We start from the raw sequence: 69,837 nt of genomic DNA, 5'->3' as shown, positions 1-69,837 counted from the left end.
AGAAAGAGGCATCAGAGCCTCACCACATTCTAATAGAACATCAGAGACTTACCTCATTCGAGTAGAACATCAGAGCCTCACCGCATTCTAATAAACAGCAAGAGCCTTACCCTCATTCTATTGGAACTTCAGAGCATCACCACATTCTAATAGAACATCAGAGCCTTACCACATTCTAGAAGAGCATCAGAGCCTCACCCACTTTCTAAAAGCCGTACGAGCTTAAGAGCCTCACCACAATCAAAATAGAACATTTTGAAGCCTCACCCACATTCTAGTAGAACATCAGAGCCTTACCACATTCTAATATAACCTCAGATCCTCACCACATTTAATAAACTTCAGAACATCACCACATTCTAATAGAACATCAGATTCCTCACCACATTCTAATAGAACATCAGAACTTACCATATGCTAAGTAGAACATCAGAGGCCTCACCACATTCGAGTAGAACATCAGAGCCTACCACATGCGGAATAGAACAGCAGAGCTCAACACATTCTAGAGGAGCATCAGGCCTCCACCACATTCAAAATAAACATAAGATCTCACCACATTCTAATAGAACGATCAGAGCCTCACCACATTCTGTAGAACATCAGAGCCTTACACATTCTAGAAGAGCGTCAGAGCCTCACCATATTCTCATAGAACATCAGAGCCTTCCACCAATCTAATAGAACATCAGAGCCTCCACAATCTAATAGAACATCAGAGCCTCACCACACTGTAAGTAGAACATCAGAGCCTGTAGCACATTCTAGAAGAGCATCAGAGCCTCACCACAGGTTCTAATAGAACATCAGAGACTTACCATATTCTAGTAGAACCATCCAGAGCCTCCACCACATTCGAGTAGAAACATCAGGGCCTCACCACATTCTAATAGAACGATCAGAGAGTTACTCATTCGAGTAGAACATCAGAGCCTCACCCACCTTCTCAGAAGAGCATCAGAGCCGCCACCACATCTAATAGAACATCAGAGCCCTCACCACTCTAATAGAACATCAGAGCCTCACCACAGTCTGCGTAGAACATAAACCGCACCACATTCTAATAAGAACATTCAGAGCCTTACCACATTCTAGAAGACGTCAGAGCCTCACTACATTCCAAAAGACCTTAGGAGCTTAGAGCCTCACCACAATCGAATAGAACATCAGAGCCTCACCATATTCTAACAGGAACATCAGAGCTTCACCACATTCGGAATTAGAACATCAGAGGCCTCACCACATTCTAGGAGAGCAATTCAGACCTACACCACGTTCTAATAACATCAGGAGGCCTCACCACATTCTAGTAGACCATCAGAGCCTTAGCAAATTCTAGTGAGCGTCCAGAGCCTCACCACATTGTAGATAGAACATGAAAGCCTTACCCGCATGTATAGTAGAACATCAGAAGCCTCACCACATTATAGAAGAAACATTTCAGACCTCACCACATTCTAATAGAACATCAGAGGCCTAACCACATTCTATAGGAACTTCAGAGCCTAACCACATTCTAGAGGAACATCAGAGCCTCACCCACATTCTAATAAAAAACATCAGAAGAGTACCTCTTCTAATAGAACATCAGAGCCTCACCACAGTCGTGTAGAACATCAGAACCTCACCACATTCTAATAGAACATCAGAGCCCTTACCACATTCTAGAAGGCGTCAGAGCCCATACATTCCAAAAGACCTTAAGGCTTAAGAGCCTCACCACAATCAATAGAACATGAAGCCTCACCACATTGCTAGTAGAACATCAGAGCCTTACCACATTCTGAATATAACCTCAGATTTCTCCACCACATTCTAGAGAACTTTCAGAACATCACCCACATTCTTATAGAACATCCAGAGCCTCACCACATGCTAGGAGAACATCGATCCTCACCACCACTGCTAATAGAACATCAGGAGACCTTTACCATATTCTAGTTAGAACATCAAGAGCCTCACCACATTCGAGTAGAACATCAGAGCCTCACCACATCTCTAATAGAACATCAGGGCCCAACACATTCTAGAGGAGCATCAGATCCTCACCACAGTTCAATATAACATAAGATCCTCACCCATTCTAGATTAGAACATCATAGCCCTCACACATTCTAGGAGCGTCAGAGCCTCACCATATTTCTAATAGAACATCAGAGCCTTCCACAATCTATAGAACTCAGAGCCTTCCACAATCTAATAGAACATCCAGAGGGCCTCACACACTTAATAAGACATCAGAGCCTTAGCACATTCTAGAAGAGCATCAGAGCCTCAACAACATTCTAATAGACATCAGAGGACTTACCATATTCTAGTAGAAAAACATTCAGAGCCTCACCACATCGGAGTAGAAATCAGAGCCTCACCACATTCTAATAGGACATCAGAGAGTTACCTCATTCGAGTAGAACATCAGAGCCTCACCACATTCAACAGAAACATCAGAGCCTCACCACATTCTAGGAGCACAGAGCGCTCACCAACATTCTAAATAACATCAGAGCCTCACCACATTTAGTAGCACCATCAGAAGCCGTTAGCACATTCTAGAGAGCATCAGAGCCTCACCACATTATAGAAGACATTCAGAAGCCTCACCACATTCTTATAGAACAGCAGAGCCTAACCACATTCTATAGGAACTTCAGACATAAAACCACATTCTAGAGAAACTTCCAGAGCATAAACCACATTCCTAGAGGAAACTTCCAGACCTCGCCACATTCTAGTAGAACATCAGAGTCTTTACCACCTTCTAGAAGAAGCATCAGAGCCGCACCACATTCTTAGAATCCATGCCTTAACATCTCTAGAAACAGAGCCTCACCACATTCTCATAGAACATCAGACACATCATCCGACAGTCTGTAGAACATCAGAGCCTTACCACATTCTATAGACAGAGCCTCCCGAGTTCTAGGCTCAAGCCTCACCACATTCCGAAAAAACCTAGGAGCTCTCTTTAATGAGCTCACCACAATCTATAGAACATCAGAGCCTGCCACATTCTAGAGGAGCATCAGAGCCTCACCCACATCTATAGAACATCAGAGCTAAGCCTTCACCACCAATCATAGACAGTGCAACCACATCAGAGCAGAGCTTAGCACATCTAATAGCTCAGAGCCTACCACATTAATAGAGAGCATGCATAGCCTTACCGCATTCCTATAGTAGTAACATCAAGAGCCTACCCATTCTAGAAGAACATCAAGAGCTCAACCACATCTAATAGAACACTCAGAGCTAACACATTCATAGAATTAGAGCTCAGAACCACAACATCTAGAGGAGAAATACAGAGATTACCAAACATTATCATATAGAACATCAGAGCTCACCATCACAGTCGTGCTAGAAAGCATCAGAAAGCCCACCACGATTCTAAGTAAGCATCAGAGCCTTACACACATTTAGAAAGAGCGTCAGAGCCTCACTAACATTCCAAAAACCTTAAGAGCTAAGAGCGCTCATCCCACAATCGAATAAACATCAGAGCCTTCACCATATTCTAACAGACATCAGAGCTTCATCACATTCTAATAGAACATGTAAGAGCCTCAACCAACATTTCTAGGAGAGCATCAGAGCCTCACCACATTCTAATAATAACAGTCAGAGCCTCACCACATTCTAGTAGTACCATTCAGAGCCTTAAGACAGTCTAGTAGTTGTAAACATCAGAACCTCCACCACATTCTAATGAGAACATCAGAGCCTTACCAACCATGCTAGAGAGCGTCAAGCCTCACTACATTTCCAAAATACCTTTAAGAGCTAAGAGCCTCACCACAATCGAATAGAACAATCAGGAGGCCTCACCATATTTCTAACAGAACTCAGAGCTTCACCACATTCTAATAGAACATCAGAGCCTCACCACATTCTAAAGAGCATTCAGAGGCTCCACCACATTCTAATATACATTCGAGCCTCACCACATTCTAGTAGACCATCAGAGCCTCCCACATATTCTAATGAGCATCAGAGCCTCACCCACATTGTAATAGAGACAGAAGCCTTACCATTCTAGTAGACATCAGAGCTTCCCCACATTAATAGGAGAACATCAGAGCTCCCCCACATTCTAATAGACATCAGGAGCCTTAACCACATTCTATAGAACATCAGAGCCTCCACCACATTCTATGAGGCATCAGAGCCTCACCACATTCTAATAAACATCCAGAGTTCCACATTCTAATAGACATCAGAGCCTCCCCACAAACATCAGCCTCTAATAGAGCATCAAAACTCTACCACATTCTAATGGAACATCAGACCTTACCACATTCTAGAGAGAGCATCAGAGCCTGACCACCTTCTAATAAGCATCAGAAGCAGCTGCACCACATTCTAGTAGAACATCAGAGCCTACCACATCTGTAGAGACATCAGCCTTACCACATTCTATGAAGAGCTCAGAGCCTTCACTACATTCTAGAACAGACTAGCCTGAACAGTAGAAAAGAGCCTTACCACAATCTGAATAGAACATCAGAGCCTCACCACATGTCTTAGGAGAGCATCAGAGCCTACCACATTCTAGTAACCATCAGAGCCTCACCACATATCTAGTGAGACATCACACGCACATAATACAAGAGCCTCCTCAATTGTGCCTCACAGTATAGAACAGTCGAGCTCCACATTACGTCATCAACCTCCCCATCTAGTAGAACATCAGAGCCTCCCCACATTATAGTAAAACATCAAGCTCGCACCACATTCTAGATAGAACATCAGAGCCTTACCACATGTCTATAGGATTCAGAGCCTACCACCATCTAGAGAGACATCAGAGCCTACCACATTCTATGACTAGAACATCAGACCAGTTACCCATTCAGATAGAACATCAGAGCTCACAAGGCGGAACATATACCACATTCTAATAGAACATCGACCTTACACATTCGTAGACACATCAGAGCCTACTACATTATAACTAAGAGGCTCTAAAGCCTCACCACTCGGAATATCAGGCTACATAGCTAAAGCATCAGAGCCTTCATCAACATTCTATAGACATCAGAGCCTTACACATTCTAGGGAGACGATCCATTCAGTAGAGCTCGAAGCCACACATTAGATAGAACATGCAGAGCCTCACCACTATTCTAAGAGCATTCAGAGCTTAACTCAACATTCTATAAAGACATAGAGCCTCACCACATTCTAGAGAGCATCAGGGCCTTACCACATTTCTAGTTAGTAACAGTCAGAGCCTCACCACTTCTAGTTAGACCATCAGAGCCTTCCAGACATCGTGTGAGAAACATCAGACCTCACCACATTCTAGAAGAACATCAGAGCCTCCTACACATTCTAGAAGGCATCAAGCCTTCCACATTTCCAATAGCCTAAGATTAGAGCCTTCACCACATCTATAGAGCATCCAGAGCCTACCACCAATTCTAAAGGACATCAGAGCCTTCCACACATTCTATAGAGCATCAGAGGCCACCACATTCTAGGAAGCTCCAGAGCCTCACCACATTCTATGAAACATAACCCACATCGAGCAAGGCCTCCCCACATTCCTAGTAGAACATCAGAAGCCCTAGTTAGAATCAACCCCACTTCTAGTAGAGCAAGTCAGAGCTCACCACATTGTCTATAGAACATGAAAGCCTTACCCTCAATTCATAGTAGAACATCAGGAGCCTTCACCACATTCAATAGGAAGCAACTCGGACCTACCCACATTCTAAGAACATTCAGAGCCTTACCAATTCTATAGAGCACTTCAGAGCCTACCACATTCTATGAGCGAAGCATCAGAGCACTCACCACATTTCGTAGATAGAGACATCAGAGCTGTTACTCATTCTATAGACATCAGAGCCTTACCACATCGTAGTAGAACATCAGTACCTCCCACATTCTAGATAGAACATCAGAGACATCTATAACCAGATACCATTCTAGTAAGACAGGCTTACCCATTCATAGAGCACGCTACCACATTCTAGATAGAACATCAGAGCCTCACCACATTCTAGATGAAACATCAGAGCCTCCCCACATAGTCGGTAGAACATCAGAGCCTTACCACATTTAACGTCAGTCGAGCCACTAAACATTCCAAACTAGAGAAAGGCCACATCAAAGAATCCAAGGCTACCAACATTCTAGGAAGCATCAGAGCCTTACCACATTCTAGTATAGAACATCAGAGCCTCACCACATTCTAGGAGACCATCAAGCCTCTAGCATAATTCTGAGATGAGCCAGAGCCTCCCACATCTAGAATAGACATGAAGCCTTACCTTCTATTCTATTTAGAACATCAGATGCCTCACACATTAGAGAGAAACATCAAGAGCCTCACCACATTCTAATAGAGCAATAAGCCTTAACACATTCGTTAGGAAGCATTCAGAGCCTACCCACATTCTAGATTAGAGACATTCAGAGCCTTCACACATTCTAATAGAACATCAGAGAGTTAACCTTCATTCTAATAGAACACTCAGAGCCCACCAAACAGTCGTGTAGAACAATCAGAAACCTCCACCACATTCTAATAGAACATCAGAGCTCGCCTTACCACATTCTAGAAGAGCGTCAAGCCTCAATACATTCAAAAGACCTGTAAGAAGCTTAAAGATCCCTCACCACAATCGAAATCAGAAATCAGGCAGCCTCCAACCATATTCTAACATGAACATCACAGAGCTTCATCAGCATTCTAAATAGCGAACATCAGAGCCTCACCCACATTCTAGGAGAGCATACAAGACGCCTCACCACAATCGGCATAGAACATCAGAGCCTCACCATAATTCTAACAGAACATCAGAGCTTCAATACACATTCTAATAGAACATCCAGAGCCTCACACATTCTAGGAGAGCATCAGAGCCTCCACCACATTCTAATATAACATCAGGCCTTACAACCCACATTTCTAAGTAGACCATCAGGAGGCCTTTAGCAAAGTTCTAGATGAGCGTCAGAGTCGTCACCACTTGTAATAGAACATGAAAGCCTTTACCTCATTATAGTAGAACATCCCAGCAGATCTCACCACATTATAGAAGAACATCAGCCCTCACCACCATTCTAATGAACATCAGAAGCCTAACCACATTCATATAGGAACTTCAGAGGCCTAACCACATTCTAGAGGAACATCAGAGCCTCACACATTCTAATAGAACATCAGAGATGTAACCTCAAGTTTCGAAGTAAGAACATCAGAGCCTCACCACATTCTACATAGAACATCAGAGCCTCACCCACAGTCGTGGAGAACATCAGAACCTCACCACATTCTAGTAGACATCAGAGCCTTAGCACAATCTAGAATGTAGCATCAGAAGCCTTCACCACATTGTAAACACTCTTCTGGAATGTGCTAAGGCTCCGATATTCTATTACAGTGTGGTGAGGCTCTGATGCTCGTCTAGAATGTGCTAAGGCTCTGATATTCTACTAGAATGTGGTGAGGCTCTGATGTTCTATTAGATTGTGGAAGGCTCTGATGTTCTATTAGAATGTGGTGAGGCTCTGATGCTCCCCTAGAATGTGATGAGGCTCTGATGTTCTACTAGAATGTGGTGAGGCTCTGATGTTATATTAGAATGTGGTGAGGCTCCTGTGTTCTTCTAGAATGTGGTGAGGCTCTGATGTTATATTAGAATGTGGTGAGGCTCCTGTGTTCTTCTAGAATGTGGTGAGGCTCTGATGTTCGATTAGACTGTGATGATGTTCTGATGTTCTATGAAAATGTGGTGAGGCTCTGATGCTCTTCTAGAAGGTGGTAAGGCTCTGATGTTCTAACAGAATGTGGTGAGGCTCTGATGCTCTTCTAGAATGTGATGGGGCTATGATGCTCTTATATAAGGTTTTAAGGATCTGATGTTCTCCTAGAATGAGTTGAGGCTCTGATGTTCTATTAGAATGTGGTGAGTCTCTGATGYTCTCCTAGAATGTGGTGAGGCTCTGATGTTCTATTAGAATGTGGTGAGGATCTTATGTTATATTAGAATGTGGTGAGGCTCTGATGCTCCTCTAGAATGTGTTGAGGCTCTGATGTTCTATTAGAATGTGGCGAGGCTCTGATGATCAACTAGAATGTGGTAGGGCTCTGATGCTCCTCTAGAATGTGGTGGGGCTCTGATGTTCTATTAGAATGTGGTGATGTTCAGAAGTTCTATTAAAATGTGGTGAGGCTCTAAGGTTATATTAGAATGTGGTGAGGCTCTGATGCTGTTCTAGAAGGTGGTAAGGCTCTGATGTTCTATTAGAATGTGGTGATGCTCTGAAGTTCTAATAGAATGAGGTAAGGGTCTGATGTTCTATTACAGTGTTGTGAGGCTCTGATGCTCGTCTAGAATGTGGTACGGCTCTGATGTTCTATGAGAATGCGGTGAGGCTCTGATGTTCTACTCGAATGAGGTAAGTCTCTGATGTTCTATTAGAATGTGGTGAGGCTCTGATGCTCTTCTAGAATGTGCTAAAGCTCTGATGTTCTACTTGAATGTGGTGAGGCTCTGATGTTCTATTAGATTGTGGAAGGCTCTGATGTTCTATTAGAATGTGGTGAGGCTCTGATGCTCTCCTAGAATGTGGTGAGGCTCTGATGTCTTATTCAAAATAAAGGAACGTGTGAGCTCTGACTGCTTCCTCTTAGAAATGGGTAAGGCTCCTGATTGTCTATAGAATGTTGGTGAGGCTCTGATGCTCCTCTAGAAATGTGGACAGGCTCTGATGTTCTACTAGAATGTGGTGAGGCCTCTGATGTTATATTAGAATGTGGTGAGGCCCTGTTTTCTCTAGAGGTTGAGGCTCTGATGTTCGATTAGATGTGGTGAGGCTCTGATGTTCTATTTTAAATGTGGTAAGGCTCTGATGTTCTATTAACTGCTGATGATGTTCTTGATGTTCTATGAAAATGTGTGAGGCTCTGATGCTGTAACAGAATGTGGTGAGGTCCTGATGCTCTTCTAGAATGTGAATGGGGCTCTGATGGCTCTTACTATAATGTTTTAAGGATCTGATGTTCTCCTAGAATGAGTTGTGGTTCTGATGCTCTTTTAGAATATGCTAAAGCTCTGATGTTTATTAGAATGTGGTGAGGCTCTGATGCTCTTCTTTAATGTGGTAAGGCTCTGATGTTCTATTAGAATGTGCTAAGGCTCTGATGTTCTACTAGAATGTGGTGAGGCTTCAATGTTTCTATTCGATTGTGGTGAGGCTCTTAAGCTTTGATGTTCTATTAGAATGTGGTGGGCTCTGATGCTCCTCTAGAATGTGGACAGGCTCTGATGTTCTACTAGAATGTGGTGAGGCTCTGATGTCTTCTATAATGTGGTGAGGCTCTGATACTCATCTAGAATGTGGCTAAGGCTCTGATGGTCTACTAGAATGTGGTGAGGCTCTGATGTTATATTAGAATGTGGTGAAGCTCTTATGTTCTGTTAGAATATGGTGAGGCTCTGACGCTCTTCTAGAATGTGGTAAGGCTCTGATGTTTCTACTAGAATGTGGTAAGTCTCTGATGTTCTATTAGAACGTGGTGAGGCTCTGATCTATTAGATTGTGGAAGGCTCTGATGTTCTATTAGAATGTGGTGAGGCTCTGATGTTCTATTAGAATGTGGTGAGGATTCTATGTTCTATTAGAATGTGGCGAGACTGATGATCAACTAGAACGTGGTGAGGCTCTGATGCTCCTCTAGAATGTGGTTTAGGCTCTGATGCTATTAGAATGTGGTGAGGCTCTGATGTTCTTCTATAATTTAGTGATGCTCTGATGTTCTACTATAATGAGGTAAGGCTCTGATGTTCTTTTACAATGTGCTGAGGCTCTGATGCTCTCTAGAATGTGGTAAGGCTCTGATGATCACTAGAATGTGGTGGGGCTCTGATGCTCTTCTATAAGTGTTTAAGGATCTGATGTTCTCCTAGAATGTGGTGACGCTCTGATGTTCTATTAGAATGTGTGATGTTCTGAAGTTATATTAGAATGTGGTGAGGCTCTGATGCTGTTCTATAATGTTGTAAGGATCTGATGTTCTCCTAGAATGTGGTGACGCTCTGATGTTCTATTAGAATGTGGTGATGTTCTGAAGTTATATTAGAATGAGGTAAGGCTCTGATGTTCTATTACAGTGTTGTGAGGCTCTGATGCTCGTCTAGAATGAGGTAATCTCTGATGTTCTATTAGAATGTGGTGAGGCTCTGAGGTTATATTAGAATGTGGTGAGGCTCTGATGCTGTTCTAGAAGGTGGTATGGCTCTGATGGTCTACTAGAAGTGGTATGGCTCTGATGGTCTACTAGAATGTGGTGAGGCTTCAATGTTCTATTTGATTGTGGTGAGGCTCTTAAGCTCGTAAGGTCTTTTAGAATGTGGTGAGGCTCTGATGCTCTTCTAGAATGTGGTAAGGCTCTGATGTTCTACTAGAATGTGGTAGGGCTCTGATGTTCTATAGAAAGTGGTGAGGCTCTGATGTTCGATTAGAATGTGGTGAGGCTATGATGTTCTATTAGAATGTGGTGAGTTCTGATGTTCTACTAGAATGACGTGAGGCTCTGATGCTCTCTAGAATGTGGTAAGTCTCTGATGTTCTACTAGATTGTGAATAAGGCTGCTGATGTTCTTCCTAGAAATGTGGTGAGGCGCTGATGTTCTATGACAATGTGGGGAGGCTCTGATGCTCTACTAAAATGAGGGGAGGCTCTGATGCCCGTCGAGCATGTGGGAAGCTCTGATGCCCGTCTAGATTGTGGGGAGGCTCTGATGCCTCCTAGAATGTGGTAAGGTTCTGATTTCTACTAGAATGTTGTGAGGTTCTGATGCCCTCCTAGAATGCGGTGAGGCTCTGATGCTCTCCTAGAATGTGGTAAGCTTGATGTTCTACTCAAATGTGCTAGGGCTCTGTTCTATTAGAATGTGGTGAGGCTCTGATGTTCTATTAGAATGTGGTGAGGCTCTGGAGTTCTATTAGAAGTGGTGAGGCTCTGATGTTCTATTAGAATGTGGTGAGGCCTCTGATGTTCTATTAGAATGTGGTGGGACTCTGATGTTCTATTTGAATCTGGTGAGACTCTGATGTTCTTCTAGAATTTGGTGAGGCTCTGATGTTCTATTAGAATGTGGTGAGGCTCTGATGCTCTATTAGAATGTGGTGAGACTCTGAATGTTCTATTTGAATCTGGGTGAGACTCTGATGTTCTTCTAGAATTGGTGAGGCTCTGATGTTCTTCTAGAATGTGGTGAGGCTCTGATGTTCTTCTAGAATGTGGTGAGGCTCTGATGTTCTTATTAGAATGTGGTGAGGCTCTGATACTCTTCTAGAATGTGGTGAGGCTCTGATGTTCTATTAGAATGTGGTAAGGGCTCTGATGTTCTATGACAATGTGGTGAGGCTCTGATGCTCATCTAGAATATGCTAAGACTCTGATGTTCTATTAAGATGTGGTGAGGTTCTGATGTTCTACTTTAATGAGGTAAGGCTCTGATGCTCATCTATAATATGCTAAGATCTGATGTTCTACTAGATTGTGGTAAGGCTCTGATGTTCTTCTAGAATGTGGTGAGGCGCTGATGTTCTATTAGAATGTGGTGAGGCTCTGATGCTCCTCTAGAATGTGGTGAGGCTCTGATGCCCTACTAGAATGTGGTGAGGCTCTGATGCCCCACTAGAATGTGGGGAGGCTCTGATGTCATACAAGAATGTGGGGAGGCTCTGATGCCCTTCTAGAATGTGGGGAGGCTCCGATGCCACTAGAATGTGGGGAGGCTCCGATGCCCTACTAGAATGTGGGGAGGCTCCGATACCCTTCTAGAATGTGGGGAGGCTCCGATGCCCTACTAGAACGTGGGAGGCTCCGATACCCTACTAGAACGTGGGGAGGCTCCGATGCCCAACTAGTGGGAGGCTCCGATGGCCCCAACTAACAATGTGGGGAGGCTCCGATACCCTTCTAGAATGTGGGGAGGCTTTGATGCCCTACTAGAATGTTTACAGGCTCTGATGCCCTTCTAGAGTGTTTACAGGCTCTGATGCCCTACTGGAATGTGGGGAGGCTCCAATGCCCTACTAGAATGTGGGGAGGCTCCAATGCCCTTCTATAATGTGGGGAGGCTCCGATGCCCTACTAGATGATCTAAAATGAGGCCAAATATACACAAGTTGCTTACCAAGATGACGTTGAATGTTTGAGTGGCCTAGTTAGTTTGGACTTTTTTTTTCTTAAATCGACTTGGGAAACTCTGGCAAGGCTTAAATGGTTGTCTAGCAATGGTCAACAACCAACTGGACAGAGCTTGAATAATTTTGCAAATATTGTACAATCCAAATATTGTACAATCCAGGTATGCAAAGCTCTTAGACATGCCCAGCAAGGCTCACAGCTGTAATCTCTGCCAAATGTGATTCTAACATGTATTGACTCAGGGGTGTGAATACTTGTAAATTACATTTCTGTATTTCATTTGCAAAATAATTATTGAAAATGTGTAGATCGGTGAGATTTAAAAACAAATCTGTTAGGAATTCAGGCTGTAACACAGTGGAATAAGTCAAGGCGTATGAATGCTTTCTGAAGGCACTGTACACGAGTTATTGTAGCAGCTGTCACTACAAACCCAGGAGCATGAACAGAAGAAGAAAATGTTCAACTCTTTCCCTTTAAGAATTTAGCGGGACCTGGCAGTCCACACATACAGACATGACTTCAAGGGCAAAAGCAGTGGAGTGCTCATATTTAGTGGACAAAAATAAAATATCCTTTCATAAACTTCACACTTTAGATCAGAACTGAATGTTGCCAAAATCAGCCCAAAACATAAAGAAATGTTCAAACTGACTCCCAGACACCTAGGAGGACCGAGCAAACGGTTACTGTTCCATTCACAGACCGTCATGAGACAGAGCAGTCTGCTTGAAGAGAAAGGTTTCCCTCTATGAAACCAAAACACAGGGATGTTGGAGGGTAAATTATTATTCAACGTAAACAGGCAAACATCACTTCATGCATCACCGTCAACTCATGGTACACCAAGAACATTAGAGGTGATAAATCAACATTTTGTAACAGAGGACAATTACTGTGAAAGCTGGTTTTCATCTGAATCAGTTAAAGATCTTCCCCTAAATCTGTTCTGATATCACCCGACTTATGTGAGGAATCTACCACTTTCAGAATCTGTGGAGAGGTTGGTTGGGAGAACTGTCTACGCTAGTTTATTCCAGGGAAAGCAACAGGAGACTCCGCTATGCTGTAAATGTCTGATCCCTCCCCCTTCATGTTGGTCTGTCTGTGTTGTGAAGTTATTTCTGTCCCCCTTTAGGCTTTCTGATACCAGAATGGGGGCTTAGACAGATGTCATAAACGAGACCAGGAAGTATCGGAGCCAACTGTTGCCATTGTTTCAGTCAACTCCATTCATTGGGAGTTCAGTTTGGCTTCCAATGCCGATATAATTCCTGGATAATCATCAGATTGATGACATCACTGTCTAAACCTTCATCAAATAAAATACAATTTTATTTGTCACATGCGCAAGAAATACAACAGGTGTAGACCTTACAGTGAAATGCTTACAAGCTGTAACGGTTTTCCTCCTCCTCTTCATCCGAAGAGGAGGAGCAGGGATTAAACCAAGGCGCAGCGTAGTGAAATGACATGATGAATTTATTGAACACGACGAAAAAACAAACTAAACTTGAATAAACTAACAAAACGAATAAACTAACAAAACAAATAAACGATGCAGACAGACCTGAACGACGAACTTACATATAACGTGAAGAACGAAACGAACAGGAACAGACTACATAAAATGAACAAACCGCAAACAGTCCCGTATGGTGCAAACAGTCCCGTATGGTGCAAACATATACACAGACACAGGAGACAACCACCCACAACGAACACTGTGAAACAACCTACTTAAATATGACTCTCAATTAGAGGAACGCCAAACACCTGCCTCTAATTGAGAGCCATACCAGGCAACCCTTAAACCAACATAGAAACAGACAACATAGAATGCCCACCCAAACTCACGTCCTGACCAACTAACACATACAACAAACTAACAGAAATAGGTCACGAACGTGACACAAGCCCTTAACCAACAATGCAGTTCAAGAAATAGAGTTAAGAAAATATTTACTAAATAAACTAAAGTAATTCTAGCTCTGTAACCAGAAAGTTTAGGGATGACCCAAAGGCAAAAATACAATCTGTTTTTCATTTGAATCATTCATTAATTGATATATTATGTAACTTATTCAGCCAAAATGTTATTGATCCATTTTCAAATTGTATTATAAATGAAGTCTTAATAGATTTCCCGTCCACTGTGTCATTGTCTTGTGTCTGATCAGGGTCTTCCAGTAAATTTCCTTACTAGAGGTGATTTTAACAGCAAATTAAAATCATTGATTAGGAAAAAGGGATCATAAATTGCAACCAATGAAAGCTACATTGCTCAGGAGAAGGGAATTATCTCATTCTCTATTAATTCTCCATTAATTAATCTCATTCTCCATTAATGTGACTGGTAATACAAAAAGTTAATAACATTTCCGGACTTTTCAATGTAGCTTCCACACACACGTACATTACTCTGACTAAAACTCACCTAGGTAAGTAGATCATCTAAGTTTAGAGTTGATCATGAGGTTGAAGCCAAACAGAGGTTTTATTTTGGTGAGTTCAAGAGTAGGACTACTTACTAAGTCACAAAATCTGACCCCAAATTCAATATCGCATCATTAACTATTTATAGTAATAGGTTAATCAAATATTCATTGATCGTAAATGGTGATTAAATAATCCTGAAACATTTATCAATCACATTTATTTATAAAGCCCTTTTTACATTAGCAGAATGACACAAAATGCTAGCAGCAAGCAGAACAGTTGAAACTGGAGCAGCAGCACAACCAGGTGGACTGGGAGAAGCCAGGAGTCATCAGGCCAGGTAGTCCTGAGGCATTATCCTAGGGCTCAGGTCCTCCGGCAGGAGAGGGAGAGAGAGAGAATTAGAGGGAGGATACTTAAATTCACACACGGACACCAGATAAGAGAAATTACAGCAGGTATAACAGTGACTCGAGCCCCCTGGCACATACATTTACATTTACATTTAAGTCATTTAGCAGACGCTCTTATCCAGAGCGACTTACAAATTGGTGCATTCACCTTTGATATCCAGTGGAACAACCACTTACAATAGTGCATCTAACTCATTTAGGGAGGGGGGGGGGGTTAGGAGGATTACTTTACCTATCCTAGGTATTCCTTAAAGAGGTGGGGTTTCAGTGTCTCCGGAAGGTGGTGATTGACTCGCTGACCTGGCGTCGTGAGGGAGTTTGTTACACCATTGGGGTGCCAGAGCAGCGAACAGTTTTGACTGGGCTGAGCGGGAACTGTACTTCCTCAGAGGTAGGGAGGCGAGCAGGCCAAGAGGTGGATGAACGCAGTGCCCTTGTTTGGGTGTAGGGCCTGATCAGAGCCTGAAGGTACGGAGTGCGCGTTCCCCTCACAGCTCCGTAGGCAAGCACCATGGTCTTTGTAGCGGATGCGAGCTTCAACTGGAAGCCAGTGAGAGAGCGGAGGAGCGGGGTGACGTGAGAGAACTTGGGAAGGTTGAACACCAGACGGGCTGCGGCGTTCTGGATGAGTTGTAGGGGTTTAATGCACAGGCAGGGAGCCCAGCCAACAGCGAGTTGCAGTAATCCGAAGGGAGATGACAAGTGCCTGGATTAGGCAGCACATAGACTATTATGACTTCCACATGTCTTGATTGAGAGTTTCCAGAATATTATCAGTCATCATGTACTCATATAAATGTAAGGTAATGAGCTCAACAAGGCTGTGTGTAGCCTACTGTATCGCTTAGAAATGAATGACTGAAAGTAGCCTATACCATCTAATATAGGGGTTTTCAGACTTTTCAGACCCCCACCCAGGCAAACCGGCAACCCAGGGATCCCCATAAAACTGTATATTTTGACCTCCCCACAGTTCATTGGAAGAGGAAGTGTAAACTTGAACAGCCATATAGCTAGAAGGGTAAAGGCACAGTAGAAAATGTTGCTTTTGTGAAGCAATTTTCTGCAATTCTACACATTTTCTCATTGAGCAGAGAGAAAATGTTGCAATTTAAAGATAATATCCTGCAATTCTATGCATTTTGCCATATCTAATGCTGTGTTCCTCTGCTCAAACATCACACAATCAAGAAGCATGTGCCCTGAATGCCTGTTTTTTGAATTTCTGATTCTCCTGACCGTGTGCTTTTATTGGACTGTTCCTTCTCAAAGATGGTATTATTCAAAATACACTGCTCAAAAAAATAAAGGGAACACTTAAACAACACAATGTACTCCAAGTCCAATCACACTTCTATGAAATCAACACTGTCCACTTAGGAAGCAACACTGATTGACAATAAATTTCACATGCTGTTGTGCAAATGGAATAGACAAAAGGTGGAAATTATAGGCAATTAGCAAGACACCCCCAAAAAGGAGTGATTCTGCAGGTGGTGACCACAGACCACTTCTCAATTCCTATGCTTCCTGGCTGATGTTTTGGTCACTTTTGAATGCTGGCGGTGCTCTCACTCTAGGTGGTAGCATGAGACGGAGTCTACAACCCACACAAGTGGCTCAGGTAGTGCAGTTCATCCAGGATGGTACATCAATGCGAGCTGTGGCAAAAAGGTTTGCTGTGTCTGTCAGCGTAGTGTCCAGAGCATGGAGGCGCTACCAGGAGACAGGCCATTACATCAGGAGACGTGGAGGAGGCCGTAGGAGGGCAACAACCCAGCAGCAGGACCGCTACCTCCGCCTTTGTGCAAGGAGGTGCACTGCCAGAGCCCTGCAAAATGACCTCCAGCAGGCCCCAGAGTTGGATGATCAGGAACAGCAAGCATGCTAATTGTTCCTGAAGACTTCCAGTCATTGGGCCAACACTCGTTGACTTGTAAAATTACCTCAATCAAATTTTATTGGTCGAATCAGATTTTATTTATCACATACACGTGTTTACCAGATGCGGGTGTAGCGAAATGCTTGTGTTTCTAGCTCCAACACTGCAGTAATATATCTAACAACACAATCTAAAATAAAGGAATGGAATTAAGAATATGTAAATATTTGAATGAGCAATGTCAGAGCAGCATAGACTAAGATACAGTAGAATAGGATAGAATACAGTATATACACTTATGAGGGGAAAGGGGGATACCTAGTCAGTTGTCCAACTGAATGTATTCAACTGATAGGTATCTTCCGCATTTATCCCAACCCCTCTGAATTAGAGAGGTGCAGGAAGCTGCCTTAATCAAAATCCACGTCTTCGGCGCCCGGGGAACAGTGGGTTAACTGCCTTGCTCAGGGGCAGAATGACAGCTTTTTTCCTTGTCAGCTCAGGGATTAGATCCAGCAACCTTCCGGTTACTAGCCCAACGCTCTAACCACTAGGCTACCTGCCGATGAGTCAAATATTTAAACATTAAAGTGACTTGTATTCCAATTTTTAAAGCGGCAGTGATTTCAAGTCTATGTATATAGGGCAGCAGCCTTTAATGTGCTAATAATGGCTATTTAACAATCTGATGGCCTTGAGATTGAAAAACAGCTTCTGTCTCATGATCCCAGCTTTGATGCACCTGTACTGACCTCGCCTTCTGGATGATAGCGGGGTGAACAGGCAGTGGCTTGGGTGGTTGTTGTCCTTGATGATCTTTTTGGCCTTCCTGTGACATCGCTGTAGGTGGCCTGGTGGGCAGGTAGTTTGTCCCCGGTGATGCGTTGGACAGACCGCACCACCCTCTGGAGAGCCCTGCGGTTGTGGGTGGTCCAGTTTCCGTACCAGGCGGTGATACAGCCCGACAGGATGCTCTCAATTGTGCATCTGTAAAAGTTTGAGGGTTTTGGGTGGCAAGCAAAAAATGTTCAGCTTCCTGAGGTTGAAGAGGCGCTGTTGGGCATTCTTCACCACACTGTGTGTGTGGGTGGTCCATTTCAGTTTATCAGTGATGTGTACGCCGAGGAACTTCAGGCTTTCCACCTTCTCCACTGCGATCCCGTCAATGTGGATAAGGGGGTGCTCCCTCTGCTGTTTCCTGAAGTCCACGATCAGCTCCTTTGTTTCGTTGACGTTGGGTGAGAGGTTATTTCCCTGGCACCACACTCCCAGGGCCCTCACCTCCTCCCTGTAGGCCGTCTCGTCATTGTTGGTAATCAGGCCTACTACCGTTGTGTCGTCTGCAAACTTGATGATTGAGTTGGAGGCCTGCATGGCCACGCAGTCATAGGTGAACAGGGAGTACAGGAGGGGACTGAGCACGCACCCTTGTGGGGCCCCAGTGTTGAGGATCAGCGAAATGGAGGTGTTGTTTCCTACCTTCACCACCTGGGGGTGGCCCGTCAGGAAGTCCAGGACCCAGTTGCACAGGGCGGGGATCAGACCCACGGCCTCAAGCTTATTGATGAGCTTGGAGTGTACTATGGTGTTGAATGCTGAGCTATAGTCAATGAACAGCATTCTACATAGGTATTCCTCTTGTCCAGATGGGATAGGGCAGTGTGCAGTGCAATGGCGATTGCATCGTCTGTGGATCTATTGGGCTGGTAAGCACATTGAAGTGGGTCTAGGGTGTTAGGTAAGGTAGAGGTGATATGATCCTTGACTAGCCTCTCAAAGCACTTCATGATGACAAAAGTTAGTGCTATGGAGCGATAGTCATTTAGTTCAGTTACCTTTGCTTTCTTGGGTACAGGAACAATTGTGGACACCTTGAAGCATGTGGGGACAACAGACTGGAATAGGGAGAGATTGAATATGTCAGTAAACACTCCAGCCAGCTGGTCTGCGCATGCTCTGAGGACACGGCTGGGGATACCGTCTGGGCCGGCAGCCTTGTGAGGGTTAACACACTTAAATGTCTTACTCACGATGGCCACAGAGAAGGAGAGCCCACAGTCCTTGGTAGCAGGGTGTGTCGGTGGCACTGTGTTATCCTCAAAGCGGGCGAAGAAGGTGTTTAGCTTGTCCGGAAGCAAGACGTCGGCGTCTGCAAAGTGGCTGGTTTTCCCTTTGTAGTCCATGATTGTCTTTTTTTCCCTGCCACATAGGTCTCGTGTCTGAGCCATTGAATTGCGATTGCACTTTGTCTCTATACTGACGTTTTGCCTGTTTGATTGCCTTATGGAGGGAATAACTACACTGTTTGTATTCGGCCATATTCCCAGACACCTTGCCATGGTTAAATGCATTGGTTAGTGATATCAGTTATGAGCGAATGCTGCCATCTATCCATGGTTTCTGGTTAGGGTAGGTTTTAAGTCACAGTGGGTACAACATCTTCTATACACATCCTGATACACTGAAATGGTGACTGAGTTTATTTGTCTATGTTGTTCTCGGAGGCTACCTAGAACATATCCCCCTCAAGCCGATACCACGACGGCCCTCAACGAACTTCACTGGACTTTATGCAAAATGGAAACTACATATCCTGAGGCCACATTTATTGTAGCTGGGGATTTTAACAAAGCAAATTTTAGAAAAACGTTACCGAAGTTCTATCAACACATTGCTACACTCGACCACTGCTACTCCAACTTCCGGGATGCCTACAAGGCCCTCCCTTCGGCAAATCTGATCACGACTCCATTTCACTCCTCCCTTCCTATAGGCAGAAACTCAAACAGGAAGCACCTGTGCTAAGGACTATTCAAAGCTGGTCTGACCATTCAGAATCCATGCTTCAAGATTGTTTTGATCACCCCTGACTAATGAACCTACCTACACTTATTTTTTACTCACTTAGGTAACACACTGTGACACCTACACCTTATCTTATAGCTGTGTTACCGTTGATGGGTTACTTTTGATGGTACTGTAGTCTTTTGCCATGGAAACCCCATAGTTTAGGAACAGAGTTGTTTCTTCCTAACTTGGGAGTTGTTCCTTGCCACTGCCTCCTTGTCTGCCTCCTCTCTTAGGGTTCTTCTTCGATGGGGTTTAACGGCAGTTGGCATTCAATGTTAATGGTGCATTACCGCCACCAGCAGGACAGGGTATTGAATACGAAACTAATAAAAAAACATTCAGGGAAAGGGGGAAAATGACACCATACAAAATAAAACACATCAAATAAAACTGTTAAAAAATAATAATAAACTCATACTTCTTCAAGCACAGTCCACTCCAAAATACATCCCTACACAAGCTCAGGGGCCTGTGATTGGGCCACATTCACAGACAGGATTTCTTGCACTGCCTCGGCTTTGAAATCACAAAGACCTAAAAAACGTTCAGCGGCATTCACAATTTTCTTAGACTTCTGTTAYGGGATTTTTGTGTTTAATGACTAAAATATGTATACATTTGACTTAGAATTATAACTAAACAGAATACTACTATATTACTGTAAGAATGAATCTTATTATAATCATAATGTTGAATGTTATGTGTTTCTTGTTAGAAAGAATGGGTTTATCTTCAGACAGGCTAGAATGATGTCTCTACCCAGGGAGGGGAAAGACCTTGGGTTGGTTGCAGATAGTTTAACAGGTGGCAGACAGTAATGAGAACTCTAACTATACTGCCATTGTATCCGAGAGGAGGATGGACATTAAAACCTATGACATCATCTTTATTATATAACCTGATGTAAAATGTATTATGATCAGTACTCTCGAGAATAAACGCTATTGATTGATTGATTTTGAGACTGGTTCCTGTCCATTTAATGCTGATAAGTATCTTACAAATTCTTATGTATGGACAGAGTGTTTTAATTGAATTGGTTGATAAACATAGGAATTAAAATTCCTTTAACAACTTCTTCTTCGCTTGTGCTGTACAGTTTAAGATCATTGCAATAAATAATACTATGTCCACCTTTTTAACATGTAGCATTTCACTATCCCTCGGGTTGATGAGAAACCTTCACTGGTCTTGGTGGCTCTACTACCATTGCTTATTCCCCGCCACTCGTTCCTTCCAATTTTCTCAACGCCTCCAGATAGGAGACTGGACACTCCTTACCCTTGCCACCTCATTCTCCAAGAATTCAGGCGCATGTTCACCTCCACATTTGCAGCATTTCCCTTCATCTGGTATACGATATTCTTCCCTTCTGCACACACTTGACAGATCTTTTACATTCATGACGCTGAAGAGGCTTGTGCACAAAAGCTCTTACAGGGTATCTCATGAATCCTAACTTTATATAAGAAGGGAGAGACTCTTAATCAAAGAACAGTAGCATGGATGAAGAATACTTATTTTCTCCGTCCACCATACAGGTCAATCGACGTGCACCAACAACTCCATCGAGGTCTTCAGTTATATCTTCTGCCTTTATTTCTGGTGCCACCCAAGAAATAACCCCCTTTACGAAAATCCATGCAGGAAACATTCCAATTATATAATTTTGAGTCTTAACACTAGCGACGATTTTAGCAGGTACATCTTGGTGGGGCAAAAAATAAAATAAACACATTTAAAAAAAAAGAAAAGTGGGATGCATGCCAGCAAAGCCACTACACAAGACAACACTAAACAATACATGAATTGCACTATAACGGTGACAAACAGTGCCCACAAACTGTTAGGGCCTACACAAAGCTGTCCCAACAGCAGAGTCCCAACAGCAGTCCCAACATCTTACCACTGCTACACCTGGCTATCAGCGGAGCCTTGTCTGGCAGCGAAACAGTTCATTCAGCCTCATTTACTGCCTTTAAAAAAACATAGCTGATATGGCTGACTTGCTAAAACAAACAATAGGTGAAATTCAGAGGTGAAAATAGACCAAATTATTAGGGTGAGGTGGATTGAACGCCGTTTGGGTCTGTGTGTGTCAAAAAAGATACACGCCATGTAACACTATTTGACGAGTTAAATAAGCTTTTAAATTGACACGTCAAATAACACAATTCTATTATAGAATGTTGTGTGTGCTGAATTTGCACGTGCAAGACAAGTGTCACCACTACTATCAGTAGCACTATCAAAGCTGTAAACAAGCACACACCGGCCAGGAACAATGTGTTTACAATACCGCGTTGGTGAAAATAGACCAAATTACTAGGGTGAGGCACATGGGCTACTAACAGCTTACTACACAACATACACTTAGTATTACTTTCTTAGCTACAGGATAGATATCTCTCTGGCATCCTACAGTACATAATTTATGAGGCTATATAAGACATTTTTGGACTCATGTTGTTGTGATGTGCTTGAACAGGAAAGTGGCGCGGCGGTCCTTTGTGGACAAATTTTGTCATCAAAGAGAAAGATGACAGATTTACAATCCCGAGCTGAATGACCATTCAAAATGTATTTTCCCAGTTTGAGCTGTTTATTCCCGACTTCCTAGCTACAATGCTTGCAGTTAGCCACAGTCACCAATTCCTTAGAAACCACTCATTGATGAATTTGCGATCTCCAAATTGTTGTGTAATGTTTATGTCCAATGGCCGATGAGCACCGATACRTTTTATCTATATTTTCTCTTCATTATTTCTCTTCATATGACAAGGATTAAAAATGATTTGCCAGTAGACTTTATTCATGATGACTTCTACAGTAGCTAAGATTGTGAAAGTTAGATGTTGACATGATCAGTCCAATCAAAGCTACTGTACAGACTAAACAGTGCCCCCACACATTGGCTACCCGGACTATTTGCATTGTGTCCCATYACCCGCCAACCACTCTTTTACAGTGCTGCTACTCTCTGTTCATCATCTATGCATAGTCACTTTAATTATACCTACATGTACATATTACCTCAATTAGCCCGACTAACCTACCGGTACCACCGGTATATAGCCTCGCTACTGTTATTTTCACTGTCATTGCAGAAACACCTGCATTTTGGAGTTGGATTACTCCAACGAAAAAAAAGAGACCATGTCTGCATTCCAAACACTTAAAAGACACACCCTATCCGCCAGCCCTCAAATTAAGTGGACAGTTCTGATGACGCATCATGACGTCTGACAAGTATACACTTGCAGTGCAAGGGGCGAGAGAGGAAGGAATGATTTTTAAATTGACCGCCTCTGCCCGGAAATTCATCAGCCGTTCATCCCATGATGATTGTGTTTTCAGCCACCGGTAGTTTGTGGGTGCTTTATATGATTGCATGTCTACTTATTAACTATATAATTATTAATATACACCTACTTTATGATAGCTTAATTAGCTAACTAACATTAGCCTGCTTAGCTACTTCTGGAGGAAAATGTTTTATTTCTACAATTTCCAAACAAAAACATAATTACTTTTATGAGACGTTTGTGTATTAGTAGCACAATTTCTAACTTATTTACATTTGTTTTTACTTACACTTGTATGTTGACTCCATATTGACGTTGAGGTTAAGTGTAGGCGGACTTTACTTATCAGATGTATAATCATTACAAATTGAATTATGGGGCTTTTCAGGCTCCGAAGTGAACATAGTTGTACACTCGCAAACCCCATTAAAAACGAGGGCTGAGGGGCTTACGTTGCAAACTTCTCTTGCTTGGCTAATAATTTGGACCAACGACAAACAAAGCAGCGGAGATTCCCCCAAGGACGGTCTACTTTGATTTTGAACAACAGCCCATGTTTGTATGCAGCTTTATTTAACTCAAAATATATTTTTACATTGTTTCAAACTGACATGTTATTTTGGCATTAAGCCATGTCACATGGCTTAACACACGCTTCTTCTGTTCCGCAGACATAAACAAAAATAAAACCACTTCGTGTGACTCTCACCGACTCCACACTTTCTTCCAACACATTCCACATTTTCCTGGAGACATTGAACGGATTTCCAAAGTAGCATTCATCCAAAACCCGACTAGGACCAAAACCAAGTCTAGTGGTGTCCTATTTTCCAACATAGCTTTACTTTTCTTGTTTCCCCTTTTTCTTCGCCACGGTAACTCACTCATTCTCACTTTCTGTAYTATTAGCTTCACTCGACTCACTAGCAGTGTCAAACGAAACCCCAGTTTCCGCCATCTTCTTTCAGTAATTATCGCCGTTCATTGAACCAAATCTTCACTCTGCGCCTGTCAGGTTATCAACCCTCTTTTAGGATTTAAATCCAGATTGTGGTTAAAAACCTTGTGTCAAATTATGGAAATATTACCATACCAATAAACCTTGATTGAATGATTACGGGCCCAGTGATGTAAGCATGGTTTGCACAATTCGCCGTCAGACACATTTGCGGCTCAATGATGGGAGGCGGCCCGGTTCATTAACAAAGGCAATCAACGCTTACCGGGTTCGCTTGGGACATTAATACAATTCCGGTCAATCAAAAATCGACCCACGGCTGAATGTAATTGGGGACGTCTGCCATAGGATATATAATCATTAATACCTGAGCATGCTCCTTTCAGAGACACCGGAGAAACAAGCCAGCTCAGGGTGAGATGAGCAAACAATACAAACAACTTGAAATAATCAAAGTGTACACGTGTAATTGGTCCAATAAAGAAACAACAAAGGACATAGTCAATGGCGTAAATTATGTTGAAATATATGGAAACTGGCGATTGTACTATTGAAATGAAAAACCAATATAATGCTGTCTTGCTATTCACTCACATATGGTGTAGTCATCTATGTGAACGTAGTAAATGTAAATCAGGAACACTCAGTTTAGAGTGATACAGTATGCTTACATAAGACCGATGGTTACCTAAGACAAAAATGTAAGCATGATGGGTGGGTGTGTAATGCAAATTTCTAGCAACCCAAAGSTGATGAGTTTGAAACAACTTTAGCATTTTAGCTAATTAGCAACTTTTCAACTACTTTGCAACTACTTAGCACGTTAGCTAACATGTCCCTTAACTGCCTAACCTAAAATTTGCTAAAGTAACATTTGGTTACTTAGCAAATTTAAGATAATACGAATTGTAATTTGTAACGTTTCGTACTAAATGGGTGATGGACATTCTCAAATTAATACATAAGTATGAAATGTGACATCATACTAAATGGAGTGTTATGGATTTAAGTATAGAATAATACAATATGCTCCAAGACCAGATTGTGCATGTGTGTAGTGGCATAGAGTAGAACTGATTAAAGAAGTTGCACACATGGGGAAAATGTTTTGTAGCCTAGGGTCTGGGGAAAATGTGGCTCTTCATATAAATATGTTTAATGCAATTCTGCATAATTTTACATGACTGACTTTGGCAGAATCTTTAATAGTGCCCAAATGATCGAAATGACAGGATACTTTGACACTGACAAACTGAATCGGGGCTCAATAAAAACCACCTCGTCTTGAATCCATCAATATCCTTGGCCTAGGTGTGTGGAGACAAATATATTGTAGGCTACAATATGAGGACGAAGTTATAGTCGAGAGTGAGAGATGGGCTTTTGGCACAACAAAAAAGACATCGGTCTGCTGTAGGCTACCAAAATATATTTGATCAGCTACCAAATACTGTTTTACAACATCGGGGATGTCCGACATGTTCGTGCCAAAAGCCCATCGCTCTCTTGTTTTACATTGTAAGACAATATTTGGAAGCTGACCAAATATATTTTGGTAGCCTACAGCAGACCGATGTCTTTTTCAGCAGGAGCCATTTGCTTTCCAACCTGTCTTTTCCTGTGATTGCATTTGAAATATTGGGAATGGCCTGTTGTCAGGAAGAATTGACAGAGGCAACTCGAATGAACTTTGATAGATTTAATTATAATTTTCACATTGGAAAAAGTGATGATAAAAAAAATGCAATTCTGGGAGAGGTACCGAATCCGGCCAAATAGGTTCCCAATGAAAGTCTCAAACAGGAAGGTGCCGTCCGGCTAAAATTAAGCACTGGTTCATTAGATTGTCTCTAGTGGAGAATTAACTAAAATGTTTACTGAAACTGTATTACGTTACATAATCACAGGTAGATCGACACCTAGAGAAAATAAAACCCGACGATAACCAAAAAGGGCTTCATGCTGTGGTGGTTGCGTAACGGGAGGACAGCACCATCACACAGTACATGTGGTTTGAGCTGGCGTCAGATTTTAGTTCTGTGTTGCCGAGTTGACTGCTAATCTGCTGTGCTTTGTGTTCCTGGTTGATGCTTTGCAAACAAGGATCTGTTCTTGAGAAGTATCAATAAATGTTAAAGGTGTATTTGCCAGGTGACCATCTGTAACATCTTACCTGTTACTACTACAACTGAACCAGCTACTACCACACCTGTACCCAGCATYATGCGCCTTGTAAGACTGACTGCGTTCACCTGTGAGTATACTGACTGACTTGTAACAAAATATGTATTTGACGGAGTTGAAAATATACATTCCAGTATTTTTCAAATGTTTCTGTATCAGTTAGTATTGAAAGTAATTGAAGTCCAATATAAACAGTATGACCCAGGTCTAGTATACATCATCCTGTATTGAGGACTAGGTGATGTTCCATGTCTGTCTATACTCTGTACCATACTATATACTGTACCCTATTTAAATATTTACTGTGTATGCTGTACAGTACTCTTCTCCTGTAAATAATTGCGAAGAGACTGACCAASGTTAGAAAAGCTGAACTAGCTGTGTGATGTGTGTTTCAGTGCTGGCTGCAGCTTGCTGTACACTACCAGCTGCAGGTATGTGGGTGATTGTGTGTGAGCACATCTTTTTCTAAACTGAACAAAAAATAACCACAACAATTTCAAAGATTTTACTGAGTTACAGTTCATATAAAGAAAGCCGTCAATTGAAATGAATTCATTAGGCCCTAATCAATGGATTTCACTTGACTGGGCAAGGGTGCCGCCACAGATGGGCCTGGCTCCCAAGTGGGTGGGCCTAKCACCACCCATTGGGTAGCCAGGCTCAGCCAATTAGTTTTTCCACACAAGGGCTTTATTACACAGAAATACTCCTCAGCAAATCAAATGTTATTTGTCACAAGCACCGATACAACAGGTATCATAGACCTTACAGTGAAATGCTTACTTACAAGCCCTTAACCAGCCATTTGATTACATGTTCTGGAGTCATATGGCTTGGGGGTAGAAGCTGTTTGGAATCCTCTTGGACCTAGACTTGGCGCTCTAGTACCATTTGCTGTGCGGTAGCAGAGAGAAGTCTGTCTAGGGTGGCCGGAGTCATTGACAATTTTTAGGGCCTTCCTCTGACACTGAATGGTATAGAGGTCCTGGATGGCAGGAAGCTTGGGCCCCAGTGATRTACTGGGCCGTACACACTACCCTCTGTAGTGCCTTGATCGGAGTAGTTGCCGTACCAGGCAGTGATGCAACCCGTCGCAATGCTCTCTGGTTCAACTGTAGAACCTTTTGAGGACCCATGCCAAATTTTCAGTCTGACTGTCTTGGTGTGCTTGGACCATGTTTKTTGGTGATGTGGACGCCAAGGAACTTGACGTTCTCAACCTGCTCCACTACAGCCCCGTCGATGAGGATGGGTGTGTGCTCGGTCCTCCTTTTCCTGTAGTCCACAATCATCTCCTTTGTCTTGATGAGGGAGAGGTTGTTGTCCTTGCACCACACGGTCAGGTCACTGACCTCCTCCCTATAGGCCGTCTTGTCGTTGAACAGGCCTACCACTGTTGTCATCAGCAAACTTAATGATGGCATTGGAGTCATGCCTGGCTGTGCAGTCATGAGTAAACGGAGTACAGGAGGCGACTGCACACGCACCCCTGAGGGCCCACGTGTTGATGATCAGTGTGGCGGATGTGTTGTTACCTACCCTTACCACCTGGGTTGGCCTGTCAGGAAGTCCAGGATCCAGTTGCAGAGGGAGGCGTTTGTCCCAGGGTCCTTAGCTTAGTGATGAGCTTTGTGGGCACTATGGTGTTGAACACTGAGCTGTAGTCAATGAATAGCATTCTCACATAGGTGTTCCTTTTGTCCAGGTGGGAAGGGCAGTGTGGAGTGCAATAGAGATTGCATTATCTGTGGATCTGTTGGAGCGGTATGCTAATTGGAGTGGGTCTTGGGTTCTGGGATAATGGTGTTGACGTGAGCCATGGCCAGCCTTTCAATGTACTTCATGGCTACAGACGTAAGTGCTATGGGTCGGTAGTCATTTAGGCAGGGTACCTTAGTGTTCTTGGGCGCTATGGTGATCTGCTTGAAACATGTTGGTATTACAGACTGACAGGGGGAGGTTGAAAATGGCAGTGAAGACACTTGCCAGTTGGTCAGCGCATGCTTGAGTACTGGTCCTGGTAATCCGTCTGGCCCTGCTGCCTTGTCAATGTGGACCTGTAAAGGTCTTACTCACATCGGCTGCGGAGACCGTGATCAGTCATCCGGAACAGGTGATGCTCTCATGCATGTTTCAGTGTTACGTATCTCGACGCGAGCATATAAGTAATCTAGCTTGTCTAGTAGGCTTTTCACTGGGCAGTTCTTGGCTGTGCTTCCCTTTTGTAATCTGTAATAGTTTGCAAGCCCTGCTACAGCTGACGGTCATCGGAGCCGGTGTAGTACGATTTGATCTTAGTTCTGTATTGACGCTTTGCATGTGATGGTTCGTCGGAGGGCATATCCGACAATCCCGCAGGTGAAGAAGCTGGATGTGGAGGTCCTGGGTACTGGTGGTTTGCATTTGTGAGGCCGGTTGGACATATTGCCAAATTCTGTAAAACAGTGTTGGAGGCTGCTTATGGTAGAGAAATGAACATGAAATTATGGGGCAACAGCTCTAGTGGACATTCCTACAGTACTCATGCCAATTGTACACTCCCTCAACTTGAGACATCTGACATTGTGTTGTGACACAGCTGCACTTTTTTTTTAGCTTTTTATTGTTCCCAGTATAAGGTGTACCTGTGTAATGAGCATGTTTAATCAGGTTCTTTATTTGATGCATCTGTCAGGTGGCTGGATTATCTTGGCAAAGGAGAAATGCTCACTGAAAGGGATGTTAACTCATTTTGTTAAACATTTCAGATGTTTTTCTGCATATGTAACACTTCTGGGCTTTTTTATTTTTGCTCATGAAACATGGGACCAACACACTATTTGTTGCGTTTGTTTTTTGTTCAGTTAATGTGATGGTAATTGTTTCTCACTCAGCGACTAGAGTGGTTACCTGTGACAATGGAGAAAACGTCCAGTTCCTGATCTGTGGTAAGAACACACACATTCTATCCTGATGGTCTCTCCATAGTGCTGTCTGTTTCTTTACATTGTGTTTCTTGCCCTGCTAGATTCTGGCGTGATCTTCATTGAGAGAGCTCTGTATGGACGGACTGACAGAACCACCTGCAGAGAAGGACGACCTGCCAACCAGCTGACCAACACACAGTGTTCACAGACAGGCACCCTGGAGGTCCTCTCACAGAGGTACTCAGTCAGTGTTTATTTGATAAAGACAGGCACCCTGGAGGTCTTCTCACAGAGGTACTCAGTCAGTGTTTATTTGATAATGACAGGCTGGGATTCAGAGGCGAATTGTTGAAAAGCACATTGCAGTATTGTCAATGCTTTTTTTTAAAGCCAATTTTCCTGACGTTCCCGGTAAATGCTGCAGATGTCTGCTGTAAATGTCAAGCGCTGCATGCTTGTTGACAACGCGTTTGATTAAATCCCAGCCATAGCTCATCTTACCTCCTGATATCCCCCAGGTGCAATGGGAAACAGGTGTGTGAAGTGAACATTGAAGTCTTCCGTACTTCTGACCCCTGTGTTGGAATCTACAAATACCTGGAAACCACCTACACCTGCATCCTAGCAAGTCAGTCTATTTCTATGTATTATAGTACTACACCAGGCTAATGTCTGCTATGAAAAGGTATGTCTTTATTTATGTCTGCCCAGCAGTGGCCAGTGTGGTGTGTAATTCCTGTTTGTCCACTCCTTGCAGCACGCAGCATCACGTGTGAAGGCTCTGATGTTTTTACTAGAATGTGGTAAGGCTCTGATGTTCTACTAGAATGGTGGTAAGGCTCTGATGTTTTACTAGAATGTGGTGAGGCTCTGATGTTTTTACTAGAATGTGGTGAGGCTCTGATGTTTACTGAATGTGGTAAGGCTCTGATGTTTACTAGAATGTTGGTAGGCTCTTGAGTTTTTACTAGAATGTCGGTAAGGCTCTGATGTTTTACTAGAATGTGGTAAGGCTTCTGATGTTTTACTTAGAATGTGTGAGGCTTCTGAATGTTTTACTAGATGTGGTGCGGGCTCTGATGTTTTACTAGAATGTGGTAAGGGCTCTGATGTTTTATAGAATGTGGTAAGGCTCTGATGTTTTACCTAGAAATGTGGTGAGAGCTCGGTGACTGTTTCTAGAATGTGTAAGGCTCTGATGTTACTAGAATGTGGTGAAGGCGTCTGATGTTTTGACTAGAATGTGGGGCTCTGATGGTTTACGTGAATGTTGGTAAGGCTCTGATGTTTGTACATAGAATGTGGTGAGGCTCTGATGTGTACTAGAATGTGGGACTCTGATGTTCTTACTTAGAATGTGGTTAAGGGCTCTGATGTTTTCTAGAAGTGGTAAGGCTCTGATGTTTTACTAGAAATGTGGTAAGGCTCTGATGTACTTACTAGTAATGTGGTAGAGGCTCTGATGTTTTACATCATAGGTAAGCTCATGTCTGTTACATGTGAGCTCTTGATGCTCATGTTGTTAGTTTCACTAGATGGAGTGCTATGTTAACAATGTGGGAGTCGGCTCTGAATGTGGTAGTCTTATCTATTGTGAATTGTGGTGAAGTCTTCTGATGTTCTTAAATCAGAATTGGTGAGGCTCTATGCATCGTTGTGAGCCTAAGTCTAATTGGATGTGTGAGGCTCTGATGTTTCTAGAATGTTGGTAAGGCTCTGATGTTTTCTACTTAGAATGTTGGTGAGGCTTTCTGATGTTTCTAGTTCAGACACTGTGGTGAGGCTCCTGATGGTTTATAGATGTGGTAGAGGCCTCTATGTTTACCTAAGCTAATGTGGTAGATGTTCTCAGTTGTAGTTTGATTCTTAGAATGTTGGTGATGGCTCTAATGCTATTACTAGAATAGGCCCTGGTTAAAGGCTCGTGACTCTGTGTTCTATTAGAATGTGGTAGGCTCTGATGTTTCTATAGAACGTGGTGCGGGCCTGATGCTTGAAGGTGGTAAACCTCATGCTAGAATGCTGGTGAGGCTCCTGATGTTTCTACTAGACATGTGGTGAGGCTCTGATGTTTTACTAGAATGTGGTAAGGCTCTGATGTTCTACTAGAATGTGGTAAGGCTCTGATGTTTTACTAGAATGTGGTGAGGCTCTGATGTTTTACTAGAATGTGGTGAGGCTCTGATGTTTTACTAGAATGTGGTAAGGCTCTGATGTTTTACTAGAATGTGGTGAGGCTCTGATGTTTTACTAGAATGTGCTGAGGCTCTGATGTTCTACTAGAATGTGGTAAGGCTCTGATGTTCTACTAGAATGTGGTGAGGCTCTGATGTTCTACTAGAATGTGGTAAGGCTCTGATGTTCTACTAGAATGTGGTGAGGTTCTGATGTTTTACTAGAATGTGCTGAGGCTCTGATGTTTTACTAGAATGTGGTAAGGCTCTGATGTTTTACTAGAATGTGCTGAGGCTCTGATGTTTTACTAGAATGTGCTGAGGCTCTGATGTTTTACTAGAATTTGGGGAGGCTCTGATGCCCTACTAGAATTTGGGGCTCTATTTTTTTTGTTTATATATATCCCTCATTTTACCAGGTAAGTTGACTGAACACATTCTCATTTACAGCAATGACTTGGGGAATAGGTACAGGAGAGAGAGTATGAATGAGCCAATTGTAAGCTGGGGATGATTAGGTGACCATGATGGAATGAGGGCAAGATTTGGGAATTTAGCCAGGACACCGGGGTTAACACCCCTACTCTTACGATAAGTGCCATGGGGCTCTTTAGTGACCAGAGTCAGGACACCCGTTTAACGTCCCATCCAAAAGACGGCACCCTACACAGGGCTATGGGTTATTTTTTGTTAGACCAGAGGAAAGGGTGCCATCTACTGGCCCTTCAATACCACTTCCAGCAGCATCTGGTCACCCATCAAGGGACTCAACAGGACCAACCCTGCTTAGTTTCAGAAGCAAGCCAGCAGTGGGATGCAGGGTAGTATGCTGCTCTATCAGAATGTGATCTATTAGAATGTGGTAAGCTGGTCAACACTGCTGTACAGTATACTCACATCTCATATGATATAGTAGAGCAGTATTATACACTGTTTATTACCACCACTTGTACACCAAAGACATCCAATCTTCATCCCCCTTCCTCCTCTCCCTCAGATAAAGGTACGATCCAGATCCACAGTGCCAACTATGGCCGCCGTGACCAGCTAGTGTGTTCCTTTAATCGGCCCGCTAACCAACTAGCCAACACCAACTGTCTCAGCCAATCCACAACTGCCAGTAAGGTGGCAAAGAGGTACTGAAACCGGCAGTGTGTACTGTAGTGTTAACTTCTACCTGTAGAAATGCATGACTGTAGTGTTAACCTGTACCTGTCGTTGACACAGGTGTGATGGGAAGAGCCAGTGTGACGTCCCGGCGTCCAGTTCTCTGTATGGGGATCCCTGTGTAGGAACCTACAAGTACCTGGATGTGGCTTACACCTGTGGTTAAACGTGAGGCACACACACTAACGCACTCACATGACTGGGAAGTAGAATACTGGGGTTGACCGTTTTTTGTTTTGCAGGAGATCTTCTGAGGAACAAAGACCAGAGACTTCTTGGATATCTTCCTCTTCATTGGGTGGATKTCTTTCTTTCCTGTCCTCTCTCCTCCTTTGAAATCTCAATTGAGTGTAAAATCTGTAAATTGCATATTTCCATGTCAATTCAAGATTTGTATATCCCATTGTGTATTTTGTCGTAGGCATAATTTGTGTGCAGTAACATGTTTTTAAATGAGGCCCTTTGGATCCTTATCCCTGGTGCTGCAGCAAGGCATGGTCAGGAGGATATATGGTGAAATAAAACAATATCAAAAAATAACTATTTCAAATAATGTTATTAATACTTGGTGCATTTTGTGTACAAAAGTATTTCTTCAAAACAATGTTGATTATCTGAACTGCCCTGTTTGATCTGAATTAAACTAGGCAGCATAAAGATGAGACTTGGTGTCATTTTTTCAATATTATGAAAAATGTCCACTCGCACGCTTTAAGTCTATTTTAATCCACAAATTACATCACACCAAGAAGGATTTTGAGGTCTTGGAAACATGGACCCTTAAGGATACAAAAAGCACAGTATTCTGCATACAGCTATGCTGCCCATAACAGCATAGCATGCAGCAAAGAAGTAAACTTAATGTCCTGATTACAGTGTTATGTTTGGGGTAAACACAAGGACGGAGTACCAGTCTTCATATTTTCAAGCTTGGTGGTGGCTGAAGCATTTGAGTTTGCTTGTCATTGGCAAGGACTACAGTTTTTGAACAGAAAATAAATGGCATAACGCTAAGAACACGCAAAATCCTAGAGGAAAAGCTGGTTGTCAGCTTTCCAACAGACACTGGAAGAACACTTTCAGCAGCACAATAAACGAGCCCAAATATACACGAGTTGCTTACCAAGATGACATTGAATATTTGAGTGGCCAAGTTGACTGAAATGGCTGTCTAGCTATGATCAACAACCAATTTAACAGAGCTTGAAGAATTTAAAAGAATGTGCAAATATCGTACAGTCCAGGCTTGCAACGCTTCTAGAATCCCCTTTGGCAGCGATTACAGCTGTGAGCCTAACATGTATTGACTCGGGTGTGAATACACATGTAAATTAGATTTCTGTAGTTCATTTTCAATACATTTGCAAAAKAAATGATTGAACGTGTAGATGGGTAAGATTTGAATTCAGGCTGTCAAGGTGTATGAATGCTTTCTGAAGGAACTGTACACAGACCTGAGTTAATGTATCTGTCCAAACCATTTACCAGGACCTGGTGTCCAGAGATGGTAGTCCACACATACACGTGGACGCAGGACTTCAAGGGCAAAGGTGCACTTGCAAAAGCAGTGGGGTGCTCATATCTACAGTAGGCAAATAAAACATCACACTATAGATGAGAATGTAGCCAAAATGAAATACTCTAATTGACTGCCACACAACTAGGAGGATAGCGCTAACTGTCACTGTTCCATTCACAGATCATCAGACAGACCAGTCTGCTTGAATAGAAAGGTTTCCCTCCACAAACCTGGGCTCTACTTACAAAGCCAAAACACAGGGATGTCTGACGGTAAATTATTCAATGTAAAAAGGCAAACATCACTTGATATATCAACTCATAAAAGGAAATGGTATACCAAGAACTTTTAATGCAGTGATAAAATGGCGCTGACAGATAAGGCTGCTGTGCTTCTGGCTCTTAGGAAACTTTGCTGTATTTACATTAGTAGCCCATAAAATGTGTTATTATATATAGCCAAGACAAACTTTTTGATATCAGTGTGGCGGTAACTGACCAGCATTACAACCACGAATATGACTTTCCCGAATCGGATCCTTTGTTCGTACCCCCCAGGGCAATTGAACTGATTCCAGAGGCTGACCCAAAACACCCCCAGCTGAGGAGAGGTACTCGGAGTGGAAGTCTAGTCTGACTCAGGAGGCGGGCTCACCACCCACTGCTTCYGAGTATATTACTCGCTAATGTTCAGTTTCTGGATAATAAAGTTGACGAGCTCAGGGCGAGGATTTCCTTCCAGAGAGACATCAAGGATTGTAACATCCTCTGTTTCACGGAAACATGGCTCTCTCGGGATATACTGTCTGAGTCCGAACAGTCAGTTGGCTTCTCAGTTCATCTCACAGACAGGAATAAATATCGCTCAGAGAAGAAGGGCAGGGGTGTATGTTTCATGATTAACTACTGATGGTGGGATTGTGATAACATACAGGAAGTCAAGTCCTTTTGTTAACCCAACCAAGAATACCTCACAATCACATGCTGACCGTATTACCTCCCAAGAGAATTCTCTTCGGTTATAGTCACAGCCATGTATATCCCCCCTCAAGCCGATACCACGACGGCCCTCAAAGAACTTCACTGGACTTGATGCAAACTGGATACCACATATCCTGAGGCCATATTTATTGTAGCTGGGGATTTTAACAAAGCAAATTTGAGGAAAATGCTACCGAAGTTCCATCAACATATTTACTGCAGTACTCACGCTGCTAAAACACTTCCACTGCTACTCCAACTCCAACCCGCCCTCCCTTCGGGAAATCTGATCTCGACTCAATTTTGCTCCTCCCTTCCTATAGGCAGAAACTCAAACAGGAAGTACACATGCTAGGGACTATTCAATGCTGGTCTGACCAATCGGAATCCACATTCAAGATTGTTTTGATCAAGCAGACTGGGATATGTTCCGGGTAGCCTACGGGAACAACATAGACGAATACACTGATACGGTGACTGAGTTCATCAGGAAGTGTATAGAAGATATTGTACCCACTGTGACTATTAAAACCTACCCTAACCAGAAACCATGGATAGATGGCAGCATTCGCGCAAAACTGAAAGCGCAAACGTCAGTATAGAGACAAAGTGGAGTCGCAATTCAATGGCTCAGACACAAGACGTACAGTATGCGGAAGGGTTTACAGACAATCGTGGACTACAAAGGGAAAATCAGCCACGTCGCGGACCCCGAAGTATTGCTTCCGGACAAGCTAAATACCTTCGCCCGCTTTGAGGATAACACAGTGCCACCAATGCGGCCCGCTACCAAGGACTGTGGGCTCTCCTTCTCTGTGGCCGATGTAAGTAAGACATTTAACCCTCGTAAGGCTGCCGGCCCAGACGGCATCCCTAGCCATCAATGATGAGACAGCCTACAGGGAGGAGGGGAGGGCCCTGGGAGTGTGGTGCCAGGAAAATAACCTCTCACCCAACGTCAACAAAACAAAGGAGGTGATCGTGGACTTCAGGAAACAGCAGAGGGAGCACCCGCCGATCCACATCGATGGAACCACAGTGAAGATGAAAAGCTTGAAGTTCCTCAGCGTACACATCCCTGACAAACTGAAATGGTCCACCCACACAGTGTGGGGAAGAAGGCGCAACAGCGCATCTTCAACCTCAGGAAGCTGAAGACCCTCACACACTTTTACAGATGCACAATTGAGAGCAGCCTGTCGGGCTGTATCACCACCTGCAACTGAAGCGCTCACCACAGGGTGGTGCAGTCTGCCCAACGCATCACCGGGGGCAAACTACCTGCCCTCCAGGACACATACAGCACCTGATGTCACAGGACCACTACCTGGTCATCACGCTATCATCCAGAAGGCGAGGTCAGAGACTGAAAAACAGATCCATCTCGAGGTCATCAGACTGTTAAATAGCCATCACTAGCACATTAGAGGMTGCTGCCCTATATACATAGACTTGAAATCATCACTGGCCAATTTTATAATGGGAGACAATTCATTTTGTTTACATATTTTGCAATAGTAATCTCAAACAGTAGAAGTCGGAAGTTTACATACACCTTAGCCAAATATATTTAAACTCAGTTTTTCACAATTCCTGACATTTAATCCAAGTAAAAATTCCCTGTCTTAGGTCAGTTAGGATCACCACTTTATTTTAAGAATGTGAAATGTCAGAATAATAGTAGAGAGAATTATATATTTCAGCTTTTATTTCTTTCATCACATTCCCAGTGGGTCAGAGGTTTACATACACTCAATTAGTATTTGGTAGCATTGCCTTTAAATTGTTGAATTTGGGTCAAACTTTTCGGGTTGCCTTCCAAAAGCTTCCCACAATAAGTTGTGTGAATTTTGGCCCATTCCTCCTGACAGAGCTGGTGTAACTGAGTCAGGTTTGTAGCCCTCCTTGCTCGCACATGCTTATTCAGTTCTGCCCACACATTTTTTATAGGATTGAGGTCAGGGCTTTGTGATGGCCACTCCAATACCTTGACTTTGTTGTCCTTAAGCCATTTTGCCACAACTTTGGAAGTATGCTTGGGGTCATTGTCCATTTGGAAGACCCATTTGCGACCAAGCTTTAACTTCCTGACTGAGGTCTTGAGATGATATGCTTCAATATATCGACAATTTTCCAATATTCATGATGCCATCTATTTTGTGAAGTGCACCAGTCCCTCCTGCAGCAAAGCACCCCCACAACATGATGCTGCCACCCCTGTGCTTCACGGTTGGGATAGTGTTCTTCGGCTTGCAAGCATCCCCCTTTCGCCTCCAAAAATAACAATGGTCGTTATGGCCAAACAGTTCTATTTTTGTTTCATCAGACCAGAGGACATTTCTCCAAAAGGTACAATCTTGTCCCCATGTGCAGTTGCAAACCGTAGTCTGGCTTTTTTATAGTGGTTTTGGAGCAGTGGCTTCTTCCTTGCTGAGCGGCCATTCAGGTTATGTCAATATATCCATTTTACTGTGGATATAGATACTTTTGTACCTGTTTCCTCCAGCATCTTCAGAAGGTCCTTTGCTGTTGTTCTGGGATTGATTTGCACTTTTCGCACCAAAGTATGTTCATCTCTAGGAGACAGAACTCGTCTCCTTCCTGAGCGGTATGACGGCTGCGTGGTCCCATAGTGTTTATACTTGGGTACTATTGTTTGTACAAATGAATGTGGTACCTTCAGGCATTTGGAAGTTGCTCCCAAGGATGAACCAGACTGTAGTGGTCTATAAAAAAAGAATCTGAGGTCTTGGCTGATTTCTTTTGATTTTCCCATGATGTCAAGCAAAGAGTTTGAAGGTAGGCCTTGAAATACATCCACAGGTACACCTCCAATTGACTCAAATTATGTCAATTAGCCTATCAGAAGCTTCATTTTCTGGAATTTTCCAAGCTGTTTAAAGGCACAGTCAACTTACTGTATGTAAACTTCTGATCCACTGGAATTGTGATACAGTGAATTATAAGTGAAATAATCTGTCTGTAAACAATTGTTGGAAAAATTACTTTGTGTCATGCACAAAGTAGATGTCCTAACCGACTTGCGAAAACTATAGTTTGTTAACAAGAAATTTGTGGAGTGGTTGAAAAACAAGTTTTAATGACTCCAACCTAAGTGTATGTAAACTTCCGACTTCAACTGTATATACTGTATTATATCTTATTTGACTGTATCTTAGTCTATGCCACTCTGACATTGCTCGCCCAAATGTTTATATATTCTTAATTCCATTCCTTTAGATTTGTGTGTATTGCTGTGAAATTGTTAGATATTGCTGCACTAGAAACACAAGCATTTTGCTACACCCGCAATAACATCTGGTAAACACGTGTATGTGACAAATATAATTTGATTTGATTAATCAACATTTTGTAACAGAGGACGACTACTGTGAAAGCTGGTTTTCATCTGAATCTCTGAATCAGTGAAAGCTCTTCCCCTAAATCTGTTCTGATATCACATGACTTATGTGAGGAGTGTATAGCTTTCAGAATCAGTGGAGGTTGGTTGGAAGAACTATCTAGACTAGGTTATCCCAGGGAAAGCAACAGGAGACTAAAAAAAGCTATGTTGCTATGCTGTAAATACCTGATCCCTCCCCCTTCCTGTCTGTCTGTCTGTTTTGGAATGTATTTCTGTCCCCCTGTAGGCTTTCTTAAGCCAGAATGAGAGAAATAGGGATTAGACTGAGATGTCATTAATGAGACCCGGAAGTATCGGAGCCAACTGTTGCCATTGTTTCAGTCAGCTCCATCCATTGGGAGTTCAATTTGGCTTCCAATGCCAATATACTTCCTGGATAATCTTCAGATTGATGATGTCTATGCCTTCTTCATCTCAATCTAGCTCTGTAACCAGAAAGTTGAAGGACAACCCAAAGGAAAAATACAATCTGTTTTTCATTTGGATCATTCATTAATTTACATATTTTTTTAATTTTTATATAGCCCTTCGTACATCAGCTAATATCTCGAAGTGCTGTACAGAAACCCAGCCTAAAACCCCAAACAGCAAGCAATGCAGGTGTAGAAGCACGGTGGCTAGGAAAAACTCCCTAGAAAGGCCAAAACCTAGGAAGAAACCTAGAGAGCAACCAGGCTATGAGGGGTGACCAGTCCTCTTCTGGCTGTGCCGGGTGGAGATTATAACAGAACATGGCCCAAGATGTTCAAATGTTCATAATGACCAGCATGGTCAAAAATAATCAGGAGTAAATGTCAGTTGGCTTTTCATAGCCGATCATTAAGAGTATCTCTACTGCTCCTGCGGTCTCTAGAGAGTTGAAAACAGCAGGTCTGGGACAGGTAGCACGTCTGGTGGACAGGTCAGGGTTCCATAGCCGCAGGTAGAACAGTTAAAACTGGAACAGCAGCAAGGCCAGGTGGACTGGGGACAGCAAGGAGTCATCATGCCCGGTAGTCCTGACGCATGGTCCTAGGGCTCAGGTCCTCCGAGAGAGAGAAGAAAGAGAGAAGGAGAGAATTAGAGAGAGCATACTTAAATTCACACAGGACACGGATAAGACAGGAGAAGTACTCCAGATATAACCAACTGACCCTAGCCCCCCGACACATAAACTACTGCAGCATAAATACTGGAGGCTGAGACGGGAGGGGTCAGGAGACATGTGGCCCATCCGATGATACCCCCGGACAGGGCAAACAGGAAGGATATAACCCCACCCACTTTGCCAAAGCACAGCCCCGCACCCACTAGAGGGATATCTTCAACCACCACTTACAATCCTGAGACAAGGCCGAGTATTGCCCACAAAGATCTCCACCACAGCACAAACCAAGGGGGGGCACCACCCAGACAGGAAGGTCACGTCAGTAACTCAACCCACTCAAGTGACGCACCCCTCTAGGGACGGCATGAAAGAGCACCAGTAAGCCAGTGACTCAGCCCCTGTAATAGGGTTAGAGGCAGAGAATCACAGTGGAGTGAGGGGAACCGGCCAGGCAGAGACAAGCAAGGGCGGTTCGTTGCTCCAGAGCCTTTCCGTTCACCTTCACACTCCTGGGCCAGACTACACTCAATCATATGACCTACTGAAGAGATAAGTCTTCAGTAAAGACTTAAAGGTTGAGACCGAGTCTGCGTCTCTCACATGGGTGGCAGACCATCATAAAAAATGGAGATCTATAGGAGAAAGCCCTGCCTCCAGCTGTTTGCTTAGAAATTCTAGGGACAATTAGGAGGCCTGCGTCTTGTGACCGTAGCGTACGTGTAGGTATGTACGGCAGGACCAACTCGGAAAGATAGGTAGGAGAAGCCCATGTAACGCTTTATAGGTTAACAGTAAAACCTTGAATCAGCCCTTGCCTTAACAGGAAGCCAGTGTAGGGAAGCTAGCACTGGAGTAATATGATCAAATTTCTTGGTTTCTAGTCAGGATTCTAGCAGCCGTATTTAGCACTAACTGAAGTTTTTAGTGCTTTATCCGGGTAGCCGGAAAGTAGAGCATTGCAGTAGTCTAACTGAAGTAACAAAAGCATGGATTAATTTTTCTGCATCATTTTTGGACAGAAAATTTCTGATTTTTGCAATGTTACGTAGATGGAAAAGCTGTCCTTGAAACAGTCTTGATATGTTCATCAAAAGAGAGATCAGGGTCAGATGAACGCCGAGGTCCTTCACAGTTTTATTTGAGACGACTTTACAACCATCAAGATTAATTGTCAGATTTAACAGAAGATCTCTTTGTTTCTTGGGACCTAGAACAAGCATCTCTGTTTTGTCCGAGTTTAAAAAGTAGAACGTTTTCAGCCATCCACTTCCTTATGACTGAAACACAGGCTTCTAGCGAGGGCATTTTGGGGCTTCACCATGTTTCATTGAAATGTACAGCTGTGTGTCATCCGCATAGCCAGCAGCATACCACCTGCATACACTGCTGGCTTGCTTCTGAATCTAAGCAGGGTTGGTCCTGGTCAGTCCCTTGGATGGGAGACCAGGTGCTGCTGGAAGTGGTGTTGGAGGGCCAGTAGAGGCACTCTTTCCTCTGGTCTAAACAAAGATCCCAATGCCCCAGGCAGGATTGGGGACACTGCTCTGTGTAGGGTGCCGTCTTTCGGATGGGACGTTAAACGGGTGTCCGATCTCTAGGTCATTAAAGATCCCATGGCACTTATCGTAAGTGGGGTGTTAACCCGGTGTCCTGGCTAAATTCCCAATCTGGCCCTCAACCATCACGGTCACCTAATAATCCCCAGTTTACAATTGGCTCATTCATCCCCCTCCTCTCCCTGTAACTATTCCCCAGGTCGTTGCTGCAAATGAGAACGTGTTCTCAGTCAACTTACCTGGTAAAATAAAAATAAATAAAAATAGCAGTGAAAGTTAACATTATGTTTTCGAATGACATCCCCAAGAGGTAAAATATATAGTGAAACAAGAGGTCCTAAAACGGAACCTTGAGGAACACCAAAATTTACAGTTGATTTGTCAGAGGACAACCATTCACAGAGACAATTGATATCTTTCCGACAGATAAGATCTAAACCAGGCAGAACTTGTCCGTGTAGACCAATTTGGGTTTCCAGTCTCTCCAAAAGAATGTGGTGATCGATGGTATCAAGGCAGCACTAAGGTCTAGGAGCACGAGGACAGATGCAGAGCCTCGGTCTGACGCCATTAAAAGGTCATTTACCACCTTCACAAGTGCAGTCTCAGTGCTATGATGGGGTCTAAAACCAGATTGAAGCATTTCGTATACATTGTTTGTCTTCAGGAAGGCAGTGAGTTGCTGTGCAACAGCTTTTTCTAAAAATTTTGAGAGGAATGGAAGATTCGATATAGGCCGATAGTTTTTATATTTTCTGGTCAAGGTTTGGCTTTTTCAAGAGAGGCTTTATTACTGCCACTTTTAGTGAGTTTGGTACATCCGGTGGATAGAGAGCCGTTATTATGTTCACATAGAAGGGCCAAGCACATGAAGCAGCTCTTTCAGTAGTTTTGTTGGAATGGATCCAGTATGCAGCTTGAAGGTTAGAGAGCCATGATTATTTTCACATTGTGTCAAGGATATATTACTAAACACTTAAGTGCCTCTCTTGATCCTAGGTCCTGGCAGAGTTGTGCAGACTCAGGACAGCTAGCTTTGGAGGAATACGCAGATTTAAGAGGAGTCCGTAATTTGCTTTCTAATGATCATGATCTTTTCTTCAAAGAAGTTCATGAATTTATTACTGCTGAAGTGAAGCCATCCTCACTTGGGGAATGCTGCTTTTTAGTTAGCTTTGCAACAGTATCAAAAAATAAATATCGATTGTTCTTATTTTCCTCAATTAAGTTGGAAAAGTAGGATGATCGAGCAGCAGTGAGGGCTCTTCGATACTGCACGGAACTGTCTTTCCAAGCTAGTCGGAAGACTTCCAGTTTGGTGTGGCGCCATTTCCGTTCCACATTTTCTGGAAGTTTGCTTCTGAGCTCGGGTATTTTCTGTATACCAGGGAGCTAGTTTCTTATGACAAATGTTTTTAGTTTTTAGGGGTGCAACTGCATCTAGGGTATTGCGCAAGATTAAATTGAGTTCCTCAGTTAGGTGGTCAACTGATTTTTGTCCTCTGACGTCCTTGGGTAGGCAGAAGGAGTCTGGAAGGGCATCAAGGAATCTTTGTGTTGTCTGAGAATTTATAGCACAACTTTTGATGCTCCTTGGTTGGGGTCTGAGCAGATTATTTGTTGCGATTGCAAACGTAATAAAATGGTGGTCTGATAGTCCAGGAGTATGAGGAAAAACATTAAGATCTACAACATTTATTCCATGGGACAAAACTAGGTCCAGAGTATGACTGTGGCAGTGAGTAGGTCCAGAGACATGTTGGACAAAACCCACTGAGTYGATGATGGCTCCRAAAGMCTTTTGGAGTGGGTCTGTGGACTTYTCCATRTGAATATTAAAATCACMAAAAATYRRAATATKATCTGCTATGACTACAAGGTCYGATARGAATTCAGGRAACTCAGWRAGGAACGCTGTATATGGCCCAGGAGGCCTGTAAACAGTAGCTATAAAAAGTGATTGAGTAGGCTGCATAGATTTCATGACTAGAAGCTCAAAAGACGAAAACGTCATTTTTATTTTTGTAAATTGAAATTTGCTATCGTAAATGTTAGCAACACCTCCGCCTTTGCGGGATGCACGGGGGATATGGTCACTAGTGTAACCAGGAGGTGAGGCCTCATTTAACACAGTAAATTCATCAGGCTTAAGCCATGTTTCAGTCAGGCCAATCACATCAAGATTATGATCAGTGATTAGTTAATTGACTATAATTGYCTTTGAAGTKAGGGATCTAACATTAAGTARCCCTATTTTGAGATGTGAGGTATCACRATCTCTTTCAATAATGGCAGGAATGGAGGAGGTCTTTATCCTAGTGAGATTGCTAAGGCGAACACCGCCATGTTTAGTTTTGCCCAACCTAGGTCGAGGCACAGACACAGTCTCAATGGGGACAGCTGAGCTGACTACACTGACTATGCTAGTGGCAGACTCCACTAAGCTGGCAGGTTGGCTAACAGCCTGCTGCCTGGCCTGCACCCTATTTCATTGTGGAGCTAGAGGAGTTAGAGCCCTGTCTATGTTGGTAGATAAGATGRGAGCACCCCTCCAGCTAGGATGGAGTCCGTCACTCCTCAGTAGGTCAGGCTTGGTCCTGTTTGTGGKTGAGTCCCAGAAAGAGGGCCAATTATCTACAAATTCTATCTTTTGGGAGGGGCAGAAAACAGTTTTCAACCAGCGATTGAGTTGTGAGACTCTGCTGTAGAGCTCATCACTCCCCCTAACTGGGAGGGGGCCAGAGACAATTACTCGATGCCGACACATCTTTCTTGCTGATTTACACGCTGAAGCTATGTTGCGCTTGGTGACCTCTGACTGTTTCATCCTAACATCGTTGGTGCCGACGTGGATAACAATATCTCTATACTCTCTACACTCGCCAGTTTTAGCTTTAGCCAGCACCATCTTCAGATTAGCCTTAACGTCGGTAGCCCTGCCCCCTGGTAAACAGTGTATGATCGCTGGGTGATTCGTTTTAAGTCTAATACTGCGGGTAATGGAGTCGCCAATGACTAGGGTTTTCAATTTGTCAGAGCTAATGGTGGGAAGCTTCGGCGTCTCTGACCCCGTAACGGGAGGAGTAGAGACAAGAGAAGACTCGGCCTCAGACTTCGACTCGCTACTTAATAGGGAAAACCGGTTGAAAGTTTCTGTCGGCTGAATGAGCGACACCGGTTGAGCATTCCTACAGCATTTCCCTCCAGAAGCCATGAGAAAGTTGTCCGGTTGCGGAACCGTGCGAGGGGATTTATACTWCTATCTGTACTTACTGGTGGCACAGACGCTGTTTCWTCCTTTCCTACACTGAAATTACCCTTGCCTAACGATTGCGTCTGAAGCTGGGCTTGCAGCACAGCTATCCTCGCCATAAGGCGATCGTTCTCCTGTATATTATGAGTACAGCGACTGCAATTAGAAGGCATCATGTTAATGTTACTACTTAGTTTCAACTGTTGAAGGTGCTGACGAACCATGTCCAGATAAAGCGTCCGGAGTGAAAAAGTTGAATGAGGGAAAAAAGTTGTGAGGGAAAAACTAAAAAATATAAACGGTAATTAAAAAGTAAAAACCGTAAAGTTGTCAGCTAGCAAAGTAAGGTTGGCAACAAAACGCACAGCAACACGTCTGCAAGTTCAAGAGGAAGTGACGATATGTTATGTAACTTATTCAGGCAAAATGTTATAGACAAAGCATTAAGAAATGAGGTCTTAATAGATTTCCCATCCACTGCCTCGTTGTCTTGTGTCTGATCAAGGTTTTCCAGTAAATGTCCTTAATGGAGGTGATTTTGACAGCAAATTAAAATCATTGATTAGGAAAAAGGGATCATAAATTACAACCAATGAAAGCTACATTGCTCAGGAAAAGGGAACATTAATAATTTGCTCATTCTCCATTTGTCGCAATGTGACTGGTAATACAAAAAGTTAAGAACATTTCCGGACTTTTCAATGTAGCTTCTACACAAACATACATTACTCCAATTAAAACTCACCCAGGTAAGTAGATCATCTAAGTTTAGAGTTGATCATGAGGTTGAAACCAAACAGAGGATTTATTTTGGTGAGTTCAAGAGTAGGACTACTTACTAAGTCACCAAATCTGAACCCAAATTCAATATCGCATCATTAACCATTTATAGTAATGGATTAATCAAGTATCCATTGATACTAATAAATGCTGTTTAAATAACCATGAAACATTTTAGGACTTCCACATGTCTTGATTGAGAGTTTCCAGAATATTATCAGTCATCATGTACTCATATAAACGTATGTATAAGGTAAGGAACTCAACAAGGTGGCTCGTAGCATACTGTATATATTGCTAAAATGGGATTGACTGATAGTAGCCTATATCATCTAATGCAGGGGTTTTCAAACTTTTCTTACCCAGGTACCTCCACCCAGGAAAACCGGATCCCCATCATATATTACCCCCAAAAAAGTAATGTATTGTCTTATCATCAGGTGAATGACAATGGCAAGTAGAAGTAATCAAAATGTAAATTTTATTAGCTAGAAAGTTAAAGGTACAGTATCTTAGCAGCGGAGAGAAAATGTTGCTGTTGTGAACCACATTTCCAGCAATTCTACACAGTTTGGCATGGAGCTGAGAGACAATTTTTCAATTTTAAAGCTAATTTCCTACAATTTTATGCATTTTGCCATGGGTAATGTGATGTTCCTCTGCTCAAATATTATAACAAAATCAATCCCTGAAACCTGCAGTGTGTACTGTAGTGTTAACCTGTAGAAATGCATGACTGTAACGTTAACCTCTGTTTTTCCCCCTGACTGTGTAGCTTTTATTGGAATGTTGGTTCTCAAAGAAGATATTATTATAAATATATAGGTGTTCAATATTTTTTCTGCATGCTTTCTATCTGCTTTTGGTCGTTTAAGTTGGCACTGAAACAGTTTTTTGATCCCGAAAATTACCACTTACATGACCCGCCTAAGAATTTTACAGAAATAAATAAAATAAACAGAAACCCCTGTAAATTAGCTGGTACATTTTTCCATATTAAAAGGACAGTTTGAGATTTTGTGATTATTGGTATGGTAATATTTCCATAAATTAAGTGTTTGATTGATTGATTGATTGATTGAATAGGGGCCCAGTGACGTAAGCATGGCATGTACACTTCGCCATCGGCCAAATTTGGGGCACTCAGCTCATGCCCGGGAGGCGGCCTGTTTCCTAAACAAATACAATCAATACTTACCCGGTTCACCTGGGGCATTAATATAATCCCCTCAAGCAAAAAATCGGCACACGGCTGAATGTAATTGGGGACCCCTGCCATAGGATGCGCATTTATACCAGAGCACGCTCCTTTTAGAGAAACACGCCAGCTCAAGGTGAGATTATCAAAAAATACAAACAACTTGAAATAATCAAAGTTGAAACCTCTAATGGGTTCAATAAAGAAACAACAAAGGACATAGTCAATAGTGTAAATTATGTTGAAATCTATGATAATAGGCGATTGTAGTAGTGAAATAGAAATACCAAGGGAATGYGGTCTTGCGTTTCACTCACATATGGCGTAGTCATGTGTGAGGAAAGACAGGCGCATGAAAACGTTTAAAATTCCGTGCTTAATTTGTAAATTGGGATTTGCCAGAACAAAAAGTGAGCGTGAGAGGAGCTCTGAGGTACCAGAACGCATGGGGCGGGAAAAAAACAGCTTTATAATTTAGGTATTGTATGTATATCGTCGCATTTTCGTAGAGTATAGGCGCTTACAGAAGTTGCACACATGGGGGATTTTTTTGTCGCCTGGAGTCTGGGAAAATGTTGGCCTTTTATAAACTTCCGTCATGCAATTCTGCATTTTACATGACTGGAGACGTTGGCAAAATTGAATACAGCATAAATGAGCGAAGTGACAAGATATTTTGACAATGACCAACTGAATCGGAGATCAATATAACTGTCTTGTCTTGAATCCATCAATGGCAGACCTGGATGTGTGGAGACACGCACATCATAGGCTAAAATGAGGAAATGTGTCCTAAATGCTTTCGTATCACTGGCTCACCCATTAACGGGCAGTTCACTGCCGACGTGTTCGTGTCTAAAGCCTATCGCTCTTGTTCGGCCCACGGCTGAATGTAATTGGGGACCCATATTTGGAAATTGTTCAAATATTTTTGTAACATACAACAGACAGTAGTGTTCCCTTTTCAGCAAGAGGCATTGGCTTTCAACCTGTCTTTTCCCGCGATTGGATTTGAAATATTGGGAAATTGCTGTCTGCATGTTAACTGACATTTGCAGCGCGTTCCCGAATTTAGGCTATGCCTTGTTATTGGGCCACACACAATCCACAGCTAGGATATATATTAAAAAAATATGCTATTGATCCTCTGGCTAAATTCTAGGCCTCATGGTGTAGTAGGCTATTATTCGATGTTTTTCCGAACAGACAGCAGTAACTCCTCCAGAACCCGCGCGGCTAGGATTCTATGAGGGAAATAAATGATTAAGTGCAACGCCAGAGAGATGAGTTGCAGACTCATAACGGGCAACTCGAATTAACTTTCATCGTGGTTTTTTTACACTTAAGTAGTGCTGAGCGATTAGTAAAAAAAAAAAAAAGTAATTTCGGTTGGATTATTAATCAATTTCGGTTAAAGTTATTTGGGTTGAATACTGTAATATAAATTAAACTTAACAGTCCGATGGTAGTGCCTGCTTATCACTGAACTAACCATAATTTATTCACTTTAATTTTTCAGTTTTATATTACATTTGTTTTTCCACTTTATTTCATTACAAGTCATCTCATCTCTAGAGCTGCTGCATATGCTGTGACAATCACTATTTTGTAGTTCTTCAAAGTACATAGGGCATACTTTTGACTGCGGAATAGCAACTATCAATCACTTAGATCATGTATTTTCATTTTGAGATACATAGCTATGCAACAGCTGCTCTCTCTATCCCCTCACGATCGCGCGTACTTCTGCCACTTCTGTACCAGGTATAAAAGAAAAACATACCGTAGATGCGCAATGGATTAAGGTTAGTGTAGCGCATAACATAGTAAATAACTACAATATGTAGAATATTTGGCTGTAGCAAACTACAACTCCCTTTTACATTACACAGTTCAGGCTGGATCTGCTTTATCTCTAGAGAAACTGTGCAATGTGCGCATTGAGCTCACAGAAAAACCTAAACAAWATTTGTTGGAACAATAACACATTTCGGTTAAACGCTCAGTACTCATTTGTACATTGCAAAAAGTTAATAATTGTTCTTGCAACAAAAGGTAGTGGATCCGTCCAAATAGGTTCCTGAATGAAACGGTCCAAAACTGAAAGAAGTCATACGGCTCAGCGCTGTTTAAAATCTCTTACTATCGGAGAATTGGCTAAATTTTTACGGAAACAATCCGTATTAAGTTACATAAGCACGGGTAAATTGACACCCAAAGAAGATAAAACACAACGATAACTAAAATGGGCTTCATGCTGTGGTGATTGAGTGAAGGGAGGATGGCACATCACAGTACTTGTGGTTTGAGCTGGCGTGAGATTTTAGTTCTGTTGCCAAGAGGACTGCTAATCTGTTGTGCTTTGTGTTCATGGTTAATGCTTTGCAAAGAAGCATCTGTCCTTGCAAAGTATCACGTTAATCAAAGCTTTATTTGGCCAGGTGACCATCCGTAGCATCTTACCTGTTACTAAACACCTGTACCCAGCATCATGCTCCTTTTAAAACTGACTGCATTCACCTGTGAGTATACTGACTTTTAACAAATATATATTTGCATTCCAGTATTTTCCAGATGGTTCTAAATGTATCAGTTTGTATTGAAAGTAACTGAAGTCTAATATAAACAGTATGGCCCAGGTCTAGTATACACCATCCTGTATAATCTGAGGATTAGGTGATGTTCCATGTCTGTCTATACTCTGTACCATACTGTATTCTAATTATATACTTACTTTGTATATAATGTACAGTACTCTTCTCCTGTAAAGAATTACGAAGAGACTGACCAAGGTTAGAAAAGCTGAACTGTGATGTGTTTTTCAGTGATGGCTGCAGCTTGCTGTACACTACCAGCTGCAGGTACGTGATTGTGTATGTTTGTGCGCATCTACATTGAATAAAAAATATCCAGGCAACAATTTCAAAGATTTTACTGAGTTACAGTTCATATAAAGAAATCGGTCAATTGAAATAAATTCATTAGGCCCTATCCAGTGGATTTCACATGACTGGGCAAGGGCGATTTCATGACCCACCGTGGGCCCCCACCCATTGGCGCCATGTCCAGCCAATTAGAATTAGTTTGTCCTCACAAAAGGGCTTTATTACAGGCAGAAGTAATCCTCAGCACCCCCCTCCCCTCAGACAATCCCGCAGGTGAAGAAGCCGGATGTGGCGGTCCTGGGTTGGCGTGGTTACACGTGGTCTGCGGTTGTGAGGCCGGTTAGACGTATTGCCAAATTCTCTAAAATGGAGGTGGCTTGTGGTAGAGAAATTAATTATATTCTCTGGCAACAGCTCTGGTGGACTCTACTGCAGACAGCATGCCAATTGCACATACCCTCAACTTGAGACATCTGTTGCATTGTTGTGACTGCACATTTTAGAGTGGTCTTTTATTGTCCCCAGCACAAGGTGCACCTGTGAAATGAGCATGCTGTTTAATCAGCTTCTTGATTTGCCACACCTGTCGTGTTGATGGCTTATCTTATCTTTTTTGCTCATGAAACATGGGACCAACACACTATTTGTTGCGTTTGTTTTTTGTTCAGTTAATGTGATGGTAATTGTTTCTCACTCAGCGACTAGAGTGGTTACCTGTGACAATGGAGAAAACGTCCAGTTCCTGATCTGTGGTAAGAACACACACATTCTATCCTGATGGTCTCTCCATAGTGCTGTCTGTTTCTTTACATTGTGTTTCTTGCCCTGCTAGATTCTGGCGTGATCTTCATTGAGAGAGCTCTGTATGGACGGACTGACAGAACCACCTGCAGAGAAGGACGACCTGCCAACCAGCTGACCAACACACAGTGTTCACAGACAGGCACCCTGGAGGTCCTCTCACAGAGGTACTCAGTCAGTGTTTATTTGATAAAGACAGGCACCCTGGAGGTCTTCTCACAGAGGTACTCAGTCAGTGTTTATTTGATAATGACAGGCTGGGATTCAGAGGCGTGTTGTTGAAAAGCACATTGCAGTATTGTCAATGCTTTTTTTTAAAGCCAATTTTCCTGACGTTCCCGGTAAACGCTGCAGATGTCTGCTGTAAATGTCAAGCGCTGCATGCTTGTTGACACCGCGTTTGATTAAATCCCAGCCATAGCTCATCTTACCTCCTGATATCCCCCAGGTGCAATGGGAAACAGGTGTGTGAAGTGAACATTGAAGTCTTCCGTACTTCTGACCCCTGTGTTGGAATCTACAAATACCTGGAAACCACCTACACCTGCATCCTAGCAAGTCAGTCTGTTTCTATGTATAATAATACTACACCAGGCTAATGTCTGCTATGAAAAGGTATGTCTTTATTTATGTCTGCCCAGCAGTGGCCAGTGTGGTGTGTAATTCCTGTTTCTTTGTCCTGGCAGCACGAAGCATTACTTGTGACGGTTCTGATGCGCTATTAGAATGTGGTAAGGCTCTGATGCTGTAGAATGTGGTAAGGCTCTGATGCTGTAGAATGTGGTAAGGCTCTGATGCTGTAGAATGTGGTAAGGCTCTTGATGCCGTAGAATGTGGTAAGGCTCTGATGCTGTAGAAGTGGGTAAGGCTCTGATGCTGTAGAATGTTGGTAAGGCTCTGATGCTGTAGAATGTGGTAAGGTCTGATGCTGTAGAATGTGGTAAGGCTCTTGATGCTGTAGAATGTGGTAAGGCTCTGATGCTGTAGAATGTGGTAAGGCTCTGATGCTGTAGAATGTGGTAAGGCTCTGATGCTGTAGAATGTGGTAAGGCTCTGATGCTGTAGAATGTGGTAAGGCTCTGATGTTCTAGTATGTGGTAAGCTTGTCAACTCGGCTGTACAGTATTCTTCTGTCATATGATATATAGTATAGCATTATCATATATGSTTTATATTACCATCACTAGCACACACCAGACATCCAGTCTTACCTCTCCTCCTCCCTCAGATAAAGGTACGATCCAGATCCACAGTGCCAACTATGGCCGCCGTGACCAGCTAGTGTGTTCCTTTAAACGGCCCGCTAACCAACTAGCCAACACCAACTGTCTGAGCCAATCCACCACTGCCAGTAAGATGGCAGAGAGGTAATGAAACCTGCAGTGTACTATTTGAAACACATTACTGTACTGTTAACCTGTACTGTAGAAACATGACTATAGTGTTAACCTGTACTGTAGAAACATGACTAGTGTTAACCTGTAGTGTTAACCTGTACTGTAGAAACATGACTGTAGTGTTAACCTGTACTGTAGTGTTAACCTGTACTGTAGAAACATGACTAGTGTTAACCTGTACTGTAGAAACATGACTGTAGTGTTAACCTGTACCTGTCGTTGACACAGGTGTAATGGGAAGAGCCAGTGTGACGTCCCGGCGTCCAGTTCTCTGTATGGGGATCCCTGTATAGGAACCTACAAGTACCTGGATGTGGCTTACACCTGTGGTTAAACGTGAGGCACACACTCTAACGCACTCACATGACTGGGAAGTAGAATACTGGGGTTGACTGTTTTTGTCTTGCAGGAGATCTTCTTTGATGAAGATCAGATACTTCTGGGATATCTTCATTGGGTGGATCTGTCTTTCCTGTCCTCTCCTCTTCCTCATGAATGTCAAGTTGAGTAAAATGTATGTAATTTCCATGTCAAGGTTAGTCAATCACATTGATTCTTTATTTTGGCATAGGCATAATTTACGATCAACGCTGTGTACGAACGTTTTCTAAAAGAAAGGTGCGGTCAGGACACATGGAGAAATAAAACATGAATCGCAAAATAAACTCTTCAAATAACATTGTGATATAATACTTTGTTTACTAAAGCATTTCTTCAAAATACTTTTTTTCTGAACTGAGGTGGTTGATCTGCATTAAATAGCATGAACATAACTCTTGTTCAGTATTACTATCACACAAAYATTAAATCATTTTTTGAACAATAAATTGCATTACATCAAGAAGGATTCAAAGGTCTTGGATACATGGACACTAAGCATACAAAATGCACATTCTTATCCATACAGCTAGGCTGCCCATCACAGCTGAAACGGAGCAGTACCTCACTAGTTACTTTGCTTTAGTTTTAGGCAGGCCTGCAATCTGGAAGCCAAGGTACTGTCAGTCTATATGTGGCCCAGACTACCAAATATCAGTGCCACTAACTTATGTCCAAGTCAGTGAAGGCCTGCTCCATATGTAACAGTCAATTAAGCAGCACACTTCCAAAATGAGCCCCCCCTTACCTGTCTTACTTTGCTGGCTATTGGTTCATGTTTAGCAATGTACAGGTCCTTGTAGGAACAGCAACCATATACGTTTGACTCTGTGTAAGATACAGATCATGTTTTACAGGGTACCAGAGTGATAGTGTATTTTGTTGGTAGAGCCTGTAGCCTTAACGGTAAAGGAGAGTCTCTTCACCAATAGCATCATTCTGGTACATGAAATGGTTCCGGATCAGCAAGTTACTGTAGCAACTGTCACTACCTCACTGTCCAACCCAGCAGCATGAAGAGGAAGAAAATGTTCATTTCTTTGCTCTATTAAGAATTTACAGGGACCTGGTGTCCAAAGGAGAACTTCAAGGGCAAAGTTGCAAAAGCAATGGGGTGCTCATTTACACTTGACAAAAAAAATATACATTCATATACTTGACACTAATTTAGACAAAATCAGGCCAAAATGAAATGTTCAAATTGACTGCCACTGTAACGGCTTTCTTCTGTGAATGAAGGATTGGACCAAAGCGCAGCGTGGTTAGTGTTCATGTTTAATTAAAGCCAATAAACGTGAACACTACAAAACAACAAAATGTGAAAAACCGAAACAGTTCTGTCTGGTGCAGACGCACGAAGACAACCACCCACAAAACCCAACACAAAACAGGCTACCTAAATATGGTTCCCAATCAGAGACAATGACTAACACCTGCCTCATTGAGAACCATATCAGGCCAAACATAGAAACGGGAAAACTAGACACACAACATAGAATGCCCACTCAGCTCACGTCCTGACCAACACTAAAACAAAGAAAACACAAAATAACTATGGTCAGAACGTGACAGCCACACAAGGAGGACAGCGCAAACAGTCACTGTTCCATTCACATGAGACAGACCAGTCTGCTTGAATAGAAATGTTTCCCTCCACAAACCTGGGCTAAACCAACAAAGCCAAACACAGGGATGTTGGACGAACAATTCATATTCAATGTATACAGGCAAAAAACTGTTCCCAAGTATTCTCACACATAAATACAGGCATATGTGATCGTAATCATGGTTTAAAATGATTCTGTTTTGGATTATTGCGGTCAATTCACAGTGTACTCATTATTTATAACTGTGTTCCGGCCCCACGAACATCCGCTCAAGGAGGGAGTTCTATTAACCTGAGTCGCAGTGCACAGGTCTATGGCCCATGACGTGATGGGCAAAAACTGAACAGTAGCCTAATCTACGCAGCTTGGTCAGGTTGGCAGCATGATGCATCGTTTCAGAAACATACATCTCTTTGCCATAAAATATGTTTGCATTTTCTAACTAGTTTTCTTTGGGAAGGCATACCAAGTGTTTTAATCAAAAGCAATCACTTTTGCATGTGAAAACAGAATCCTACTCAACCTATGTGACTTTTGTTTGGATCCAACTTCTAATGAGGGGATTCGATTATCTGGCATAGGTTAACCTGGTGGAAGGAGTTTCCACCATTATCATGTAAATCTTAGTGGGGCAAGAAAACAAAAGTGGAATGCATGCCAGCCAAGCCACTACACAACACAACATTAAACAATACATGAATTGCACTATAAAGGTGACAAACGGTGCCCACAAACTGTTCAGGCCTACATAAAGCTATTCCAACAGCAGTCCCAACATCTTACCACTGCTACAACTGACTATCAGTGGAGCCTTGTCTGGCAGCGAAACAGTTCATTCAGCCTCATTTACTGCCTTTAAAAAAAACATAGCTGATACAGCTGACTTGCTTAAACAAATGTGGTTTCTACTGACAATTGAGATGTACAAACTATGGATAAGATAAACAAGCGGATAAGAGGCAATCCGTAATTTAAATTAAGACATTAATGATCGAGCTAGGACGGACATAACGTTAGTCAATATAACTATTTGTTTAGCACTTTTGAAATGTACAGCATCAGAATTCAGAACATGGGCCGTTCTTACAGCATTCTCCCTGTACACCAAGTCAGAACCATAGGATAAATAAAGGGGGCATATAAGCAGACAATGAAAGCTCTTTTAATATTCAATGATTACATTTCTCTAAAACAGGTTATAGGCTACAGTAGAACAGTCAGAACAGTAGGTGAAATTTAAGGGGGGTAAATAGACCAAATTATTAGGGTGAGGCACATGAGCTACTAACATAACGGGGCAGAAGGTAGCCTAGTGGTAAGAGCATTGGACTAGTAACTCAAAGGTTGCAAGATCAAGCTGACAAGGTAAAAATCTGCCGTTCTGCCCCTGAACAAGGCAGTTAACCTAATGTTCCTAGGCTGTCATTGAAAATAAGAATTTGTTCTTAACTGACTTGCCTAGTTAAATAAAAATGTAAACTCTTACTACACAATATACACTTACTGTTACTATCTTAGCTACAGTATACATATCTCCCTGGCACATACACTTTTGGACTCACCTCTGAATTTATGGTGCTTTCAAAACAACTGGAGGCAGGATTTACAAGTCCGAGTTAGATGACCGTTCAAAACGTATTTTCCCAGTCGGAGCTCATTTATTCCTGACTTCCCAGTTGTCTTGAACTCACTGAAGTCAAGTTAATAGTTGTTTTGTGTGCGGCACAAATCATTCTTCATTGACAGCACAGTCAATGTTGAATGTTTATCATTTTAAACTTGGAAAAGAGCCCCCTAACCCCATATTTGGGACCACACAGCCACTGTCACTGATTCCTTCCAAACCACTCGTTGAATTTGCGATTTCCAACTTGTTGTGTAGTGCTTATGTCCAATGGCCAATAAGCACCGATACCTTTTATCTAATTGTTTCTCTTCATATGACAAGGATTAAAAAGGATTTGCCAGTAGATTGTCGAATTGATTTATGATGATCAAATCAAATGTATTTATATAGACCTTCTTACATCAGCTGATATATCAAAGTGCTGTACAGAAATTCAGCCTAAAACCCCAAACAGCAAGCAATGCAGGTGTAGAAGCACGGTGGCTAGGAAAAACTCCATAGAAAGGCCAAAACCTAGGAAGAAACCTAGAGAGGAACCAGGCTATGAGAGGTGGCCAGTCCTCTTCTGGCTGTGCCGGGTGGAGATTATAACAGAACATTGCCAAGATGTTCAAATGTTCATAAATGACCAGCATGGTCAAATAATAGTAATCACAGTGAAGCGGTCAGGTTTCCATAGCCGCAGGCAGAACAGTTGAAACTGGAGCAGCAGCACGGCCAGGTGGACTGGGGACAACAAGGAGTCATCATCCCAGGTAGTCCTGAGGCATGGTCCTAGGGCTCAGGTCCTCCAAGAGAAAGAAAGAAAGAAAGAGAATTAGAGAGAGTATACTTAAATTCACACAGGACACTGGATAAGACAGGAGAAATACTCCAGATATAACAGACTGACCCTAGCTCCCCGACACATAAACTACTGCAGCATAAATACTGGATGCTGAGACAGGAGGGGTCAGGAGACACATCCGATAATACCCCCAGACAGGGCCAAACAGGCAGGATATAACCCCACCCACTTTGCCAAAGCACAGCCCCCACACCACTAGAGGGATACTTCAACCACCAACTTACCATCCTGAGACAAGGCCGAGTATAGCCCACAAAGATCTCTGCCACGGCACAACCCAAGGGGGGTCGCCAACCCAGACAGGAAGACCACGTCAGTGACTCAACCCACTCAAGTGATGCACCCCTCCTAGGCATGGCATGGAAGAGCACCAGTAAGTAAGCCAGTGACTCAGCCCCTGTAATAGGGTTAGAGGCAGAGAATCCCAGTGGAGAGAGGGGAACCGGCCAGGCAGAGACAGCAAGGGTGGTTCGTTGCTCCAGTGCCTTTCCGTTCATCTTCACACTCCTGGGCCAGACTACACTCAATCATAGGATCTACTGAAGAGATGAGTCGTCAATAAAGACTTAAAGGTTGAGACCGAGTCTGCGTCTCTCACATGGGTAGGCAAACCATTCCATAAAAATGGAGCTCTATAGTAGAAAGCCCTGCCTCCAGCTGTTTGCTTAGAAATTCTAGGGACAATWAGGAGGCCTGCGTCTTGTGACTGTATCGTACGTGTAGGTATGTACGGCAGGACCAAACCGGAAAGATAGGTAGGAGCATGCCCATGTAATGCTTTGTGGGTTAGCAGTAAAACCTTGAAATCAGCCCTTGCCTGAACAGGAAGCCAGTGTAGGGAGGCTAGCACTGGAGTAATATGATCAAATTTTTTGGTTCTAGTCAGGATTCTAGCAGCCATATTTAGCACTAACTGAAGTTTATTTAGTGCTTTATCCGGGTAGCCGGAAAGTAGAGCATTGCAGTAGTCTAACCTAGAAGTAACAAAAGCATGGATTAATTTTTCTGCATCATTTTTGGACAGAAAGTTTCTGATATTTGCAATGTTACGTAGATGGAAAAAAGCTGTCCTTGAAACAGTCTTGATATGTTCGTCAAAAGAGAGATCAGGGTCCAGAGTAACGCCAAGGTCCTTCACAGTTTTATTTGAGACGACTGTACAACCATCAAGATTAATTGTCAGATTCAACAGAAGATCTCTATGTTTCTTGGCACCTAGAACAAGCATCTCTGTTTTGTCCGAGTTTAGAAGTAGAAAGTTTGCAGCCATCCACTTCCTTATGTCTGAAAAACAGGCTTCTAGCGAGGGCAATTTTGGGGCTTCACCGTGTTTCATTGAAATGTACAGCTGTGTGTCATCCGCATAGCAGTGAAAGTTAACATTATGTTTTCGAATGACATCCCCAAGAGGTAAAATATATAGTGAAAACAATAAGTGGTCCTAAAACAGAACCTTGAGGAACACCGAAATTTACAGTTGATTTGTCAGAGGACAAACCATTCACAGAGACAAACTGATATCTTTCCGACAGATAAGATCTAAACCAGGCCAGAACTTGTCCTTGTAGACCAATTTGGGTTTCCAATCTCTCCAAAAGAATGTGGTGATCGATGGTATCAAAAGAAGCACTAAGGTCTAGGAGCACGAGGACAGATGCAGAGCCTCGGTCTGACGCCATTAAAAGGTCATTTACCACCTTCACAAGTGCAGTCTCAGTGCTATGATGGGGTCTAAAATCAGACTGAAGCATTTCATATACATTGTTTGTCTTCAGGAAGGCAGTGAGTTGCTGCGCAATAGCTTTTTCTAAAAGTTTTGAGAGGAATGGAAGATTCGATATAGGCCGATAGTTTTTTATATTTTCTGGGTCAAGGTTTGGCTTTTTCAAGAGAGGCTTTATTACTGCCACTTTTAGTGAGTTTGGTACACATCTGGTGGATAGAGAGCAGTTTATTATGTTCAACATAGGAGGGCCAAGCACAGGAAGCAGCTCTTTCAGTAGTTTAGTTGGAATAGGGTCCAGTATGCAGCTTGAAGGTTTAGAGGCCATGATTATTTTCATCATTGTGTCAAGAGATATTGTACTAAAACACTTAAGTGTCTCTCTTGATCCTAGGTCCTGGCAGAGTTGTGCAGACTCAGGACAACTGAGCTTTGGAGGAATACGCAGATTTAAAGAGGAGTCTGTAATTTGCTTTCTAATGATCATGATCTTTTCYTCAAAGAAGTTCATGAATTTATTACTGCTGAAGTGAAAGCCATCCTCTCTTGGGGAATGCTGCTTGTTAGCTTTGCGACAGTATCAAAAATAAATATCGGATTGTTCTTATTTTCCTCAATTACGTTGGAAAAATAGGATGAACGAGCAGCAGTGAGGGCTCTTCGATACTCAACGGTACTGTCTTTCCAAGCTAGTCGGAAGACTTCCAGTTTGGTGTGGCGCCATTTCCGTTCCAATTTTCTGGAAGCTTATTTTCTGTATACCAGGGAGCTAGTTTCTTATGACAAATGTTTTTAGTTTTTAGGGGTGCAACTGCATCTACGGTATTGCGCAAGGTTAAATTGAGTTCCTCAGTTAGGTGGTTAACTGATTTTTGTCCTCTGACGTCCTTGGGTAGGCAGAGGGAGTCTGGAAGGGCATCAAGGRATCTTTGRGTTGTCTGAGAATTTATAGCRCGACTTTTGATGCTCCTTGGTTGGGGTCTGAGCAGATTATTTGTTGCGATTGCAAACSTAATAAAATGGTGGTCCAATAGTCCAGGATTATGAGGAAAAACATTAAGATCCACAACATTTATTCCATGGGACAAAACTAGGTCCAGAGTATGACTGTGGCAGTGAGAAGGTCCGGAGACATGTTGGACAAAACCTACTGAGTCGATGATGACTCCGAAAGCCTTTTGGAGTGGGTCTGTGGACTTTTCCATGTGAATATTAAACTCACCAAAAATGTGAATATTATCTGCTATGACTACAAGGTCTGATAGGAATTCAGGTAACTCAGTGAGGAACGCTGTATATGGCCCAGGAGGCCTGTAAACAGTAGTTATAAAAAGTGATTGAGTAGGCTGCATAGATTTCATGACTAGAAGCTCAAAAGACGAAAACGTCAGTTTTTATTTTTTTTGTAAATTGAAATTTGCTATTGTAAATGTTAGCAACACACTCCGCCTTTGCGGGATGCATGGGGGATATGGTCACTAGTGTAACCAGGAGGTGAGGCCTCATTTAACACAGTAAATTCATCAGGCTTAAGCCATGTTTCAGTCAGGCCAATCACATCAAGATTATGATCAGTGATTAGTTCATTGACTATAACTGCCTTTGAAGTGAGGGATCTAACATTAAGTAGCCCTATTTTGAGATGTGAGGTATCACGATCTCTTTCAATAATGGCAGGAATGGAGGAGGTCTTTATTCTAGTGAGATTGCTAAGGCGAACACCGCCATGTTTAGTTGATGACTGCTAGCTAAGATTGAAAGTATGATGTTGACATGATCAGTCCAATCAAAGCTACTGTACATATAACGGGATTTGACGTCATTTTATCTGTGGCCAATGGCCTTGAGCGTTTTTGGATGGGCACTTCTAATGTAACACCTGAAAGGCTAGAATTTTCAAGTTCTCCTCTTACACTTGGCGGTGACATAGTATTCCCATGAGTGACAGAACACTGAGCTAATCACGGCGCAACGCTCCGTATTTTCTGCTGGCTTGCCCCATCACCACAAAAAGCACTGAGCTAGGCTGAAACACCTGCATTTTGGATTTGCCTTACTCAAGAAAACAAAAAAGAGACCATGTTTGTATGTGGTTTTATTAACTCAATGATATATATTATTTTTTACATTGTTTGCAAACTGATATRTGACACCTGTTAATGCTAAAATAACATTTATTTTTTGCTAAAAATGTGGGGCTCAACAGGTGGGGGTCACCACTGTCCCTCAGTGATGGGAAGTTCGGCTCTTTTTATTGACTCCGATCTTTTCAACTTGTTCAGTCAAAAGAACAAATCTTTCGACTAATTTCGTTAATTTGAGTCAGTACTGCCGTGAGCAAGCAGGACCCCTACCGGCGAAAGAGTCATGATTCAACAAGCCTCTCTCGTTCACATGTCATTCACATTGTTTAAAGCCCACCTTTACGAGTCTCAGTCACAAATGACAGCTCCAGTATGCTCCCTATGGTGAGAACATTTGTTGATTGTTAGGCAAACAAATAAGATTGTTTTGGTTCTATAAAGCTGTCTCCATCATAACATTGATGATCAGTTGTAAAAAAGATATATTCTGCCTGCTGCCAGCAGCATAATCTATTTCCCTGCGCATGTGACAGACAGTTGTTGGTGGGAGCATGTCTYTGGAGCTGCTGAGCCCGAGGAGTGTGGATCAATTCTGCTGTAGGTCTCATTGCGGCCAGCAAGTCAAATGAATTACTAAAATAAACAAGTCATTTAGAAAAACTGATCATGACTTGCGAGTCAGTAAAAATAACAAATAGTTCGCAAACTGCACATCTCTAGTGCAGATCCAACACTATTCCAGTTTGAACCATCAAAGCCAGGCTTGTATGGATACAACCACAACCCCTGTCTGTAGATTAATTCACAAGCCTGCAGATCACAGGCTAACGCCACCATCTGTTGTATCACACACACCGCTTCTAAAGCATGAACATGTCAAAGCCTTTTGCTGAAGTCCAACTCAACAGTGGAGGCTCCTCAGAGGAGAAAGGGGAGGACCATCCTCCTCAGTGAATTTCATTAAAAAAAAGTAAAACATTTAAAAAGTTATCCTTTTTAGATAAAACTATACTAAATATAACCACGTCACCAAATAATTGATTAAAACAGACTATTTTGCAATGAAGGTCTACAGTAGCCTCAACAGCAGTAGGGTAGCACCATGGTGTAGCGGGAGGACAGCTAGCTTCCATCCTCCTCTGGGTACGTTGACTTCAGTACAAAACCTAGGAGGCTCATGGTTCTCACCCCCCTTCCATAGACTTACACAGCAATTATGACAACTTCCGGAGGACGTCCTCCAACCTATAAGAGCTCTTGCAGCATGAACTGACATGTTGTCCACCCAATCAAAGGATCAGAGTATTAATCTAATACTGAAAGCACAAGCTACAGCTAGCTAGTTGAGTAGTTGACTCAAAGAGAGAGAAAGACAATAGTTGAACAGTTTTGAACAAATGTATTTCTTCCAAAATGAAGGAGAAGCAAGAGAGAGAGAGAGAGATTTCATAATTTTTTTTCACTTTGAGTTTCACTTAATAAACTAGAAAATGCAGCTAGCTAGTTTAGCCTACTGAAACACCCTGCTCAAACAGAGAGATGCTATGTTAGCTAGCTGGCTATGACTATCCAACCCAACACTAGAACTCTTCCAAGTCAAGGTAAGCTTTTGGTTTTACAAATGTATTGCCACCGGGGTGTAAGTGCTAAACTTAATGAATATACACTGTAACTTTACTGCATGACTGAAGTAGGTTTACTAACGCATTAGTTATATTAGCTATGTTGACGATGATGTTACTTTGGCTAATATGGTGACAACGATGTAGGCTGTGTGTAGCGGTTATGACATGGTTTGGCTTGGAAAGGTTTTTTCGCCTAGTTACATACAGCTGATGTGTTGTGCAATGAAGTCCACAAGCGATGGGAAAAGGTGAGAGGAGGAGAGCGCATAGATGCGAGAAGGAATACAACGTGGCTGCTATGAAAGTGAACTGTTGTTTCAGGAGTGTATTTATTCTGCCCGATCTGTTGAAAAACGTTTCTTAAATGGAAGCAAACGGAACAAAACGGGGATAAACATACCTGAATTTGTTCATTAGAAACTCTCGTTTGCAACTGTTGGACTAATGATTACACCCTAGATCAGTTAGATACAAGGCGGTATTGAATGTGTCACTGTCTGTCACCTCAAATTGTCTTGACCTGTGTGCACCTACGTTGTAAACTTGAATTTATAGGCTGGGTTGTAGCAACCTCATGATGGGTATAGGGAAAATTTGAGTACCATGTTGTGGCCTAAACCTATCGCTGTTACTTTGAACTGTGGGAATGGAATATGAATGACATACATCCAATATGCTGTAATAGAAATAAGAAAACAAAATAGTCTTCCCTCATGTTAAACGGCACTGACTGCCACTGCAACTCAACCATACCCTAGAAGCATCTAGAAAAAAGACCTATGGAAAAATAAATTAAATTAGACAACACCTAATCCACCCCGGGGTAAAAGTGTGTGTGTGTGTGTGTGTGCACGTGCACGTGCAAGCGTGTGAGTGTGTGTGTATTCACATGGGTAAGACCAAAGCCGTGACCAGGGTGTAGTGAAGGATATTGAAGGATCTTGGTTATGGCCTCTCTCGTCTTTTCTCTCCCTCTGGGCATCCTGCGATAACCATTTCCCGTCCTGGGAATTAAAAAGAGAAAGGTGCTTCATATGTAAAGCAGCCAGTGCTGCCAAGATGGGAGATGAACTGTGTGGATTCCCTCCCTTTCTCTGTTTCTGTCTTCTCTTCTCTTCTCTCTTCATTATCTCTTTCCTTCTCTTTGGGGACTGGTAAGATGTGGGCTCAGGCTTTGATCATTGGCAGAAGGCCACTGCGGTTCGATTTCTGTGGCGCTCCAGCGAGAGGGTTGCTGTGCAATTATAACCCCTGGGAGGAGAAGCAGGAGGTAGGCTAATTGCTCAAAGCCACAGTTGTACTAGCCTGTATCTTATAGCCAGCCAACATCAATACTCTTTACTCTATAGGGTACAGAATGGCGGATCAGTAGCTGAGTAGCCTGTATCATATGGCCTTATGGAATAGAAACAGTCCACATCAATGCTCTTTAACACACAGAATGGTGGTTCACTACTACAGTAGCATGTGTCTTATGATCTAATGGACCAGATCCTCTCTTGTTGCTATGCTATGGCCTATAGTCCATATGGAACCATTCAAGACTAATATTGATTACTCTTCAGGGCTCCGAATGACGTTCCTGACCCCTAGATTGTACATGGTACAGCCATAGCCACATTGAAAACACATACTGTATCATTGTGCGGGGGGCATAAAACAGCTGTTCTGAGGGGAGAGATGCCTTTGGAATGTCTGTCTGTCTGACCCCTGACCTTCTTCTTGGCCTGACCAGCTGTGGCAGAGGAGGAAAATGCTGAGCTGACTGAAAGAACAGAGACAGAGGTAGCTCACCCTGCCTGGCTCCAGCTGACTGGGATATCACAGTCAGTGCAGCGCTGTCCACACTAACCAGACTACATGTCTTTTAGCACTGCAAATAAAGAATATCCTGAAGGCCTCTTCCACATGTTGGATCCTGGAGTGTTTTTCTCCTGATCTTGGGGAGGAAAGACCACACCTCTACACCTTCGTTGGTGGTGTTTGCATGTTGTAAAGCGCACCCTGAAACTGTACGGGCAGAACCCGTCATTTTAAGAAACGATCCAGTCTACCGATTTCACATACTGTAGATAGGCTAGAGCCTTCTTTTTACATTGGCCTGTCTGTAAAACAGTCTGTGTATGGGTCTGTGACCAGAGGGCTCCAGGTCTCCAGCTCTGCCCTTGAGTATCTCACTAACCTCAGGTTATCTATACTTAAACATGAGTTATGTATGAGATACAAGTAGGGCACTCTGTGGCATGCCCTTTGTGTAAATGTGACAAAGATGCAAAGGCTAATTAGGCTAATTAGCGRTGTTCCCTCTAAGCTGCACGTGTGTGCGGCCGCGCACTTCCTCCAGGACTGCGGCACAGAAGAAATGTCAAGATGCAAGACATTGAACTTCACTGAGTTCGCCCCATTAGTTTGCACTATATAGATCAACGTTTTTTCTGTGATCGAATCAACATTACATCAGGCCCTTTTCAACGCAACAAAGAAAAACGAATAAACTTTTTAAGATTGAGTCTGTGATTTTGTTGTAGGCAGAATCAGAGCGCAACTGAGTATAATTCTATTGGTGGGGGTAGCACACCTGCAGTCTTTCAATCACCAGCGAGTGAATGCATTTTTCAGATCAGTGCACAGATCCGTGCGTCTGCACATTTGTTGATATTCTTGGCTAGTTAGCGAGTTATTAACCCAGTTATAGATGAGTAATAAGTAATGTTATGGGATTTGCTCCATTGGTTTGGTTGGTAGGCCTACATTATGCTCAAATAGCCACTCTAGCCTATTGGCTACTGTCTAAAGCTATAAGGGTACAGCCTCAGTGTTCACTGTAAAATTCTCACAATGTTCAGGTTTCCGCTCAGAAGACCTAAAATTTGCCCAGTGCCCCAAAAGGGATCATTGCTAATGGAATATAGATGACTTATTGAGCCATGATACTGTGTGAGATACTGTGTATTCAGCCACTCTTGRAGGACAATGGAGGTTACATAGAAAATGCCTCTTTGTTGTTATAAACCAAMGTGTGTCCTTATTGCAGTATATTAGGGTATTTTCTGCTCTGTCATTCAATCTTTATTGAATTAATTCCTATGAACACTGAATAAATAAACTGAATAAATAAACTGTTCTGTTTGTGTGATTCCGTCAGAGGAGAGTGTTTGGGTTTGTTCACACACATCAGCAGGCTAAGTGAAATGGATATCTATGCCTGTATAAACCGCTCACACGCACACGCACCGCACACGCACACGCCACGCACACCACACACACACCACACACACACACACACCACACACACACACACACACACACACACACACACACACACACACACACACACACACACACACACACACACAACGCAGGTAGGTAGGCAGGCAGGAGAGGACACTGCAGTCACAGATAGTTATAGAGTGTGTGCTATGAATCTCAAATCAGCTGAAGTTTGGTACCTAATAGGGACAGTAAGGGGTTAAATTGATCCGAATCGCATTAGGGGAAAGACGGAACTTCAAGCAATTGAATATGATAAAACTGCCAATTTAAATTGGCATTAGAATCTCAAGCCTATTCGAAGGCCGCTTCAACAACCTGCATCCCAATTCAACCTAGGTTGCATACATTTACTTCTAATGACAAGCTGTTAGATTATGTTCATCCCAGTGGACTAGTTTAACAGGAAATAATTATTTGGAAAATGGTTATAAAACACAAGTTAGACTTACTCAAAAAAAGGTGTCATAACATACAATTTTAAAATAAGCCATAACAAACGTTTGGCAAATTGGATATAGACGTTGTGGAAAATGTAAAGTTTCAGCTTTCCGTAGTTCTAACAGCTGGCCAATCACAAAAATCTGAAGTTTGTCAGTGCCAGAACTCCCCATACCACTGCCTCCTCTTTCTTTTGTCATGTCCCTGAGTGAAACAGAGCCATAGGCTGCTTACTATCCATTTAACAGCCAGAATAAACGAGGGTGATGAGACATTCTTCATTTACCCCGAAGGCAAACTTGGCCGGGGACAGCTGCATGGCGAGCGCATGACGGAGCTTCGGGATGTCCGAATGCTTCAATGCTGCTAGCTACAGGTGATTCTATTCCCCTCGGTTCTCTCCATCTGTCTGCCTCTCTGTTAGTTCACAACAGGTGGTTACGGTCTTGGCAGCTCCACTCACACTTACATTCATGTTTAACTCACTTTTAGTTACTGTTAAAACAAGAGCCCATGAGTGAAATCAGACCCTACAGACCAACATTTACAGGTTTTTATTGACAAAGGCCCCTCAGTTGTAGGTGTTGGAGAACAGATTCCCTGTGCCTGCATTAAATGGGGTGAAAGGGGGGTCAGACCTTCCTTTCACAGAGTAGCTTACGCCCTATCACAAGGTAAAAACGAAACTCCTCTCCCTTCCCGTTTTACCACTCTGAGTGTCAAAAGACTGACACTCTCAGCCAATCATCATCTCTGACTCACGTGTTACGGGGGATTATCAGCAAGTCTTCCAGGCGCCAGAGTTTATCGGCTATTCAGAATGAGAATATAGTCAAATTGACTGGATTATATTGTTGATATAGTAATTAATGGTATAACGTTTAACAACTACTACTGATAGAGTTAATTCAAGGGTTTCTCTACATCCAACCCTTACTGGTGCCTTCTAATATGAATTTGGATAGGATAACCAAATTAATCAAAGAAATCAGATCAATTAATCATTCCAGTAATTAATCAATACATTATCTTGAATATTAATTAGCCAAAAGTCACAACATAACTGTGTTTTATGGTGTTTGTGTTGAATATAGGCCTACTGTATGTTGTTACTGAATGAGCATCTGTCAGTGGTGGTTTTCGTAAGGTTGTCTAAGTTAAACCATAGTGCTACAGAGCAAAATGTTACTAAGCTTTACGGCAGAGGAGGCTGGTGGGRGGADCTATAGGAGGWAGGGCTCCTTGTAATGGCTGAAATGGWACAGTATTAATGGAACSGTATCAAACACGTCAAACATATGGAAACAACACGTTTGACTCYGTTCCATTCATTCCATTCCAGCCATTCCASTGCACCCGTCCTCCTTTAGCTGCTCCCAGCAGCCTCCTCTGTATTATGGTRAACAGAAAATAGAAACATTGCAGAGCGTTGTGATCTTGAATGTAGCCCAGGCCTGTGTGTGTGTCATGGTGCAGCTGCTCCCCACAGAGGGACAGAGCTACATCTGAAGGACACAGCTGAGCTCTTACAAATCTACCTCCTTCCTCTCTCTCTCATCCCCCTCTCACCCCAACTCTCTCTCTCTTTCCTTCTTTTTTATTTATTTCTCTCTCTTTCTTCAAAAGTGCAAACTCAAAATCCTCTTCCCTCACTTACTCAACACCATTCATCAGATGTATAGAATTTAAACAATGAGAAGATCTTTTCCAAAATGAAATTCAACACTGACAGTAAATGACACAAAAATACTTGCATTTTTGTATAGAGAAACAATTGGATCTCAGAGTACCCCATGTCTAGGCATCATTTTGCATCATTACATAGGGAAGACCAGGAATCCACTGAAGATGTTGTGTTTTTTTGAGTCATCATGTAATCTGTAAGTAGAGTAGAGGCGCGGTAGACCAAATCCACCTCCTCCAGCTCTAGAGTTGCTGCACTGGATACATCCGGATCACATCCATAGTTATACTGATGCACCTGCATTATTATCTGGTCATTCTTGTACAAGGCTGCACCCACGTAAGATGATGAGCCGTCACCATGGCTTGTGAACCTGAAGAAGTAGAGTCCTCTCACTGKTACTGTGAAGAAACCTGCATCAGAGGAAACAGAGCGAGATCAACACTCAGTCTTTCATAGACACTGGAGCAGCCTGTTATTGATGTTGGACTCAGTGTCTGTATCCTGGTCCCTATGGACATGTGTGTTCATACATGTAGATTGATGTTGTGTGCACTACCTGTAACTGGAATGTAGGCCTGGCTGATGTTGGTTGATGACATTGGTGGAGATCAGGGTGATGTCAGTAGGCCTGGCTGATGTTTTGGTGATGACATTGGTGGAGATAGGGTGATGTCAGTAGGCCTGGCTGATGTTAGTGATGACATTGGTTGAGATCAGGGTGATGTCAGTAGGCCTGGCTGATGTTTGGTGATGACATTGGTGGAGATCAGGGTGATGTCAGTAGCTGGCTGATGTTAGTGATGACATTGGTTGAGATCAGGGTGATGTCAGTAGGCCTGGCTGATGTTGGTGATGACATTGGTGGAGATCAGGGTGATGTCAGTAGGCCTGGCTGATGTTGTGATGACATTGGTTGAGATCAGGTGGATGTCAGTAGGCCTGGCTGATGTTGGTGGATGACATTGGTGGAGATCAGGGTGATGTCAGTAGGCCTGGCTGATGTTGGTGATGACATTGTGGAGATCAGGGTGATGTCAGTAGGCTGGCTGATGTTAGTGATGACATTGGTTGAGATCAGGGTGATTGTCATGTAGGCCTGGCTGATGTTGGTGTGACATTGGTGAGATCAGGGTGATGTCAGTAGGCCTGGCTGATGTTGGCGATGACATTGATGGAGATCAGGGTGATGTCAGTAGGCCTGGCTGATGTTGGTGATGACATTGGTTGAGATCAGGGTGATGTCAGTAGGCCTGGCTGATGTTGGTGATGACATTGGTTGAGATCAGGGTGATGTCAGTTGGCCTGGCTGATGTTAGTGATGACATTGGTGTAGATCAGAGTGGTTTCAGAATTGAAGGGTCCCACTGTACTACCTAAAGCAGCAGAGAATGCCACCTTTGGTGTCTCTGTGAACACAGGAAAATGTTAATGATTTTCACCATCATACACAAAAATATGTATTACATAAAAAATGACAACATCGTTAATTTTATGCTGAMGATAATAACAGAAAATAGTAACACCTCTTGTTCTGCAAGACTGCGTTCRTCTTACCTGAATTGACTGTCTTCAGTTCCTCCACCTCTCTCTGTGGCTGTCACTCTGCCCCCCCAAACTGCAACAATATAAAAAATAGACTTTCTGACCCATATTGAATAAAACACAAAAACTTGTTGTAAATAGTTCACATAAACAGCCTTCAAATCCCTTTATAAGTATATGAATATCCATGTCTTACATGCATTCTCTGTCTTCAGCTCCTCCACTGACTGTCACTCTGGTCCCAAGTCCTAGGATATCATGTAACAATACAAATAAACTGTTGATGACTTCAACAAACCATGTCTTTGTTGATCAAAGTAATCAGAGGACATGTAGCTGTCTTACTTTCCCTCTGTTCTCTGTCTTCAGCTCCTCCACCTGGCCCTCACTGGCTGTCAATCTGCCATCTAGTGCTAAAATGTCATGTAAAGAAAATGTAAATTATGCGTTTATGAATTCAAACAAACAGCTTCTTTCTACATCAAAGTAATAAGGCTAGAGGTAACTTCTGGGCTTTACCTGTCTTCTTTACCTGTCTTCTTTACCTGTCTTCTCTCTCCAGTTCCTCCACCTTGTTTTTGTGGAACTGCAGTTCAGTCTTAGTGACACTCATCTCCACTCTCTGGTTCACCCCATCTTTCTGCAGCTCCTTCACCTGACTCTCACTGGCGCTCAGTCTAGCCCCCATGGCTGATAGTTCACCTGCATGGAAAGGAATTACAGGAAATGCTCTTTCATGTTCAGATGCCAACACTTATATGGACCAGGTTGGAAAAATACAATACCTTTACGCAGTCATTTAGTACAGCAACTTCACCTGCATACTCTCTCTTCAACCCCTCCACCATTTAGTACTCTCTCTTCAACCCCTCCACCATTTAGTACTCTCTCTTCAACCCCTCCACCATTTAGTACTCTCTCTTCAACCCCTCCACCTCTCCTTTCAATTTGTCCACCTGGCTGTCACTCTGGCTCCCATGTTCCTCAGCTCCACTCTCTGTTCCTCAGCTCCACTCTCTGTTCCACCACCATGTTCCTCAGCCCCACTCTCTGTTCCTCAGCTCCACTCTCTGTTCCACCACCATGTTCCTCAGCCCCACTCTCTGTTCCACCACCATGTTTCTCAGCTCCACTCTCTGTTCCACCACCATGTTCCTCAGCTCCACTCTCTGTCGACAATTTATCAGCTCTCTCTGTCCACACTAGTGTTTCTCAGTCAATCTTGTTCCACCACATGGTTCTCAGCTCCACTCTTGTTCCACACATGTTCTCAAGCTCCTCTCTTGTTCCACCATGTTCTCTCAGCTCACTCTCTGTCGCACCACATTGTTCCTCAGCTCCATTCTCCGTTTCCACCACCATGTTCAGCTCATCTTCCTGTTCCACACCATGTTTCAGCCTTAGCTTCAGTGCGATGTCAGGCTAGGTGGTCAACTGTTCAGCATCAGTCTTTCATTCGTTCTGTGACTGTTCAGTGGATATCCTTCTGTCCCCTACACTCTTCCATGACCTGTCGACAGAAGTAAGGCCAGCAGGCACACACCCCTATTCTGAACAATGTTCTTTCAAATAATGTAGTTTCTGGTCGTCCCTTCTTTATACACATGGTGTTTTGTTGAGAATTTTACTTTGGGAAAAAAAAAAATTTTTGACAGGTGTCATGTAAATAATTT

At 42.7% G+C, this 69,837-nt stretch overlaps 1 protein-coding gene across 1 annotated transcript; it reads left to right on the top strand.

The window, feature by feature from the left end:
- The first annotated feature begins 24,328 nt into the window (after positions 1-24,328).
- Positions 24,329-52,012, top strand: LOC112075538 (L-rhamnose-binding lectin CSL1). Its single transcript, XM_070440948.1, has 20 exons — positions 24,329-24,433; positions 26,171-26,273; positions 26,602-26,637; positions 29,080-29,133; positions 29,214-29,349; positions 29,631-29,740; positions 29,870-29,890; positions 31,175-31,198; positions 32,284-32,422; positions 32,514-32,614; positions 35,276-35,294; positions 48,738-48,772; positions 49,076-49,111; positions 49,834-49,887; positions 49,968-50,103; positions 50,385-50,494; positions 50,623-50,667; positions 51,165-51,303; positions 51,562-51,669; positions 51,743-52,012. The coding sequence occupies exons 2-19, from the start codon at positions 26,243-26,245 to the stop codon at positions 51,665-51,667; spliced, it is 1,332 nt and encodes a 443-aa protein (XP_070297049.1). The 5' UTR covers positions 24,329-24,433; positions 26,171-26,242; the 3' UTR covers positions 51,668-51,669; positions 51,743-52,012.
- The last annotated feature ends 17,825 nt before the right edge of the window (positions 52,013-69,837 follow it).

Source organism: Salvelinus sp. IW2-2015, unplaced genomic scaffold (genome assembly GCF_002910315.2).
Source record: "Salvelinus sp. IW2-2015 unplaced genomic scaffold, ASM291031v2 Un_scaffold3226, whole genome shotgun sequence".
NCBI lineage: Eukaryota > Metazoa > Chordata > Actinopteri > Salmoniformes > Salmonidae > Salvelinus > Salvelinus sp. IW2-2015.
Note: the sequence above shows the minus strand (reverse complement) of the source record. Positions and strands in the feature narration are given on the sequence as shown.

Excerpts from the sequence above, each read along its gene's own strand:
- LOC112075538 (XM_070440948.1), top strand. The coding sequence starts at position 26,243 with ATGCGCCTTGTAAGACTGACTGCGTTCACCT. Across the intron at positions 49,112-49,833 it reads CTGTACACTACCAGCTGCAG|CGACTAGAGTGGTTACCTGT; the intron begins GTACGTGATTGT and ends TTTCTCACTCAG. Across the intron at positions 50,495-50,622 it reads CTACACCTGCATCCTAGCAA|CACGAAGCATTACTTGTGAC; the intron begins GTCAGTCTGTTT and ends TTGTCCTGGCAG.